Source organism: Hevea brasiliensis, unplaced genomic scaffold (genome assembly GCF_030052815.1).
Source record: "Hevea brasiliensis isolate MT/VB/25A 57/8 unplaced genomic scaffold, ASM3005281v1 Scaf1, whole genome shotgun sequence".
Lineage (NCBI taxonomy): Eukaryota > Viridiplantae > Streptophyta > Magnoliopsida > Malpighiales > Euphorbiaceae > Hevea > Hevea brasiliensis.
In genome coordinates, this window is record NW_026614585.1 from 9,840,526 (window position 1) to 9,912,614 (window position 72,089).

The following is a 72,089-nucleotide window of genomic DNA, read 5'->3' on the forward strand; positions in this document are numbered from 1 at the left end:
AATATCACTATGAATCAATTCTAACAAGCATGTTTCCCTTTCCACAGATTTAAAAGGTTTTCTGGGTTGTTTTGCTTGAACACAAATTTGACATTTATTCTTTTTATTAATTTCATGTTTTGGAATTAAATCCAAACTCATCATTCTTTTCATAGTATCAAAATTTACATGTCCAAGTCTACCATGCCAAAAAGTATCACATTCAACATTAGTAACAGAAGTAAAAGAAACTGCATTAATAGAAGAAGGCATTACATTCAACTTATAAAGTCCATCAACCAAATAACCTTTACTAATAAAATTACCATGTTTACTAATAACAACTTTATTGGAACCAAGAACAAGTTTAAAACCATGTTGATCTAACAAAGATGCACTAATTAAATTTTTCCTAATAAAAGGAACATGAAAGACTCCATCTAATACAAGAAAATTTCCAGAAGACAATTCCAGCTTTATTTGGCCTTCTCCTAAGACTTGAGCCTCACTCCCATTCCCCATTCTCACAGATCTTGTGCCTAATACCTGATATGAAGCAAAATAATTTCTATCAGTGCACACATGAACATTAGCCCCAGAGTTTATCCACCACTCATTTGAAAAAATTATACTGGACTCTAGGTTAGAGACAAAGTACCTGTGAGATGGGGATTGGGAGCTATCTCCAATGGTCACTACATTAGCTTGTGGTTTTTGACTAGAAGGTGCCTTATTGTGTTGACCATGACGCTTGAAGCAATTTTTGGTAACATGATTGGTCTTTCCACAAACCCAACATTCTACACCCTTTTTCTGATTAAAATTGTTACCTTTCATTTTATTGTTGTTGTTCCCATTAAAATTCTTTTTGGATGCAACCTTCTTAAAACTCTTAGATTTTGGTTTGTAAAAATTTTCAACAACATGTGCCTTGGCTTGAAATTCAATTTTTTGGTTTTGGGGTTGTGTAAGATGATGCCTATCTTCAATTCTCAAAGAGACAAGCAATTCATCAAAAGAGAAATTTTCAGGTTTTTGTTTCAAACTTCTAGCAAAATCGGACCATGAAGGTGGTAATTTTCTAATAAGAGATGTAATCAAAATAGAATCATCAATTGAAACATCTTTTATTTTCATGTCAAAAATAATGTTTTCAAAATCATGAATTTGGTCAGAAACACTTTTTCCATCAACCATTTGAAAATCAAGCCATTTTTCAATTGAACATCTTTTCAAACCCTTTTCTTCAGTGCCATATTTATAATCTAAAGCTTCCCATAATTCAAGAGCAGTTTTGGTATGACAGAAAATACGATAAATATTATCAGACAAGGCACTTAAGATTTTTCCATGACATATAATATCTTTATCAGTTAAATCATCCTTAGCAGTAGTAGACTGACTAGTGAATGAAATAACTGTAACAGTTTTTTCAGTGGGAAAAGAAGACTCTATATACTTAAATTCAGTCAAAATCACAGAAAACAGTCCTAATTTAGTAAGCCAAAATTTCATTTTTTGTTGCTAACAAAGGAAATTTTGTCCAGTAAATTTTTCTGGTTTGCTAAACAAAGATTTCAACACATCCATTTCAACAATCAAGCACGTAATTTCCTCTCAAAGATTGATAGAAAATTAAAAATTAATACAAAATCAACAATTAGATTAAATAAAAAACAGTAAATATGGACCACAGCCAAACAATAAAATTCAAATGATAATAATATAAAATCAAGAGAAAAAATGATTAGAGTAGCCTGTGAATTTGTGGATTGAAGCACGCTGAATTTTGGTGCTACCCTTTGAGAGGAAACGGCCCATCTGCACCGAGTAATCAATCAACCACGTCCCTCTCGCAAGATACTTCAATCCGTTGGAGTTCTTGTGTGCAGCTAAGAGTTTCCCGAATCGATTATTCTCAATGCTCAAAATTTATTGATCGATATATCAAAAAATATCAGACAGAAAAATTACTTCCTTTGGTAGAGTAAAAAAAATTGAGGCAAGATGTAATAAATAAATAAATATAGAATAAATATATAACAATCAATTCGTGATAGATAGAAGAAAACAAGATTAAAGGTTAGATGGGATTTAGTGGAGAGTACGTGACGATAATAGGTGGTTCATGAATAGAAAAAATATATATTTTTCAACGACTAAAAAATCTCTAGTTTTAATCTATTAATCAGAGATATTATGCCACTAATCCTTAAAAGTAACAAGCAACTAACGTTAAAAAATAAAAATAAAATTAATTCCCAAAAAATAAGAAATAAACTTTACTGGGTTAAATTTTTTTTTAATTATTATATATATATATATTTAAATTTTAAATAAAAAATTCAACAGTTTCACCCACAAACTCCAGCAGCAGAACCATTGCAAATCCAAGGACTCCTTCACAAAGCAAGCACCGATCTGCTCAAACCAACCAAAACAAAAGCTAGAAACAATTTAGTGCGAGGAGAGACCAACTAGAGAAAGCACCCTTCGCTTCTCGAAGGCAAGGAGAGGGCTACTGAAGACGAGAAACTCGGCGAAGTCCCAAGAGTAAAAACAAACTAAAGACAATACATAGAGGATTTTCTCTCTCTAGGGTACTAGTGAGAGACCAAAATATCTTGCAATAAGTTGAATTTGGCCAACACTGAGATTATTTAATTTTAAATTAATTTTTAAATATTAATATGAAATTAATCTCAAATAAAATTAAATGATTAATTTACAGTCTTATATTTTTTTAATAATTAATTAATAAATATAAAATATAAAAAAATTTTGAACTATTAAATTGTTTTAATAATTTTTAATTTACAATAAATAATAATTAATATGTTAAAATTTTAATCTCACAATAAATCATATTTGGAAAAAAAAAATACTGACATCCTAACTTATAAATTGTTTTATTAATAATAAATAATACTTTGTAATTTGAAGGGAACGTTAAAAAAATATTTGGTTTCAGTTAAGGTAGCATAAATTTTACTGTTAGTCTATCTTCTAGTAAATTGACATAATATATTTTTTATAGTTGATTTATTCCAATTTTACCACTAAATAAAAATTACAAATATTTAAAATTAAGTTAAAATTTTGAAAAATTAAAGAATGGTATATCATAGCAAAAAGTTGAAAATTTTAAATTTTTATCATCAAGAATAATTTAAATTTTTTACAAAATTATGAAAAGTAAAAAAGAATGGAAGCATAAAGTATTACATCTATAAGACGACGAATGTTTTGAACTCCACTAATACAAAATAAAAGATATTATTGACAAATAAAAATATATTTTATTTACTTAAATAAATAAAATTAAAATATAATAAAAAAAATTTTAGGCGTTTTCATAATTTAAATTTAAATTTTTATTTTAATATTTTTAATTTTATTGTATTATTTGCATTCGCTCAAAAAAAACTTTTATTAATTAATTCATATGAAAATTTTTTATAAAATTACACTAAAATAATTAAATTATGAGTAAATGTAATGAATAGAAATAATATAAAATTTATATTAAAAAATAATAATTATTATATATATATATATATATATATATATATATATATATATATATATATATATATATATATATATATAATGGAAACCCTATCCACTGTCCCTGTCACCTATGTAATCATGCCCCAGAAAGTGAACAGGGACGATGTTCACTTTCTGGGGCACGTCCATGTTCACTTTCTGGGGCATGATTACATAGAAGGCATATAATTACACAGTGTAACCCTGTCCTATATATATATAACATCAGATAATAATAACATTGGCCCTCCCCTGAAAACAAAGGAAGATAGTCCAGCCAATTTATAGTCCGTCCACTTCGAAGACAAGGACGAAAGATGCCTCAGAACCAACGGGCAGGTTTCGAAATTAAAAGGTCAGTACAGGTGCCTCAGAAATCATGTTTTGGTCTTCAACTTATAACTGTTGTCAAGTTTTGTTCACCACTAAATGATCTTGTCTTCTTCTTCATAAGCTCACCTATTCATAAAGCACAGATTCAATAACACATTTTCACAACAACATATTCATATTCCGCCACCATTTCAAGTTCATATCATATATTCAACAAATCAATAAAAGAGACCCAACTAGGGTAGCTTACGGTGCAGGATCAAGAGGAGATGAGATAAAAAGACTATAGGTGCCCAAACAAACAACAAAGACCGGAGTAAACACCCAACTAGTTTCAGGCCAAAAATGGGCCTGCAAGCTGTTCCCTAAATAAAGATCAAACTCTTATGGGACTCCCCAATAAGTTTTTGCCATCTTGGGAACTAATCATGTTACTCACGGCCTTGAAATTTATTTATATAGTTGGATTTATTTTTGACAATTTTATAGTTGGATTTAGGATCTTGATAATAATAATAATAATAATAATAATAATAATAATAATAATATTATTATTATTATTATTATTATTATTATTATTATTATTCAAACCATAATTGAAAAGTAACTTTTTAAATTTATTAGTTAGACAATATTAAAAATTAATTTAGTGTTAAATTTGATATATTTCAGTTGACTTAAAACAATTAAATAGTTTTTTCAATTTTTAAAATGACAACTTTCAAAAACATAAAAAATTTTTTGACCTCAAGCAACAATTTTATCATTCAAAACTAATTCTAAAATTAAATTCTCTTTTCAATGACAGCACAAGCGAGGTACCACTGCATCTCTACCTTGCATTGCACGGAATTCAGTTTTCTCTGATTATGGTATTATGTACTTTCGCACAAATCAAATATCAATCAGCGAAAGTCTCTCCACTTGACATGCAGAGTGGAATCATGATTGCGTTCTATGTGGCAATTCTAGCCTACGTCCTAACTTTGGTGACAGAAATTAGATTCCGAATTCAAAACTCTATTTACCATGCAATCATGGGCAACTTAAGCATCTTATTTGGAACTCTTGCAACCATTTTGCTTCTATTCATTCTCGCCCCATGGTTTGGGTGGATCGTTTTAGCCATATGGTTTTGTTGCTTTGCAAAAGCAGCATATAGCTCCTACCAAGAATGGTGCAAGTTGCAGCGCAATGCCTCTTTACATGCAATCAATCTGCTCAATACCTTAATTCATCGCGGCGAACCAGCGGAGCACAATCTGCCACCTGTTTAGCTTTCAAAGTTACATTCTTCCATTGGAAGAACGCTATCCATTGATACATTGCACCAATAAATACACGCTAGGATAGATACATGAGAATATGGATTTGAATGTAACGATCACCATTCCTTTGATATATTTTTCTCAATCTGTTGTCTTCACCCTTCTTATCATGTATTGTAATACTATCTGCACAAATACAAATGTCATTATTGCTTCTCATAAAGCGCAAATCAATGAATTCATTCTCATGGCAGTTTGACTCAATTGGAGGACTCTTGGAAGTGAGGAATCTGATGGGTATAATGTCAATCTAACTTTCTTCCATGAATACAATTTGCATCCACAATAGCAGAACCCAATCCCTCTGATTTCCCACATGACGGAACCTTACCTGTAACTGAGGATTCAACTGAAAACCAAAACATGTACATGAAGAATCAAAAGCTAAAGTCTGTAATCACTAATCACTAATAACAAATACAGAGGTCTTCATGTTCTGCGATGGCCATTTTCTTTTCATCTCTCATTTTCCATCCTACCAGCCTCAAAATCTAGGCGGTAGAGAAAGCCACAAAGTTCCCAATTACCCAAGCAAGTGGCAGCAGTGTTATAATGAACTCCATCCACAGTAGCACAGTGAAACTGCGAGATCTTTTTCTGATGAAAACAACAGCTGTAGTATGATCCTATGGTCCTGAAAATAAAAAAAGCACAGGAAATTCAGTAGGGATATCAATAGTGAATCAAATTAGAAATGGTTGGTGCATCCATATCTTTTGTGGAAAGGAAAACTGCATGATTGGTGAAAAGAATGAATATTCAAACTGAAACTCTTGTAAACAACAAGAGATGACTGATGTTATGAGGCACCTATAATTGCATCAAATCTATCATTATTCCATAATAATGAAAAATTCCAGTTAGAAAGAGCATCACTCAAGAAGATACAAGGGAGAAATAGTTGCACAGTACTATACCATTGCATGCCTAGTTAGCCTTGATGGAATGTATCCATCCTCACTTGGTGCAGCTTATGCGTCTTATCTTGACCATGAAACAAACAACAGTTTAACTGATTTTTCCCAATAAACACATCCTTTTATAAGAATTGAACGGAGATGATATTGCATTTTGTATATTGAAATTACCACAACAAGGACTCCACATATCAATTCAAGGAGACTGACATAGACAGCTCTCTTATTGTCGAGCCAAATCCTAAATAAAAAGCCTTCCATCAAAACAGAAATAAACTTGTGACATTTCCCTTCATAGAATATTTCAAGCTGAATAAAGTCACACAACATCATGTAAAGTTGAACTTTACTCAGGAATAATAGCAAATCATTTGATGAGGCTAAATTTAATACTAAAAGTCTGTTATTAATGTTACAGGCAGTTTAATACCCTCCAAACAGATGTAAAATCTGCCAACAATTAAATTCCCTGTCATGAATTAATACTTGGGATGATTTAGAAAGCAGTGTGTATGGTGGCCTTGAACCTGCATCAGCATCATCAGGAAGGAATGTCAGCTCACTCTCCAATATAGAATAGGCTTCTGACAATGCCTGCACCACATAAATTTTATTGAATATAATTTCAGATAAGCCCTTCAACTTTTAATGGAAATCCAAATAAGCCCAATTTGATCTTTTAGGCCAAATAAACCAGCATTTAAGCTCAAATTAATCACAAAGATAACAAAATATTTTTTATAATCGTAAAATATTTTTTTAATTTTCAAATATTAAAAATTATTTACTATTTTTATTCAAAATAAAAATTAAAAAAATAAAAAAATTGAAGAACATCAAGAACACAACTCATTAAACCCAGAAATTCAAAACCCCAAATACATTAGAAATTCAACAACACAACCCAAAACATCATCAATAATCTAGAAATTAACAACACTAATCAATAAATTTAAGAACAATTCCCAAAAATTCTCAATCAGAGAATAAAGCACATGGGCTTAAAAGCTGTAATTAACATACAAAAAGCAGCAGTAGATAAGAAACAGGTAGCGTCGATAGAAGCCAGATTACTCGGCGCCATCCACTAAGCACCACCATCGCCACGCCACCCACTGCTGCCACTGTTGTGGTGGTGTCGGTGGTAGACTCCTGCTGCTGCTGCTGTTGTTAATAGGAGATGTTGGTTCTGCTCCCGCTGCTGTTGGGCTGTTGGCGATGGTGGTGGGTTTTGATTAATTGCAACAATTAACACACAAGTAGCATAGGCAGAAAGAAACACATGCAGAGAATCAACGCACAAAGAGCAGTTAACCCAAAGAGCAAATTCCCAATGAACCCAAGACCATCTCACCTGCAAAACGGACCGAATTGCTTCCGCAAGGAACAAAGAGTTGTTGGGCAGCGTCGAGGTTGAGGCTGAGATTGAATAGTGGACCGATATGACTTGAACAGCGGCGAAGTGGAGGGAGCGTCGCCGTCGAAGAAGAACAAAAGCGTTGGCTGAAATCGTAGGCTTTGAAGATGATTTTTCTGGACTTGAGGGGAAGGAGGAGGAGGAGGAGGAGGCGATGGTTTTGGACGGGATTTTTCTGGGTGTGAGGGGACCTGGGTTGTTCTTCACCTGGGGTTTCATATTTGTTGAGTTGGATATACTAGGCACAGTGTGCTTTTTTTTCCTTAAAATACGGGCTGCTTCAAATTTTTAAAAAATCATATAACTCCATCAAACTTTAAAAATAAATCAAATAAAATATTTTATTATTTTTTTTATAAATAAACTATTTAACTTTTAAAAACACTTATAAATTAAAAAAAAATAAAACAAAATTTTCAAATTTTAAAAATAAATTAAATAAACTTTTTTATTATTTTTTTTAAAATAAATACTTTAATTTTAAAAAATATAAAAAAATTTAAATTATAATTTACCTATAATATAAATACAACCATGTCATATACAAAACTTTCTTATACATAAGTTTCTCATCAACGGATTTACAGCATTCTAATAAGCATTTACATTTACTGACAGATATAATAGATTGATAAATTATCCTTTGTCAAATGATTTTTAATTGAATCAATTAAAAAATTTCTTGAATTATTTAATAAAAAAGTAATTTTACTTAGTATGCAATAAATATTTATTGGTATGTTACGAATTAAATACGCATGAGGATCCCATGTACTAAATCTTCATATGCGGTCATGATTGAACTTATGTTAGAGTAAAATTATAATTCATTATTTTTATCTATTTTTAAAATTCAAAGAACTTATTTGTCCTTGAAAATTGTTTGATCTATTTTTTAAAATTTGAAAACTTATTTGATCTTTTTAAGAAGTTGAAAGTGCTTAATTAAATCTTGAAACACTTTAAAAATTTATGTAACTATTTATCATAACTTAAAAGGCTAAATAGACCTTTTTTCCCTTTTTCATTTTTGATTTTAATTAAAAGCAATAAATCATTTTTAATAGGAGAATTTATAATTTGGTCCTTAAATTTTGTCATGTATTACACATTAGTCCTTCAATTTTGAGAAATTAATTATTTAGTCCTTAAATTTTATACTATATTACATTTAGTCTCTAAATTTTAAAAAGTTAATTATTTACTCCTTTAATATAAAACAATTTAGTCCTTGCACTTTTAATATTACAACAAATTCATCCATTGACAGAATAATTAAACTATTCTATATATTAAAATTATAGCGACTAAAGTGTAATATAATGTAAAATTTATAAACTAAATAACTAATTTTTAAAAATTCATAGATTAAAGTGCAATATAGTGCAAAATCCAAGATCTAAAGAATTGATTTCCCAAAATCCTGCACTAAAGTATAAGCAAAACTCAAGGACCAAACTGTAATTTTTCCTTTTTAATATTTAAAAAATTTTAAAATTTATATTTTATTAATAAAATTTTGAAAATTTATTTTTTTACATGAAAAATTGAGTCCATTTTATTTGGGTTTATTAGGCCTAAAAGTTAAAATAAGCTTATTTGATATTCAATGATGATAAATAAAATGAAAGAAGTTATAAGGTATATTTGTATTATATATTTGTATGTTCCAATGAGTTACAGCAGAGATCTATATCTACAAGAATAAGAGAGCTAAGTATAGTAAGAAAGTTGGTAGTAAAAAATAAGGCCTAGAATAAATCCTAAATTGAGGCCTGTAATTTTGAGTCAATGACAGCTATATTCTAACATCCCCCCTCAAACGCAAGTAGGCAAAGTATTTGCTAACTTGAGTTTGCAAGATAAGTCATGAAATCGCCCAGGTGGATGAGCTTTGGTGAAGATATCAGCTATCTGATCAGCAGAAGAAACCGAAATGAGATGAAAAGTGCCTCTAACAAGATGATGACGAACGAAATGGCAATCAATCTCAATGTGCTTTGTACGTTCATGAAATACATCATTGTGGGCAATTTGGATGGCACTTTGATTGTCACAATAGATGTTTGTAGCAGCGTCAGATTGAGAGACACCCATATCTTGTAATAGCCATCTTAACCAGAGAAGTTCAGAAGTAGTGTCAGCTAGTGCCCTGTACTCTGCTTCCGTACTAGAGCGAGAAACTACTGTTTGCTTCTTATTACTCCAAGAGATAAGTGAATCTCCGAGAAAGAAATAATAACCAGTGGTGGATCGTCTATCAGTAGGGTCACTAGCACAGTTAGCATCAGAATATACTTTTAGTTTAAGAGATGACTGAGTAGAGAAATGAAGACCATGGAACAAAGTGCTTTTGATGTATCAAAGGATACGAAGAATAGCAATAAAGTGAGAAGTACGAAGAACAGCCATGAACTGGCTAACAATATGAACTGCATATGCTATGTCTAGACGAGTGGCAGTGAGATAGATAAGACTCCCAACCAACTGCCTATAAAGGGTCGGATCATCCAAAATGGCTCCATCAGTAGGTGAAAGTTTGACATTTGCCTCAAGTGAAGTATTAGCAGTTTTATTATCTGTCAAACCTGCTCGACATAGAAGATCAGTGGCATATTTTTCCTGAGACAAATAATAGCCTGTATCATCAGAAGAAACTTCTAACCCAAGAAAATAACTCAAATGACCAAGATCTTTCATTTCAAACTGAGTACCAAGAAACTTTTTCACTTCTTCAATTCCTTGCAAATCATCTCTAGTGATTATCATATCATCCACATATAACAACAAGGGAGTGTAGCCCTTATCAGTTCTGCGAACAAAGAGAGCAATGTCAAAAGAGCTGGAAGAGAAACCCAATTTGCTGATTGTGGAGCTAAATTTTGCAAACCATGCTTTAGGGGCCTGTTTAAGACCATACAGAGCCTTTTGAAGATGGCAAACCTTACTAGGAGGATGATCATAACTAGGTGGAGGTTGCATGTAAACTTATTCGGAAAGATCCCCATTAAGAAAGGCATTTTTCACATCCATCTGAAAGAGTGTCCATTTACACACAGCTGCAACAGCTATGAGGCTACGAACAGATGTGAGACGAGCTACAAGAGCAAAAGTCTCTTCATAGTCAATACCATACTCCTAAGTAAAGCCCTTTGCCACTAATCGAGCTTCATAACGTTCCACTGAGCCATCTGCTCGAGTTTTGATTTTATAAACCCATTTGCATCCTATAGTAGTTTTACTAGGCGGTAAATCAACCAAGTTCCAAGTATAAGTCTTTGATAAGACTTGCGATTCGTCTTGTATTGCTTGCTGCCAAAGAGGATTAGTACTAGCTTCCCTATAAGAGGAAGGTTCATGCAAAGAAACTAAAGTAGAGTAGTAATGATAATCATGAAGATAAGATGGTGGGCGACATACTCTAGGAGTTACAACATCAGAAGAAATAGAAACTGTGGATGGAGAGACAGAATCTACAGAAGAACTAGATCTCTCAGGCAACACCATAGGTTGATCATCTGTTTGTCCTGCATTAAAGTGTAGACCCTTATTTTGTGATGAGTATGTGCATTGAGGCCGTGGGAAACCCGATGATGAAAAATTGTATAACTGTAAGATATAATTGAAGGCATGGAACTGAATTATTAATTCCGTGACATGATCTTGAAAAAAAAAAAAAAAAAAAAAAAAAAAAAAAATAATAATAATAATAATAATAATATGCTTTTTGGGAAATTAATTTAATTTAAATAAAATTTTATTTTGTTTAAATTTAATACGGGTAGTTCTTAAATGGACCTAATTGAGTTTAATTGGGCGCCATGGGCCTAAGAAAGCCTAGTTACTCCAACATATTTCTATTAGTCTAATATTACTTGTGCATGAAAATTGTGTGTAAACAATAACCCTTTTGTGAATTACTTGCGTGTGTAGGATTAGAATTGCATTTTTTAGGATGAAGTTTAATAAAGGAATAATAAACAAGACTTTTAGAAACATTAGTAGAGGACTGACACTCGAATTAACGAGGTTAGACCAGGCGTAAGGGGTGCCTAACACCTTCCCTTTACGTACCCACTATTCTGAACCTAGACATTGGGCTATGGTACTGACGGTTATGGAAACTCTGTAAGGAGTAAGTTGCCATCCATGACCCTTGGAAGAAACACTGAATATGTCCCGGTTATTACCCGGGTGGTGACTCCTGTCTATCTATGCGTTCATGGCATAAATCTTTAGTACCGTGGTAGTGTTATGGGAAGACGGTACTTACCAGTGGTTTGATTCTATTAGGATTGTATGAAGTGCATGTCTAGGAAACGTTGTCTAAGGAGGTGATACTTAAGTGAAACCATTGTGACTCCACCATCTTTCCTGGGCATTACCTGGTGCATTTTATATAATTCTAATGGATGATATTTCACCTCACGCACCTCATGCCCTCGTCCCTACAGTTTGGCGACTCCAATGGGGACTAAATGGATAGTTACTCCAACATGTTTCTATTAGTCTAATATTATTCCTTTGTTAAACTTTTTGCATTACATTACACTATCACACGGATCACCCTTATCCTTTTAGCCCTGTTAGTACTAGCCAAGGAGACCACGGTTCTACTCGAGCTATGACGAATTGGTGAATGTTAGCACCCCATGACCGTACCTTTGAGTATATAAAAAAGCTACAGCTCCAGCCGTTGTGCTTAATGGACAAGCTCTTGCATGGGTGACCCTTTTCCTACCCAATGAAGCCTATGAGCCATAGATTTCAACCCTAGGTACCCCGTAGATTTTTGTTGTGCTGGATTCGTATCCTTACTATTCAAATCATAAGTTCTAGTGGTAGTTGAGATGAACCTAGGCCTATGCATAAACCCAATGTGTGCATAGGCCCAAGTCCATTTTAAAACCCATGTTAAGCAAGAGGATGCTTACTTATGGTTAAACTTTAAGGATACAAATCATTTGTTTATAAAGGAAAGGTCGTCCTGGCCCACCCCTTGTTGGTGTGTCCAGTGTACCATAGCCTAGGATAGAATTTTTTCTTACCCTGCGCATGAGAGTTGAAGGTATAAGGGGGCGAAGATTCAGTTCTAGAGATTTTTTTTTCGATTTTGATTCAGTCTTTGGTCCGATCTTAGTTCAGTTTATATGTTCTGGTTTTGGTTCAGTTTTGGTTTTATTGGTATGGTTCAGTTTTGGTTTTGTAAAAGTAAAGGCAAAAAAAAAGAAAAAAAATTATCCGTTCATGCATTGCATTCATGTACATAGCATGCTTAGGTTAACCCTTAAATCCTATTTTTTTTAGTAAACATAGCCTCAAAACTCACTAAAGAGACTTCCAATCAGGGCACTTGGGTTAGGGAAGAGAAGAGACTAGTAAGGATTTCACCTGCACTACTTAAGATGGAAGAAACTGTGCTTGATGAAATGTTAAACGCCAAGATGTTTGAGCTAGAAGAGAAAACTGTGGTCAACTTTAGAAAGAGGCCCCGAGGTAGGCCAATTAAGTGGCATTAAAGTTATTGAGGTTCAAATTGTGTCTCACACCCCAAGGAGATTTTTCTAATTCAGCCAACCCTTATCCGAAGTTTTGGAACGTCTCAAAGCTCAAGACGGATATAACTCTTAGCACCTAAACCACTACCAAATCCACTCCCACCTAGCTATGATATCAACTAATGTTACCGGTTCTACCAATGCCCACAGTCAGGACACCGGCTGATGCTTTCAACTTAAGCATGATATCTAAGATCTAATTGATGCCAAAAGGATAATTGATCCAAAAAAATCAACCAAAAAAAACCCACACTAGCCCTATGCCTAACCGAAATTTCTACCTACACCAGGTCTCTACATGATCTCCATCACACCAAATAACCCTAACAGAATTATTGACTTTATCCAACCTATCCAAAAGCCCAATGAACCTATCCAACCCATCCAAAAGCCCAATGAACCTCAATCTATAATGATTATTGACATTTGTGATAATTCTAGCTATGATGAGGGTCCTTTGGATGTCTGGCTGATTCTGATGAGGAAATAGTTGCATTATAACTAGATGGTTCAGTTCCACTAATGTCTGATTTTTAAGTTATTGGGATCTATGAAAACTAGATGGATCTAAAAGTGGCTACTATGAAGAAAGGGATAAAGCTTTTTCTTAGCATAGGCTTAGGAGAAAGTATAGATGGTCTGGTGACTTTTCTTGAGATGAAGGGGCAGGTCACAAGTCATGGTTTGAGTTATGAGCCAACAGAAGAGGAAAAAGAGCCAAAGCCTCCTAAGTTCTTGAAAGAGGGGGTAATTACCTTGACATATGATTAGGGGTTACAACATGTGAAAGAATTAGAGCAGAAAATCAGCATCATTGATCTAAAGTGTACATGAAAGCCAAACACCTAAAGCTACACCCCTAAGTTTGAGTCTGTCTTTTGTAATGCTCACAGTAGTGATACTGATGTTTCCATTTCTGATACACTTGATGCTGATTTTAAGGCGAAGATCAATAACATGACTAGTCCTTCTATTTACTTGTTTGATGTTTATTCTAATGCGCATATGCATGGCATTCATAATCATTTAAAATCTATTTTTGTTAATGCATCAAAATCAATCTCTATTAATTTGGGTACACCAAATAATCCTAAAGACATTAAGTTAGCTAAAGATTTAACCTAAGAAGAAAGAAATAAATTTATAGCCTTGTTAATAAAGTACCAAGAAGCACATGCCTCGAGCTTAAAATCAGATAGCCGATTCCCAAGCCACGCTGGTGTCCCTATAGGAAAAGAGTGATTAAAAGTTGACTTAGCTAGTTATCCTAATGAGGAGTAAAATTTTATGCTGTGAAGGATTAGTAGTAGCACATGTAGACCTAGAGGGAGAAGGAAAATGATATGAAGACATAAGGAGGTCTTTGAAAGTGAGAGAATACTCGCAATAAGCCTACAAAAGAGATAAAGCAACAATTCATAGATTAGCCATTCAACTTACTTTAGCTGGGGGGCAATTCTACAAACTCTTATGTGTAATAGAAAAATAGGCTGAGCAAATAATAAAAGAAATACATGCAAGAAATGTGTGGTTCCCATATGAACGGAAATGTTCTAGTTGGGAAAAAATATTCGAAACATATAAGGATTGGCCTGAAAAACTCCATTATTTTCTTTAAGATTATTATAGTACTACAAGGACATCCACGAGAGCAACCCCGTTCTCTTTAGTATATAGGACTAAAGTAGTGTTATCCATTAAGCAAGAGGTCAAATCCTTAAGAGTGATGCTAGAAGCTAAGATCCTAGAAAATGAGTGGGCCTAGAAGAGATATAAAGAACTAGCTTTGATTGATGAAAAGAAAATGTGAGCCTTGTATCATATGCAGGCTTATCAGAGGATGATAGCTAGGGCCTTTAATAAGAAGGTGAAGCTAAGAAAGATCAAAGAGGGAGACATAGTTTTGAAACAAGCTCGGCCCGTCCCTTTTGATTTAAGAGGAAAGTTTAACCCAAGCTAGGATGGTCCATACATAGTCAAAAAGATCTTGCTACTGTAAGAATATCAGACTTAGATGGGAATGAACTTCAAGAACCAGTCAATTTAGACAGGCTCAAATGGTACTTTGTGTGAGATAAGCCCGCTACGCTGAAAACCTGCAAAAGGCGGTCTAGGCAAAAGTAAGGGTCAAAGAAAAAAAAAATGTTAGATTGAAAACCTGCAAAAGGTGGTCTAGGCAAAAGGAGAAATGAGAGAAGATCTGGATGAAAAACCTGAAAAGGCCATTTACCAGGTTATAAAACTTATTTCTAACTTTGAAAGGTTGAAAATTTAGCAAAACTAAATGTAAGAGGGAGTAATGGTGTATCTGAATAAATAAAGAAGTTTTTATTTCATTAACTAGGAATAGGTTTTATTTAATTATGATTGTGAATGGTTGTGTCTTGAGGGATACATCAAAAGATTAAGTAATTGAACTGCATTGTTTTGATTTAACCTATTGTCTTGTGAGCATGATAGAATAGCTGCTTGATATGAATGCCCTGGTGATTTTCTAATTTAAAAAAAAAAAGGAGAAAAAGAACAAGAAAAAGAAAAGAAAAAAAGGAGTTTGCTAGGTGGAAGACCCAAAAGGGCCGCTTAGGCAAAAGTTAGAGCAATCTCGCTGAGATGAAAACCCAAAAGGGCATTTCAGGCAAAAGTTAGGGCATAGAGAATGGAGTTCATGGAAGAAAAATGAGTCAAGGCAGAAACCATGGGACGAGAGAAGAAAAAGAAAAATCAGAAGAAAATTGTATTGTGACCTTAAGGAAATCTTTTTTGGTGAACAGCTCTTCTAAAAAATTTTGAGGTTATAAAAAAGTTTTTGCAAAAAGAGATCCTCAGAGGACTAAGTTTTTTTAGAATCTCTAGCAAAATCAGCATGCCCATGATAGGAAGCAGCATACAAGAAGCACAAAAATCACAAAAAGAGTTTTGAGACCCAGTCATCTCAATTTTTTCAAATCATGAAATAGATATTTTTTGGTAAGTCCTTAGACGTTGTTTAGGGCGCACGACATAGTTGTGTAAGGCATAGAAGAACATACATCAACATATCACCTGTAGGTGTGTAAGGCGTAGAATAACATGCATCACTACAGTTTCAAGTGTCGAACTACGAGGGGGTCTGATTCTTTCTCAGGATAGCGAGGGGGATACGTAGGTAGTTTAGGACTACGGTCCTAAATACAAACCCACAACATTTCATGACAGATATTTTTTGGTAAGTCCTTAGACATTGTTTAGGGCACATGGCATAGTTGTGTAAGGCGTAGAAGAACACGCATTAACATGTCACCTGTAGGTGTGTAAGGCGTAGGTGTGTAAGGCGTAGAAGAACATGCATCACCACAGTTTCACGTGTCGAACTACGAGTGGGTCTGATTCTTCCTTAGGATAGCGAGGGGGATACATAGGTAGTTTAGGACTGCGGTCCTAAATACGAATCCATAACATTTCAAATCACACAGTTGCCATTATCATGAGACTGTAGCTAGTCTCATGACAGAGAGTGTATCGACAGAGCAAGATGCACTCAATTTCACATGACACAGTTATCACTGTTATGAGACCGAAGTTAGTCTCATGACGCAGAGTGTATCGACAGAGCAAGATACATTCATTTTTTATATGACACAGTTATTACTGTTATGAGACCGTAGCTAGTCTCATAACATAGAGTATGTCGACCGAGCAAGATAAAATTGATCTCCATAGCCAATGTTTCATAGTTATTAGAAATTTGAGTTTCACTTTGGCGAAACTTGAGCAATGTTTTCTCATTGATTTCAACTTTCGCCAAAGTGGGGGGCAAACTGTAGACCCTTATTTTGTGATAAGTATGTGCATTGACGCCGTAGGAAACCCGATGATGAAAAATTGTATGACTGTAAGATATAATTGAAGGCATGGAATTGAATTATTAATTCCGTGACATGATCTTGAAAAAATAATAATAATAATAATAATATGCTTTTTGGGAAATTAATTTAATTTAAATAAAATTTTGTTTTGTTTAAATTTAACACGGGTAGTTCTTAAATGGATCTAATTGAGTTTAATTGGGAGCCATGGGCCTAAGAAAGCCTAGTTAGGAATTTTAAATAAGACCTATTTAATTTATTTTTTGAAAATTAAAATAAGAAAATATCTTTTTCTCTATCCCTTTCTTCCTATTAGTTGGAACACTTCACCCATATCCCAGTCTCACCCAAATTCCTCGATCCCAGTTGTTTAAGTTATGTGAACCTTATCAAACTAGGATTTCAAACCCTACCACACCTCTTCCTCACTCCCTATTGGTGTCTTCCCCTTTCCTTCTCTTCCCATTGGTTGAAACACCTCATCCATATCTTAGTCTCACCCAAATTCTGCAATCCTAGTTGTTTAAGTTATCTGAACTTTATCACTCTAGGACTCCAAATCCTATCACACTTCTCTCTTAAAACCCTATAAATACCCCACTGATAAAAAAAAAAAAAGGAGGAGGAGGGAAAAAGAGAAAAAAAAAAAAAAGGTGGAGGAGAAGACAAAAAAAAAATTAAAGAAAGGAATAGTCAAAATTCTTTTAGTTCTTTTTTTTTTCTAGCGATATTTCTTAAAGGTTAGTTCTTTTATTTTCTTTTCAAGATCTATGCCATGTAATGTTTAATTCTATATTCCTTATTTTTAATTTATTTTATATGTTCATATAGATCATGTAATCATGTTTAATTTGAGGGGATACACAACTCTGCACATGTTCAGTTTTCTGTTTCTCGTATTTTTATTATTTTTCATTATTTTTTGAATCTGTAAAAAATCTGTAAAAATTATATTCATATTCTATACGAAAGTCTATTAATTTTAGGCTCAAGAATCATTAAAAAAGTTTTAATATTTTATAAGTTATGGCTATTTGAAGTTAGGGTTCCTATAAAATCTGATTTGCAGGATACCCAATTTGTGGAGCCCATATTTCCCTTGTTTCTTAATATTTTTGTGTAAATTTAGTGTCTAAAATTAATTTCAGAATCTTATGAATCTTTTCCAATTGGCTTTACATTCATATCTGTTGTGATTAATGAGTTATGAATTTTACAAAAAAATAGTACGATTTTATCACTTAGAAAAGTTACGATTTATGTAGACCATTCGGCTAGGGTTTTGTTTGATTTATAAATTTTATGATCTTGTATGATATGTAGGCTGTCTTCTGTAAATTTTTTTATGATTTTTAGGCATGTCTAACTATTTTTAAAAAATCGAATTTCTTGCTACTGTTAATCTACCAGAATTTAGAAATTGTATATTTATGCATGTTCTTGTATTTTCTTAGGTTTTAATTGATATTTGATCTATTTTTCTGCATTCTTTTAATTCAAGAAGTGTTATGAAGTGTTTGGATCATGTTAGAAGACTTAGACCATTAGGTAGTTATAACTAATTAGGAATCTTAACCCTCTAGGAGACTAGAGTTAGAATCCAATGTAAATTGTTATTAATATTTTCTTTATTTCTTTTGTTTTCTTTAGTTTCTTTATTTTTTATTACAAATAAAATTGGTAAGTTGCCTAAGGTAAGTACCAAAAATGGCATTTGCGTGACGCTTATGTGGAGCTAAACGGGAGTAAGCCAGGGATATCATTGACATACTAGAAGAGAAGACCCTTTTTTAATGGTAGCTTGCCCCAATGGCAACTGCATTTATCAACAGGTAAGTAGCTCTAAACTCCTCGAATAACCATTGGCATGAAATTATAGTAATAATAGAATTTTTATTTGGTAAATTAAAATTAACTTTGTTTTTAATTTAACTGACTTTTGCATGCAATTAATTTAAATAAATACTTTGTAAATTAAAATTTATCTTGTTTGTAAATTAAACTAACATTGGCATGTAAAATAAATGTAATTTAATACTTGGTAATTGTAAAATAAATTTGCATGTTAGAAATCTTTATTAGGTTGTGATTGTTTAAGCCTTATGTGATATTAGAATAAATTACACATGTACATAATTAACTTAGTTCAATTATCTTTAGGGTAACTTAGTGAAAATTAATTAATTAGGTTAAATAGAAACATAGGGTTATTTGAAATTTAATTTGTTTGTAAATTAAATTCTCAATAATAAATTAATTTTAGTCATCTAGTAAATATCATTTAAATAATTAGCAACCCCATAGATAGGAATTACTTGTGCATGAAAATTGTGTGTAAACAATAACCCTTTTGTGAATTACTTGCGTGTGTGGGATTAGAATTGCATTTTTTAGGATGAAGTTTAATAAAGGAATAATAAACAAGACTTTTAGAAACATTAGTAGAGGACTGGCACTCGAATTAACTAGGGTAGACCAGGCGTAAGGGGTGCCTAACACCTTCCCTTGACATACCCACTATCCTGAACCTAGACATTGGGCTATGATAATGACGGTTGTGGAAACTCTGCAAGGAGTAAGTTGCCATCCATGACCCTCGGAAGAAACACTGAATATGTCCCGGTTATTACCCGGGTGGCGACTCTTGTCTATCTATGCCTTCGTGGCATAAATCTTTAGTACCGTGGTAGTGTTATGGGAAGACGGTACTTACCAATGGTTTGATTCTATTAGAATTGTATGAAGTGCATATCTAGGAAATGCTATCTAAGGAAGTGGTACTTAAGTGAAACCATTGTGACTCCACCATCTTTTATGGGCATTACCTAGTACATTTTATATAATTCTAATGGATGATATTTCGCTTCACACACCTCATGCCCTCGCCCCTACATAAAGATGTTAGGAGGGGGAGTCTTGTCTTCATTAAGAAAAGATGTATCAGGGAATAGCTCAACAGACAAATTAGTGAAGAAAGGCGAGTGATTGTCTGAACATTGAAATTTAGAGAGGGTGGAAAACATTTTATGTTCCCAAAAAGTGACATGATGAGAGATACGAAGACGCTTAGAGATAGGATCCCAACATCGATACCCTTTATGCTCAATACCATAGCCCAAAAAATAACATAACTGAGCACGAGGTTCCAATTTTGAGCGTTCATGTGGCTAAAGAAGAACAAAACAAGCACACCCAAAAACATGAAGAAGATTGTAATCAGGAGAGAGACCATACGAACATTCATAAGGAGTTTGATTACTGATTGTCACAGAAGGAATGCGGTTGATGTTGTAGACAGCTGTAAGAGCAGCTTCTCCCCAAAAACGTTCAGGGCAAGAAGAAGAAATTAAAAGGGTGCGTACAGTGTCAAGAATGTGTCTGCGTTTGCATTCTGCACGACCATTTTGTTGAGAAGTACCTGGACAAGATCGATGAATAGTAGTGCCATGTTGAGCGAGAAGATTGAGGAATGCAGTATCTTTATGCTTCATGCCATTATTTGGTCAAAGAGTTCTAATGGTACAGGAAAATTGAGTTTTGACAAGAGTAGTAAAATTAGCATAAATCTGAGACAATTGTGAACAGTTTTTCATAAAATAAATCCAAGTAAATCTAGAGTAATCATCCACAAATATCACAAAGTGGCATTGCCCATGGTGGGAATAGGAGAGGGACCCCATATATCAGTATGCACAAGATCAAAGATAGAAAGGGAAATAGAAGCACTATTATTAAAAGGTAAAGCATGATGCTTCCCAAGTTCACATGAAGCACAATCAAAATTCTCATATTTAATATTTCCTAAAAGACCACTAGAACATAAAGATTTTAGTCTAGAAGAGGAGACATGATCAGGTCGAGAATGCCAGGTAGAGCTAGACATAGAGGTAGCACATTGTGATGGAGGGATAGGAAGAGATGCAGTATGTGAAGGAAGGTGAAGAGATGTCAATTCAAATAGACGATCAACTTTACAGCCAGTCCCAAGGATCTGTCCTATCTGCAGATTCTGCACATAACAACCATGATGAGAAAAATGTAAATCAAGACCAAGATCACATAATTGTCTGACAGAAATAAGATTAAGAGACAGTTTAGGAACAAGAAAGGTATTAGGTAAAGACAAAGCTGAAGCAAAAACATCACCAATATGACTGACAGACATGCATGAGTTATCAGCAGTATGAATAACAGGAGAATGAGATATGGTATGTTTTTTTTTTAAAAGACTGTCATATGGTTACAGTAAGCAGAGTCAAAAAACCAAGAAGAAGATGTACCTGGAGTGACTGACGAAGCAGAGGAAGTGGAGACACCAGTGATAGAGTGGGCTAAGGCTTGTTTTAAAGCATTAATATTTATCTGGTTAAGAAGTTTATCTAAGGCACATGTTTCACCAGAAGACCAACCTTCGGTGGCAGCAGCAGTAGTGTGATTAAAAGCCTTACCAGTCTTAAATTGTGATTGATTATTTTGTCCAGTTCCTTGCTTGGATTGCAACTTAAAGCAATTGGAAATAAGATGCCCTGGCTTGCAACAATACCTGCAAGTCACTTTTTGTGATTAAGAAGATGCTGGAGTTGCTAACACTGTGTCAGTAGTGATAATGGACTGCTGAGATTTCAAGGTAGCAAGACGAGCTTCTTCAGGCAGTAATTCTGTAACTACAGTCTCAAGTTTGGGAAAAGGATCCCTATGCAACAGAGAGGATTTGACCGACTCAAATTCATCATTTAAAGCTAAGGTAAATTGGTATGCCTGAAATTCATCTCTTTCTTTAGCATAGAGTTCAGCATCACGAGTATCATGCCAAAGTGGTTCAGATAATGATAATTGATCCCATAAAGCATTCATTTCAGACAAAAAATCATAAATAGACTGACCTAATTTTTGGTGCATGCGGTGAAAAGTACCATAGAGTTGAAATAAATGAATAGCATTCGTAATGGAGTAACGCTTGACCAGTAAGTCCCAAACTTCTTTGGTAGTGTCAAATCGTCCAAATTGGAGTTTGATAGATGGAACACAGGTGTTGCGTAGCCAAGTAAGAATTTGATGATTCTTACAATCCCATTCTTCAAGGCGGTCGGCATATTTGGATTCATCTTCACTTTTGATCATAGTGGGTTTCGTGGCATCACCAGTGACATAAAGCCATAGCTTTCGGCTTTGAGAAAGCTAGACATTTCTTGGGACCAAAGAACATAGTTGGATCCATTCAAAATGGTGCTAATAGGCTGTGACACATCAAATTTTTCCATGAAAATAGAATTGTGAAATAAAGCCAAAGTGAAAATAAATGAGTACAGTAAGTAATTACTGCCGGACAAAAGATGGAATAAGAAGACGAAAATCCATCAAAGAAAGCTAAAATATAAAAAAAAAAAAAACAAAGTAATCAAATACTCCAAAAGACCCAAAGCAAATATCTCACCACTATAAAATTATGGCTCTGATATCATGATAAATAAAATGAAAGAAGGTATATTTGTATTATATATTTGTATGTTTTAATGAGTTACAGCAAAGATTTATATATATATATAAATAAGAGAGCTAAGTATAGTATGAAAGTTGGTAGCAAAAAATAAAGTCTAGAATAAATTCTAAATTGAGGCCTGTAATTTTAAGCCAATGACAGCTATATTTTACCAAGTGAAATGTTCAAGGACTGAACTTATTTCCAATTTTTATTATTCGTAAAAATTCAAAGTTGCTATATTAGAATCAGGCAGGACAGACACTTCCAACTATGCATTGTAAGAAAAAAATTAAGTGTTTTTTTACTAAACCAAAGAAGTAAAGAAAATCCATATCGGAAGCCTTCCCCAGTTCTGCAAGAGTATGTGGAAAAGCATCAGGGTAAAAACAATTATTCATTGAACTCCAGAAGAGGAAGTAAACGGAACATTTGCACAGTGTACATCTGTGAAACAATGTACTTTCTTATAGAAATATTGCTTCAAAGAATAAGTAGAGTTAACCTATGAAGCACGGAAACAGCATAGGCTGAAGTTTCCCCGTTTTAGAAATATTTTCCACACGGAAACGACGGGACACGGCAAAGAAACGTTTCCGGACCGTGTTTGGAAATAGAGAAAGAAGGAAATGAGTTTCCTCTTAAGAAACGCGTTTCTTGAAAAAAAAAACGCAGGAGTCGCAGACAGAAGAAGAAAAAAGAAAGAGAGGAAGAGGATGCACACGTAAATGAAGTTTTGGGAGCTGTGACTGCTTTTTTTCTTTCTTTATATTTATATTTAAGCAGGTTAGGTGCAATAAAGTTGTGCTTTTTTTTAATTTCTTTTGTTATAAATATTTTTAATTAATTTATTAATAAAAAGATGATATCTTTTAAAAAAAATAAATATTATTCATTTTATATTTTAATTATTAAAAATTATATTATTTTATTAAATTTTAAATAATATTTATACAAATATATTTTATATTTATAAATATACTCTATAATTTTTATATTTACGAGTTTCTACATGTTTTCATTTCTTATATTTTTTAAATTATCAGATTTCTGTGTCCGTTTTTGCATTTCCCGTGTCCGTGTTTTAACAACGCAACACTCACTCGATTACAGGACGTCCAAGATGATGCTCATGCTGCAGAAAACGTATACTTAGCAGCACCTGCTACAGGAGTTTAATAGCAAGAATCAAAATATGCAGAACTCAAAAGAGAAAGAGCATCTAGTTCATGGGATCACGAAACATGCTAGTGCAAAGAAAATATGGACTTGCTTTAATCATCATGCATGCATGCCAAATTTTATGAAAAGTTGAAACCTCCAGGACAAGAACAGTCCCAGTCTATTTGGGAATCCTTATGCCATTAAAGAAGGCAAGGAATGCTCGTAGAACTCCAGTTAGTCATTAAAAAATTAAATACGAAAAAAAAAATCTACTTAAAGTTTAAAAATTAGTCAAGCATAGTGAATGACATGAAATTCCAAAAACGAAATTAATTAAACCTTGCCTTGGTGTTCCCAAAAGCGAATCGAGTTGGTGAAATTAGATGTCAGGGAGTATGGGACTTCAAAAGACTTGTCTGCCCTTCAACAAAGCAAAAGAAAATTTTCACAGAACCAGCGTTTCTTTTTGCAAACTATTGCAATTTCAGAGCCTCTTATGCAAATATCATCAAAGCACGGACTGGTCATTGTGGAAGTTAATTTTGGTTGTAATTAATAGGAGAAAGAGAGGAGTGAAGCTTCACGGCCGGAAAAGAAAGCTTGTCGACCACTTCTGGCCATTAATCGTTGCTTCTCAGTTATTTCAACTTAATTTTTAGACGAAATTGTTGATATTTTTTTTGGGGAAATTTTTTTTTATAGAACCCTCATGACAAAAATAGATCGTCGTTAACAGAGTCATTGGAAGGGAAATTGCTGGTACTTATTTTGTTTCTTGTACTAACTGAAATATTATATATTATATATATTGATGATATAAGTATATATGCAGCCGCATTATTTCACTCGACCATAAATTATTACAATCCTCCCTAGCCAACATCTATGCACTAGCCAATTAACGAGACAAGCACACATTAATCCCCCAGTTTTGACACACGATATATAGCTAGCTTCATATATATAGTTTTAGTGGCTATGGTGGCCATGGCCAGGCAACTTTTCCTTGATTTTCTCCATCACACTCTTCTTCTCATGCTCATGGTGTTCTCTGCCGCCTGGGGTGGTTTCTGTGGTTGTGCTCGATACTGTGTGTCCGTGCTCTTCCTTGTGCTTCCCACCTGTTAATTTCTCTTTTATTTTCTCCTTCAGTCCCTTCTTCTTCCTTCTCCCTCCTTGGCCGTCATCCTCGGACTACATTAATACAATAAAAACAAATGAAAGAAAGAAAAATATAAGCATTCATATATGATAAAATGTAAATATATTGAAGAACATCTAGTTAAGAGTTGAAGTTATATAGAATATTATAGATTGCTATTAAAATAGCTATCCAGTGATCTCAAGTATTAATTTGCCTCGTATTTGTGCACATCGTTTGTTAAGTATGTTCAGGTATGTACATATGTGTCTCTCACCGAGCTAGAGCTTGAACTGCTAGATCTTTCAATCTCTCCGGAACCCTGCTGCTGCTCCTCTTTCCTATGATTTCCCTCATCGCCGCCAATGGCATGCTCGCCGGTCTGACCCTTGGGTGCGTGATCTGTTCCAGTACTACTGGCCAAGAGGCCAGTAGCCGGCACCTTAGTTTGCACTACGGTTGTTCCAAGGGTTAGAGGTTTTGAGGTGGCCACGCCAGTGATATGAACTGGGTTGCCAAATTCATCAGTGAGTTGAACTGGGTTGCCATGTTCATCCGTGAGTTGAATTGGATTGCCATGCTCATCTCTTAAATCAGCCATCTTAATTTCCTATACTAAGAAACAAGTATATAAGCAAGTTTAAGCAAGAGAACTAGAGAAGGATAGCGGTGGAAGCTAGAAATGTCTGCATGGATGCAACTAGCTAGATTTCAACACGTGTTGTCAAGAATGACAATATTGACACGTTAGAGGCGGCACTTGTGACTCAGCTAAGCTGGGTGTTCGGGATAAGATTGATCAGTTTTTTATCATCCAACAAAGCTAGCTTGTGGATCAATTCGTTGTAGATGATCCAACCCCACAACTTAAAAGTGCAAATCTTCTGGGTCATCACTCATCAACTCAATTTGGGCCACAAGCATTTACACAGGACTGTCCTATAGTTTGTGAAGGAAAAAAAAAGAGCCCATGCCCAACCAAAAATCCCACAGGAGGAGAAACTGAACTTCATATTGCATTATTGAAGCATGAAGGGGTCTTTTAGCCATACAACACTGATTTGGATCAATTCATGAATTGTCTAAGCAAGAAACAAATTAATCTGTACAAAATAAGAATAAGATCACCAGTCTCGTGATGCAATTTCATTCCACTAATTTTCCATGATCAATATAGGATTTTTTTTTCTATGAAATTATTTACTCTTTACAGTGTAACTTCACAGCTATTCCTGTTGACAATTCAAAATGTGCATGCAGGTGCAGATATTTCCAAACCAAGCTTGAAGGATGATGTCTGTGTCCTTACAACCCTTTCTCCATGCAGGTCAACAATCAACACTGAGATTCTGTATGCACAAAACTTAAAAGTCAAATATTTTGACAAATTAGCTTTGATTATTCAGAAAAGGGATAATGAGAGTCATAACATCCAAACAGTTGACATGGCATATCTCGTCCACAAAAATTTCAAGAACATGTTCAAGGAGAGGGAGGGAGGGGTAGAAAGAGAAAACACGCTGAAAATTCAGATATTTCTTAACTTGTTTTATGTGTTAAATAATAGATCTTTTTTTACAATATAATTTATCATTTTTTGCAGAGTCTTACATTTAAATATACCATATAAAATGCCAACATAAAAATAATATATATGTATATACAATGTCAGAAGTTTGAGAGTTTTAGCATTAACTTTTTTAATTTTAGTTACAACTGACACCAATTTGAAAGGTTATGCAAATAAATGATCAAATTGAAAGAGTTGTCATAATTGCAAATTTGAGTATGAAGTTTGGATTTTGGTCATCAAGCCTTTCACAAAATTTTCCAATCAATAATTTAAACTGCGTTAGATAACTAGAGGATAAATGATCTTAGTTTAAAGGCCTATAGGCAAAAATCTTTTCAATTTTCATAAAGGGAAGACAAGTTCCAGTTATTTGTACCGACAAAAGCAGCCTACAGATGAGATGGACGTGCTTACCTCTTAATCGCTGGAAAAAACTTCACACCTTCAAGGATCTTGTCCAGAAAAATCCCTTCTTTTTGGTTGTGTGGTTCTCTGCTAAGGATTTACCACCCTTTGATCCAAACGAAAAATGCCTCTTCAAGAAAGGCTTTGCTAAGGAGCCCTTCATGCTGGAACTGGAGGCCATCTTGGGACCCTTTCCTTCATGCCCACCACCTTTTACACGATCAAACATGATAGAATCACCATCAAAATCACTATCCACAACACGGTTCCGTGACCTCTTGTTTTTTGCTTTTGACTCCATTTCTGCTTTAAAGGCTTTTTGAGACAGCTTCTGGGTCTGTTTCTCCCCCAAAGTACAAACAGGACAAGTAGGATCATACTTGCTAATTTCAGGTGTCATAGTCTCCAAACACTCAGCATGGTAAACATGCCCACAAGTTAGAACAGCAACAACAGAGAGCTCATTACTCAAAACAAGCTTCGGGCTGCTCCACAAAGATTTCTCGGTCAATAACTTCGAGCAAATCCCACATGTTTGAAGATCAACAGAGGAACAAGATGATATACGACCACTGGATCTAGTTTTCTCATGATTGAAGCTCAAGGAGTCATTGTCAAATGACAACCTTTCTCTATGAGAAGTGGCCATGAGCTCAGAAAATGCGTGCATAGACCAACCATCTGAAGAGCCACCATGGGACCCCCGAGTTGATTCATTGCTCCATGAGGGGACTGAGGACCTCTCTTCCGGAACTGAAAAGCTATTTGATGACTTCAATTCTGGGACTTTGGCATCAGGAACTTGCCCCATTAACTGATGCGCAGAAAAACTCTCGGGCCAACTTGGCGTGGTTGAGCTAGCAGGATGTGGATGACTTTGGGATGATGCTGGAGATGTTATGGATGAAGTTGAAGGCAATGAGACAGATAATTTTGCGGTAGATGGATGTGAAACTGTTTGGGATTCCATTGACTCCTTCACCTTGAAGTGTACAGATTTAAGGAAAAATGTCAAAATAAGGGAAAAAGGAGCGCAACATCAAACAAACTAAGAACAAATAAGGAAGTCCCTTTATAAGAAGAAGCTCTACCTGTTCCAAACTTGTGTCCATCGAGATAATCCTTGACATGGATTGATCTGCCATATGTATAAAATAAATATCATACTACTATAGCAAGCTTACTAATATAGAAAAAAAAAAGTTCAAAAAAAAAAACACAGAAAATTTAGAGGCAGTTTATTGAGGCTGTCATAACCACGAAACAAACATACCAACTATAAAGAAATTGCTACATTCAGAAAACTATTAAACAAAGAAGTAATGATTAAGAATCCAGCTGAGAATAATTAGAGGAAAAAAAAATCCATGCTGTTTAGCTGAAGATGGTGCACACAACTATGAATATGACATTTAATAGTTATAAAAAATAAGACGGCAATGAATGACATTTATAGGGTACAGAATGCTGTTAAATCCAATCTTGAATGCAAAACCATATACATAAATGAAATGAAACAAAGTTAAAATCAAACTGCTAATTAATCCACACAGAATTTATGAAGCTAGAAATAAGTTGTCTCAGGAGTTTAAATAAGTTGACTTCATAGAGCTCAAACTGAGCTGCTTATCATAAGAGCTTTATAGTACTTGGCTCACTAATCTTGACAACCAAATTTAAGTAAGCTTTTATTGAGTGAAGTTTCGAGTTGCTTGCTCATTTGCACTCCTGGCAGCAACTCTAGGAAAAAGAGTTAAGAGAATGCCCCTTCTGTTCTTTTTTCCAAATCCATGCTCAAATAATCCAGCAAGACTTCCCCGTTACATTTACAAAAACACCATTCAAATAACTACAGATCACTCTTAATTGCATTCCAATGAAGGCCACCATTCATTGTCCTTAGAAGCTATTCCACAGCAGATCATGTTAAAGATGAAAATAAATCAAACAATCTTTTAAAGCATTATACAGAATTTTGGGCCTAAAGCTAGCTTTGTGCTTTGTTCAACATCTTTTTAACATTCCCAATAATTCTTACATCTTCTGTGCTTCTTGCTACACAGAATTCTACTTCACACTTCGGTTGCAAGTTACTATTATTATATCTTAACGGGACCTTCAATTTATATATCCAATCTCCAAAAGCCAAAATAGAGAAACTTCCCTTCTAGCATTCTAGCAAATATAAGGAGTTGCTGAGTTGGATTAGCTTTGCATAACTCTTACTATTCAAACTCCTGTCCACTTTACTTTTAAATATCTCCAAATATGCGAGTAAGCCCAGCCCTAAGGTGCGCTTAACTTTGCTATAGCTCTAGGCTTTCAACTATTAGCTTGCTTAAATTTACTAATATTCAACAATCCTGTGTATTAGCGCACGATGAGAGAAATATCAAGAATTTGATATACTCTCTCTCTCTCTCTCTCTCTCTCTCTCTCTCTCAAGAAACCTTCTGCATATAATCCAGAACAGAAAATAGATCAAGTTAATCATATCTCCCCAGTCATGGCCACCACAATGACACAAGGAATCATTTTTATGATATTTTTCGACTTGAACTATCTTTTCAGCCTTTTCTTCTTATATACTATTCCTCCATGGCAATAGATCATCACATGAGGCCTATCCTTAATTGGGACCTCCAGATATTAATTTTGGTAACCCAAATGAGATTAGCACTGATAACAGTATCAAAGATCATGCACTCAAACCAACTAGGAGTAGAGCTACACTAAAATCAGTTACTTTGGTAATTCATTGAAATGCTAGCTCATAAGCAGACAGTAATAACTAATAAGACTCATGGTAAGACAATCAGAAAGAATAGCACATTCACCAAGAGACTAGTGCTATCATTGCTACAATGATCAAGGTGATATTCTTGTAATAGATTGAGTAATAAATATCTAGGAATTGCAACCAAGAGAATGCAAGTTTGACAAAAAAGAGTAGGCATTTCATTGAACATGCTAAAGCCTTTTTGTATCCAATTATTGCATCACAAATAAGTAAAAGCCTTTTTGTTATTATTCTTCCCATGATATCCAGAAAATCACATACAGAGATCCAGATTCAATAATTCTTTGTTTCTTACCCCTAGCCTTATATAGATTGGAGGTATCACCCTCTAGAATGTTTACTTCACATCTACTATGATAAGGTTTCATTTACTAACTGCTTATAAAAATTCCTGTGAAAAAATATCTATGTCCCTTGTCTTTTTGAACGATAACTAACTACACTAGTGACGTGCAAATTTCCAGCATACATCTACAGTTGTTGAAGCATATTTAATCCCATCGTATCCTTTACATGCATACGCAGAAGTAATTTTACATCTCAGTTCGAAACTATCTTGCAGACATGTAAAATATTACCTTACAGACATTATAGATATCAATTTCGAAAATAAATTGCAACATTTCGTGAAACATGTCATAAAATTACAAGCTCCATGCACCAGTTGTTTACCTGAAGCAGGAGTCCTCACATATGCAGTAGTAGCTTCAGATGTTGGAGACTTCTGCCATGCACGCCTCCTAAAACTATCTAAGGGGCTTCCATCCTCTGATGCATATGCTGATTCATATTTAATATCTGGTCCATCATTCCTACTATTTGCATCTGAAAACCAAGTTATGGAAGTCTCTTCTCCAGCTACTCGGCCTCTATTATCCCACCTAAAGCTCCATGTTGGTGAATAACGAATATTCCTATGCAAGATGTCACTACTTGGTCCATTTACAATATTTTTATCTCTAGCAGCAACACAACAGGCACCCCCCATGCTAAAACACACTGTGCTGTGAAGTTCTTAAAGAAATCCCAAAATTTTCACTCACGTGTTCTGAAGTCCAAGCACAAGTTAAAATCCTGCACCATCACTTCCAGAGGAGGAACAAAAACCCAGGTGCGGTTGTCCCTCTGCAATTAAGAAAGGGGAAAAACAAAAACCATCAATATGACGTTCACTAATTTGATAACCAGACGTTTAAGATCACATACAAATTCAACCCCGTTAAAGAATCGCAGCTTGAAAAACCGAAAGAAATGCTTACAACCCTCCAAATGATTAAGACCCAATTCTTCTTGACCCTTCACAAACAGTACGTTTTGCTATTTATAAAGCTAAACGCAAAAAGGAAAAAAAGAGGACCTAATCCTCATGGCTCAAAACACTAGCGAAAGCTGCAGTGACTCAAAAAATGGTTTCAGCTAGCCACTCAAAACACCCACCCCTCCATAAGCTTACGCTAGAGAAGCAGAATCAAAACACAAACAAAATCGTATTCTTCAAAGGGATTGAAAAATAAAAAATAAAAAAAGTTACCCAATTTGGAGAAAATTATGAGGGTTTAATCTCTCAAGTTGAACATCATAAATAAAGAAAACAGGCAAGAAAATTCAAAGTAAAATTACTTCATCTAAAGTCAATAATGAACAAACAGAGTTCACAGACCAAAGCAAAAAGATGAAAAATAGATAGAAATTTTCTCAGCTTTCAGCACTCAATTGTTCACACCAACCCCACCAAACCAAAACCACTGGAAAAAACTCAGAAAAACCACTGACAACACCAACAAAAGAAAAATACAACAAGCAATACTATTACACCAAAGAAGGGAAATTTTCGGGAGCGTATAAAAAGAGACGGAAAAAATAATCAATCTGCTGCTCTTCAGGGAAGTGAGGATTGAGTCTTAATCTAAAAAACCCTAAAAATAGAAAATCACATAACAAAAATGGAAACATTACATGTTAAAAAAAGATCCGATTATCAGCCGATAAAACTGAGCATATGGTCAAAAATTTGTAATAAATAATAATAAAATTTAAGAAAAATAAGTGATAATACATGTGAAAAATCAAACACAGAAAATCAAAGACTGACGTGATCGAGCCGTACCTCAATCGGCGCCAAAAGCCACCGTTTGGAGATAATATTTTTTCTAGAGAGAGAAAGGGGTGGAGCGCCTTAGAGAGAGAATAAAACTGAGACAGACAAGAGAGGGGCTGCTTCTTGTTCTTCTTCGGCTGCAGAAAGAGAGAGGTCGTTTTACACGGTTTTGTTGACGCCGTTAGATTTGGTTTCAGTAATGGAGTTGAATTCTACTCGTACGCTTACACTTTTACTGAGTTTGGTGACGTACGTCTGAGTCGTTTACTTTATTAATTACTTTTTGCCACGAAAAACTTAAAAATTGTTCCCTCTTATTCGCGGTAAAATTTAAAAAAAAAAAATAAAACGTATTTAGCATTTTAGCTTCACTCATGAAATTTAAATTTAAATATAATTTATAGATATTTATTTTATATTTAAATAAGTAAATTTAAAATTGAAATTTAAAATTTTATAAATATTTAATTTTTGATATTTTTTTATTTAAAATAAAAAATTTTATTTTTAAATTTAAAAAAAATTCATTTTAAAAAATAAAAATTAAATATAATTTTATAAAAATTAATTAAATTATTTTTAAAAAAATTATAATCAAATAATTCAACTTATTTTTAAAATTAATTAATTAACTTAAAACATAACACAAATACCTTCTTAACGAGTAATATCAAGACCCACATTCGTGCTGCTCGACTTGTATTGTACTATTATTAATATTTCCTTTTTCTTTTATATAATTTAAAAATAATTAAAAATAAAATAAAATAAAAGCGCGAAATGAGGCAACGCGCCGGGAATGCCTTGTGCAGTACGTGGAGTGCGTAGTACGCATGGCATGCTTTTCACGTTGAAGAAAGTATCAATTTGGGCCTCAATTGTCAAAAGATTCTTAGAACAGGAATAGTATTCTTTAAATAAATTATACTAATTGTTCCTTTATTTTAAAAATTATTTTATTTTAATTACAGAGTTTAATTTATTAAAATAATATTCTTTAATATAATATATATTAATTCTAGAGAGAGAGAGTTTTTCTCAATTTTTGTTAGTTCCTCATTTTTTTTTCTTTTTTTACCTAAATTAAAATAAGAATTAATAAAAAAAATGAAAACTATTTATTAAAATACAAAATTAAATTTTAAAAATATTAATTTTACTGAATAAAATTATGAACTATTTTAGTTTTTATTAAAATTATAACTTTTAGTTTCTTCTTTCATATTGAGGAAATTTTTAATTACTTTAAAATATTAAAACATTTTGTTGTTATTAAAAATGAAAATTATATTCTTTTAATTTTTGTCAAAACTAGATTTAGTTACTGTTATTTTAAAATTAATGATTAATTTGACTGAAAATTGTATTGTTCAATGTTTAATTATATTTATTATTTGGTTGCTCCATCCCTTAGCCCTAATGAAGCATTCAAATGAGCCTAAATACCTAATTAATTCATTATAAAATAAATATATGATTATTATGAGAATTTTATAATCAAAATTGTAATTTTATATGTTAAATTATTAAAAATTTAAATGAATATCTTATATTACTAATTTTTATTTAAGTTTTAAATTCAAATCAATATATAAAATAAACTTTATTTATTTATTTAAATATATTAAAAATTATTAGTTTATATTTATTTTATTAGAATTTAATTTATGTTATTAATAATTAATATTTATATGGGAATTTATTCCAGAAACTAAACAAAATTAAGTATTGGCATCAAATTTTTTATTTCAAACAATTTAAAAATTCACATATATAATAAGATAAATTATAAAATTATTATCTATATTTTGACATGCACATGCTAAATATAAAATCAACTTATCTTCTAATGCTAAACCTGTAGTACTCCCTCTCCTTTATTCATTTATATATATTATTAGTTATAAATATTGATAGATTAATTATATCTTTTATTTTTCTTTATTAATTTTTAATTTAATTAATTATTTTTTATAAAATTTTATATTTAATTAAAATTAAGTATAAGTAAGATTATAAATTTTAAATTTATATAAACTCTAAAATTAATTTAAACAATAAAAATATATTTATCTATCTATGCTTCTATATATATTATATATGTTATTAGTATATATTAATTTTAATTATATTATTTTAAAGATGATTAAAAAAATAAATTCGTTGTGCCTTCAAATTTTTAAATTAGTTAAGTTAAGTTCAAATTAAAGTTTTTCATCAAATTAATCAATATCTAACTTATCATGCTAAATTTATTTTTCGACAAAAATTTTAAATAATATAATTTATTTTTAATCTATTTATCTATATATATATAAAGCATGTAGATTTTCCTAATACATTAACACGTGTCATTATTTGAGATGGTATTGCCACATAATATTCTTTATAATGAATTTTTCTTACTCTATAATTATTTTTTATACTAAATTTGTTTTTTTATTTTTCTTTTATTATTATTATTATTATTATTATTATTATTATTAATCTTTAATTTTTATTATTATATTTCTATTTTTCTTTTAAGCATCATTATTATATCATTACTTTATCTTTTTTTATGATTTAAATGATTATTTTTTATAATAATTAATTGTTAAAACTCAAGATTTTTTAATTAAATTTGTTATTAAAAAATTATTGTATTGTTTTCTTTTATAAAAAAACCAAAATAATATTTTTTTAATTTAATATTCACACATCCTATAATATGCATATATTTACCAAAAAAATTATTAAAATTTTATTTACGTAATTTTATTTATTATAAAGTTATGTGAAGCAGTAACTTATTTCTAAAATATAACTTATTAATTTTAATAAATTTTCTTTATTTTTATTAATTAGTTATTCAATTATTTTAAATTATAAATTCCCCAATATATATGTAAATTAAAAATTATTTAACAATTGTCTTCTTAATACTATAATAAGTAACTATTATTATTCAATAATTTATAATATATTAATATATATTTATTTTATATATTTATAATTTTATATAAGATATATATATATATAATTTTGTTTTTTATTTTCCTTAGCACTATTTTCATATCATTAACATTATTTTTCAGAATATCGTTAATATAACTAAATATAAATAATTTTTGAATATATTGTATTTATTTAATATATTATCAGAAAAAATTATATGATTTAGCTAACCTAAAATTATTTTATATCTTTAATCAATTTTTTTATTATATTGCTATATTTTTATTATGAAATATTAATTAAAAAATTAAATATAAAAAAGTTTAATCTATATAAAAAGTAATTAAAATAAAATTTGAAATAATAAAAAATTTAAAACATTATTCTAATTTTATATATTAAGAATAAAATTTTAATTTTATATATTAAAATTATTATTTGCTACGTGCACAAGTACAATAATTTTCGAGTATATATATATATAAAGCATACAAGTATTCTTATAATACTATCACGTGATTGATTTTATTTTTATGAAGAGTGAGTGTGACTTTTTTATTGTACCGATTTTTTTTTTTATGAAGAGTGAGTGTGACTTTTTTATTGTACCGCTAACATGTCACTTTTTATAAAAAAAATTAATGTTTTCTTTTATATTAATTATTTAATTTTCTTTTAAAAATTTTATTATTATTGATATTACTACCTTAATTTTTATAATATAAATGATTATTTTCTTTAAAATTGATTATCAAAATCTAAGGCCTTTTGAAATTAAATGTGTTATTTAAAAATTTATTATATTACTTTTATAAATTTAATTTATGTTAAAAATATGATATATTATTTTATACTTCACTTTTATATTTTATTTCTAGTTAGTGAAATATTTTTTATATAAATAAATTAATTATTATAATTTATTTCATATTATTAAATAATAAATATGAATTTTGTGTCATTGTTATAGTTTTAAACGTACAAGAGAATTTTGTATTATTATTAAAATATTATCTTCTTAAATATTTTCTATATTAAATCTATTTAGATAGTATAATATTTTCTATATTAAATCTATTTACATAGTATAATATTATTAATATATGTTAATAAATTTAAGAAGAAGTAATAAAAATAATGCATTATTGAAATAAAATTATAATTAATTAAAAATTTTATCAGTAACAATATTTTATAATATGATTATACATAAAATATAAGAATATATATTAAATTATATTATTAAAATAAAATAATAAATAATTTAAAGTAAATAAAAGTTACTTTTACTTTTCAAGATTAAATTCTTGCTTCCCCACTGCAGCGCTATAGTCCACTTAATAGTAATAAGTATTTTAAAAAGTTGAATATATTAAAAATAATACGCGTGATGCAAGTAGTATTTTGTGTATCTTAAATAATACGCACTTGTCTTTTTTCAGGTTCTTGACTTCAAGACAAGAGAACGACTCTATGGGGAAAAAGATAATATTCGGATAATGATAGAAAAGACATGAAACAAATTCTTTGTGATAATTATTATAAGTTAATACATGTCTAAGATATGCTTCAATTTTAATTAAAATCGAGATTCTAATAACATTACATCTCTAATTTTTTATTATTTAAAATTTTCAATTCCAACACCGTACAAAGTTTCATGTTAATTTGTATTATTTATCTAGCCTTTTAATTAATAATTTTTTAAAAAAATTATTATTTAATTTTTATATCTTAATAAAATTAATTATTTAACTTTCATATTTTAAAAAATATATTATTTAATATTTATATTTTACTTTCATTAAATAATTTTATCCCTCTATCAAATCTTTCATTATCCATATTATTCAAACTACTATTTAGTTTATCTATTTTCAAGAAATTAATTAGTTGATCTATATATTTTGAAAAATACTACTATTTAGTCCTCTATTTTAGTGAAATTAATTAGTTAGTTTATGTATTTTGAAAACTATAATATTTTGAAAAATATATTCTTAGATAAAAATATAGATTTTGCTATATGAAGACTAAATATGATTTTTTTTTTAATTTTCAATTATTTAGACATTATTTTTTATGTTTTTTTAATTGGAAAATTCCTTGATTATTTAGAAATTTAAGAAACTGATTAACTTTTTTAATATAGATAATTTGTACAATTTTTATCAACAAATGAAAAAAAGAGAAAATGAGGAAAAAAGTGTGGATATAGAGGAGAAGAAATATCGAGAGAGAGAAATAAGGGAGTATAAGAGAATAGTAAGGGCAAAAGATTAAAGTAGTTTAGAAATAAAAAATAATTATAGAACTAAATAGTTAACATAGTCAAATAACATGGACACCTAATGTATTTTTCTTAAATATATAGATTAACTAATTAGTTTTATCAAAATAAATAAACTAAATAGTAATTTAATCAGTATTGATTAACGAAAAATTGATGGATATACTAAATAATTTAATAAAAATAAAATATAGAAACTATGTAATTAGTTTCATTAAAATATAGGGACTAAATAATAATTTATCATAATTGTTATCTTAAATTTTAGTTATTTATATATAATAAATTCTATTTCCACGTATGAATATTTTTATTTTAAATTAAAAATATGTCAATTTTATGTTGAGTTCTTGTAATTTCTGCAACACAAATAATTTACACAAGTTGATAAAATACGCAGATTCCTTCGAACACAACCTTTTTATTTTTATTTTTAAATTATGGAATATCCACAATTAAAGTGACACAATATAAGTTTCAAAAACCTCACAATGTGAAAAAAATAGTTGAACCTAAATGAGTGTTGGACTCAGTGAATATGATATTAAAATTACCTTAAAGCAACATGTCACGGCTCAAATTATAGGCCGGACCGGTACTAGGACTTGGGTCTTCATGAGGCACTTAAAGTTCGTGGTAAGTCTAACTATTCTCTAGTCCAACCTTAAAGCCCATATCCAAAGCCCATTTTTAAGAAATTAACCGGACAGAGTCCGATCATAAACTAGGCTATCCAACGGGGAGTTTTTAGCTCACCCGACCCGTGATCACAATATATATATATATATGGGGAGCTCAGCTCACCCTTACAATCATCAGTCAATCAATTTAATCAAATGGGAGCTCAGATCCCTCATCTAAAATATATATATTCATCCCATTCAACCATACATGTGAAGGAGTGGAAGCGTGAATAAAGGGCATTAGAATCTTGAATTTCAAAAATTATTTCTAAGGTTACATGTACCATACCAGGTGTCTTATGAACCTAATCAATTTTCAATGCCCAATTGCATACCAAAATATATTTTAGCATGCATTAAAATTTCATTTGCTATTAAAGATTATGAATTAACATTTAATTCAATTAAACCCTAACTAAAATAGGGATTTTTAGGTACTAATCTTTTGATGCATAATTGAAGCCTCTTAGGATGTTCTTAGGACCCCAAATGTTATCTCTCTAGTTTGTCCACCATAAACACACACCAAAGTTGCAATGGCAGCCCCTAGATTAGCTTTTGAAGCCTTGTCAACCAATTATGAAATGGGATTTATGCTTTGTAAATATTGTGTGAATGTATTGGGTGTTAGAAACACTTTCTAATAATTTTAATTCAAGAGAAAATCAAAGTTTTTCCCTTTGAATCAATTGAGAAATTGAAGAGGAGAGGGAGGCAGCAAAGCGACGGCAATTTTTTCGAGAAAGAGAGAAGTGACTGATTTTTCTTTATAACATTTCTTTATATACTTAAGTCAAACCCTAACTCCCTTGCCACATGTCATCACAAGATCCCATCTTGTTATTATTTGATTTAATCCCATGAAACTAAGTGTCAAGCTCAATTTAAATCATGACATGTGGTCTTCCATCGTAGGAAGACTATGGTGTTATGTGTCACCATCTCATGGTGCCACATGTCACCATGTGAAAAGACCAATTTGTCCTTACTCTTTAATTTGAGTTCTCAATCCAAAATCAAAATTTATCCTCTTTAAATCAATTTATATCAAATATAAATTAATTAATTAATTAATTAATCTATATTAATTAATTTCTCATAATTAAATTCATATTTAATCAAATTAAATATAAATTTAATTTATACTATACATCCAATAACCTAGATTTAGTTTCAAGTCATGCTAGGGACTTTGCAATCTTATTGCAAATCAAACATCTTTAATTAATTAATTAAACTCTTTAATTAATCAACTAAATCACATTTTAAATGGTGATTAACTTGTGTAGATGTGTGACTTATTAGGCTCATTACTTATTGGCAATGAGAAATGATATTAACTCTTAATATCATTAGAACTCTTTCTTACCGTAAATAATTTTTCTAAATCATTTCAGACATCTCATAGACCATGGTTGACACCTAGCATAGTATGCCATGACCACCCAATCAGTAATAAGGAATACCTTAAATGAACATTTAATCATATGTTACCATGCACTAGAATCTCTCCGTTACAAAATCCCAATTCGAACTAGAGTCATGGTTAATGTCAAACCCCATTTACTATGAACATTATGTTCTCTTTTAATTTTAGTTCTTGATTAATTAGATTTTCTTGTCAGAAACTCTTTTCTGATTAAATCTGTCTATCCTGGCCAGGAACTTGAAACATCAAGAACAATTAAATGAACATAGGATTTTATCCCTGTTTACTTAGGGTAACGGATTCCATCTTGATCAACACCTATCTCCATATATAACTAGTAGGAGCCAACACATGCCCATATACCCATACACAGTACAAGTATGAAAGTAGTATCAAACTCAAACCACCTATATACAAGATAAATGTGTTATCTCAGGTCTAAAGATTATATGCACCAATATAATATATGACAATGCATTGACAAGAGTAAACTCCATGTGCTTGTCATAAGCGTTACTGGTTCGGCCTACTTATCATGTATAAGTGCCTATCATGTTTGTCATGTGGCATGAGACTCACCACTCCATCTTATTTATATCTCATATAAATATCTTGAGAACAAACATAATTACAATCTTTCTAGATAAGTCATGTCCTTTGTAAAGTATCATCGATTGTGAACCAATTTATGATACTTTGTTCTAAAAATACTGTCAGTCATATTCTTAACAACTTAAGAATATAATTTCTAACAAAATATCAATGGACCTTTTCTATTACACATAAATATATTATGTAAATGGAAAAGTGAAATTATCTTTTATTAATAAAATATGTACAAAATACATACAAAATGATATGCTCTAGGGCATACTACTAATAATCTCCCACTAGCACTAGAGCCATTCATTATAATATCTTACACCCATCTTCTCAAGATGTTGGTCTAACTGAGTTTGTGACATAGGCTTTGTGAATGGATCAGCTGGATTTTCGGCTGATGCTATTTTCTGCATGGCTACATCGCCTCGCATAACTATCTCTCTGATAATGTGGTAGCACCTTTCTATGTGTTTTGATTTCTGGTGAGATTGGGATTCTTTAGCCTGTATGACCCTCCATTATTGTCACAGTAGAGAGGAACTATTGACTCAATGGAAGGAACTACTATAAGTTTTATTATAAACTTCTTTATCCAAATAGCCTCTTTTACAGCATCTGATTCAGTAATGTACTCGGCCTCTGTAGTGGAATCAGTAGTCGTACTCTGTTTGGAACTATTCAAACTGACTGCACCTCCATTACAAATGAACACAAACTTAGAGGTAGACTTTCTATCATCGATACCTATTTGAAAATCAGAATCAGTATAACCATCCAATTGCAAGTCACCACCTCCATAAATCAAGAATAAATCCTTAGTTCTTCTCAAGTACTTAAGGATATTCTTGACAGCTATCCAGTGTTCCAAACCTGGATTGGATTGAAACCTGCTAGTCAAACTAACAACATATGTGATATCCGACCTAGTATACAATATTGCATATATTAAACTTCCAATAGCCGAAGCATATGGAATCATGGCCATTTTATCTATTTCTTTTGGTGTCTTTGGAGACATCTCTTTAGAAAGGTGGATACCATGTCTTACTGGTAATAATCCTCTCTTGGAATCAAGTATGTTAAACATCTTTAACACCTTTTTCAAGTATAGACTTTGGGATAAACCAATTATTCTTTTCGCTCTATCACTATAGATGCGAATTCCAAGAATATAGGTTGCCTCCCCTAAGTCTTTCATGGAGAATGTATTTGATAATCATACCTTGATAGCTGTCAACATACCTATGTCATTACCTATCAATAAAATGTTATCTACATATAAAATAAAGAAAGTGTCAGCACTCTCACTAACCTTCTTATATACACATGGCTCATCCATATTTTTTATAAAACCAAAAGATTTAATGACTTCATCAAAACGGATGTTTTAACTCCTCGAAGCTTGTTTTAACCCATAAATGGATCTCTTTAACTTGCACACCTTGGAACTATCTTGGGATTCAAAACTCCTAGGTTGTTCCATGAAAATATTTTCATCAATGTTTCCTTTGAGAAAAGCTGTTTTGACATCCATCTGCCAAATCTCATAATCATAGTATGCGGCTATTGCTAACAGAATCCTAATTGATTTAAGCATGGCAACAGGCGAGAAAGTCTCCTCATAGTCAATTCCTGGCCTTTGGCGAAATCCTTTCGCTACTAGTCTTGCTTTATACGTCTCTAACTTTCCATCAGAACCAATTTTTTTTTTGAAAACCCATTTGTTCCTTATAGGTACAATACCTTCAGGTGGGTCAACAAGATACCAAACTTGATTCTTATGCATAGAATCAATTTCGGATTTCATAGCTTCAATCCATTTTGAAGAATCTATATCTGATATAGCTTCTTCATAGGTAAGAAGATCATCTCCATGATCTATTTTTTCATGAGTAAATAACTCTTATTCATCTTCATGAAGAAAGTCATATCTCACTGGTGGGTGAGATATCCTAGTCAATCTGCGAGGAATTACTGTAGATGTTTCATCAATAGGTGTAGGTTGACTAGATGTATCTATATCCATTTGATGTTGGTTGGTCAAAATTCTCCAATTCTAACTCTATTTGCCTTCCTTTGCCACCTTATTGAATAAACTATTATTCAAGAAATATGGCATCTCTGCTTACCACAACCTTTTATGATGTGGGCAAATAAAAATAATATCCAAAAATTTCTTTTGGATATCCAACAAATCGACTTTTTTCTAATCTGGTTTCCAATTTATCAGTTTTCAACTTTTTAATATAAGCTGGACAACCCTAAATCTTAACATGCTTAAGACTCAGTTTTCTTCCATGCCATATCTCATAAGGTGTGGAAGAGACTAATTTTGATGGAATTCTATTTAGAATATGCAAAGCTGATTCTAATGCAAATCCCCAAAAGGAGATTGGCATATCAGTGGAGCTCATCATACTATGTACCATATCTAATAGGGTACAATTTATCCTTTCAGATACACCATACAGTTGTGGCATTCCTGGAGGAGTCGGTTGGGAGACAATGCCATGCTCTTTCAAGTATTCATCAAATTCAGTACTTAAGTATTCACCTCCACGATCTGATCGAAGAGTTTTAATACTTTTTCCTGGTTGATTTTCTACTTCACATTTAAATTCTCTGAGCTTTTCAAAGGATTCATGTTTGTATTTCATCAAATACAAATACCCAAACCTTAATTTGTCATCAGTAAAGGTAATAAAGTAATGAAAACCACATCTAGTCATTTCCTTAAATGGACACATACATCACTATGTATTAATTCCAAAATATTTTCAACTCTTAACCCTTGTCCAACAAAAGGTGATCTAGTCATTTTGCCTTGAAGGCAGGATTCACAAGTTGGACTAGGTTCAGAACCCAATGAGAAGAAAATCTTCATTTTCTCCAGCTTTGCAACCTATCTTCTGCAATATGACCTAATCTTAAGTGCCAAATATATTTTGAACTTGAGTTAATTTTCATCATAGCATTACATTCATTTAGATTGCTTGCATTATATTTGTATTTAACAATATTTTCTAAATAATAAAGTCCATCATGCATATAACCTGAGCCAATATATTTATTTCCAAAATAAATATTACAAATATCATTTGTGAACTGAAATTTATAGCCATTTCTAGTCAAACTAGATATAAAAATAATGTTCTTAAAAGCATCAGGTACATGCAAAATATTATTTAAATACAAAACATGTCCATTCATGTATAAAGATTTAGATCCTATGGCTAAAGCTTCAACAGTTGAGCCATTACCAACCCGGAGTTTAATACCTCGTGACTGCAAGCTGCTACTACTTACTAGTTCCTACATATCAAAAGTAATGTGAGAACTAGCACCAGTATCTAAAACCTAAGCTATAGATGAACTATGAGTATCATTATAATCTAAATAACAAGACACAGACATACCTTCTGAAGGTCTATCCTTCTTGTCCTTTAGAGAAGCAAGATACTCTGGGCAGTTCCTTTTCTAATGCCCATCCTTCTGGTAGTGGAAACACTTTCCCTTGCCTTTGTCAGCTTCGGTCTTGCCCTTCTATTTGGCTACCTTCTTGGAAGGTCTAGGAATTTGAGATTTCTTATTCTTATTGCCCTTCTTCTTTTTAGACTTTCCAGCATAAGAAGAAGATGCAATCAAAGCCACCTATTTTCCTTTATTGTCCGACATATTCTTTTAGGCAATAATTAACATGTTAAGCAACCCAGCCAAAGTACACTCGTGCTTTGTCATGTGGAAATTTATCACAAAACTCCCAAATAACTCAGGCAGGGACTGAAGGATCAGATCCGTCTGCAGTTGGAAATCCATGTGAAAATCAAGATGTTCCAGCTGCTCAATAAGCCGAATCATTGCCTCAATGGAGGGCCGTGATATAATTACTTTAATTATACCATTTCCAACTTAATCATTTATTTGAAAGATTTTGTGGTCGACTTAATTACTATTATGGTCTCACTTTGCACATTATCCAATTAGCATGCATATATCAGATACTTGCATACATTCACACACATCTCATGCATACATGGATAAATAAATAATATGGTATGATCATAGATTCTAAGGGATTCAATTCTGAGCCACCAAGAATTGAATCAGGGCATTCCTAGGTGTATTTCATTTATTCATTTTACAAGAGTTGCTGAAAGAGTACATAATCAACCCTTGATCTTGATTTCCTCCCACTAGTCCCACCAATGCTCTTGATCTTCTTGATCTTCTTGCAATATAATTACATTGTAATCCTTGGCATACCAAGGCAAGTTTACAAGAATATGGACTTTAAAGTCCTCAAAAAAATAAAATTACAACTTAAATTATTATAACATTTATAATACATGCCACTAAAATAAAATTAATTATTTTACATCCCAAAGAAAAATAAAAGAAATAAATCCAATCACATTGGTCTTTTATTGTCCAAGATCATCCATCATACATATTAAAATTTAACAATTAAATAAAATATACATACTAAAAATTAAATTGAATATCACATATTCAACTAAAATTAAATTTGAATCTCATTCAAATAATTTTAAATTTAGAAACATTTTTCCAAATTTAATACATTGAAAATAATTTTCAAAAATTAATTGTATGATTAAAATTTCTAATTAAACAATTTAATTAGGTATGAGCTTAATTATGGGCTTTAAAATACACAACAATTACATAATGGGCCCAAAAACCAAGTCCAAAATTCAAACACACCCTTGAGGCGTGTATCTTACCCAAGTCGCCCATGGTGAGCACCCAAACCAGCTCTTGATCAATCCAAATTTGATTCAATCACACAATTAAGCCTCATAAACAATCTTAATGGCAAATATAGTGGCTCTGATACCAATTGAAGGAGTGGAAGCGTGAATAAAGAGCATTAGAACCTTGAATTTCAGAAATTATTTCTAAAGTTATATGCATCATACCAAGTGTTTTATGAATCTAATCAATTTCTAATACCCAATTGCATACAAAAACATATTTTAGCATTCATTAAAATTTCAGTTGCCATTAAAGATTATAAATTAATATTTAATTCAATTAAACCTTAACTAAAATAGGGATTTTTAAGTACTAACCTCTTGATAGACAATTGAAGCCTCTTAGGATGTTCTTAGGATCCCAAATATTGTCCCTCTAGTTTGTCCACCATAAGCACACACTAAAGTAGCAATGGCAGCTCCTAGATTGGCCTTTCAAGCCTTATCAACCAATTATGATATGGGGTTTATGCTTTGTAAATGTTGTATGAATGTATTGGGTGTTAGAAATACTTTCTAATAATTTAATTCAAGAGGAAATCAAAGTTTTTCCCTTTGAATCAATTGAGAAATTGAAGAGGAGAGGGAGGCACCAAAGTGACGGCAACTTTTTGGAGAAAGAGAGAAGTGGCTGATTTTTCTTTATAACCTTTCTTTATATACTTAGGTCAAACCCTAACTCCCTTGCCACATGTCATCACAAGATCCCATCTTATTATTATTAGATTTAATCCTATGAAGCTAAGTGTCAAGCTCCATTTAAATCATGACATGTGGTCTTCCATCATAGGAAGACATGTGGCAAGATCATATGGTGCTATGTGTCACCATCTCATGGTGTCACGTCACCATGTGAAAAGACCAATTTGCCCTTACTCTTTAATTTGAGTTCTCAACCCAAAATCATAATTTCTCCTCTTTAAATCAATTTATATCAAATATAAATTAATTAATTTCTCATAATTAAATTCATATTTAATCAAATTAAATATAAATTTAATTTATACTATACATCCAATAACCTAGATTTGGTTTCAAGTCATGCTAGGTACTTTGCAATCTTATTGCAAATCAAACCTTTTTAATTAATTAATTAAACTCTTTAATTAATTAATTAAATCACATTTGAAATGGTGATTAGCTTATGTAGATGTGTGACTTACTAGGCTCATTACTTATTGGCAATGAGAAATGATATTAACTCTTAATATCATTAGAACTCTTTTTTACCGTAAATGATTTCTCTAAATTATTTCAGGCATCTCACAGACCATGGTTAACACCTAGTATAGTATGCCATGGCCACCTAATCAGTAATAAGGAATACCTTAAATGAACCTTTAATCATATGTTACCATGTACTAGAATCTCTCCGTTACAAAATCCCAATTCGAGCTGGAGTCATGGTTAATGTTAAACCCCATTTGCTATGAACATTATGTTCTCTTTTAATTCTAGTTCTTAATTAATTAGATTTTCTTATCAGAAACTCTTTTCTGACTAAATCTGTCTGTCCTGGCTAGGAACTTAAAACATCAAGAACAATTAAATGAACATAGGATTTTATCCCTATTTACTTAGGGTAACGGATTCTATCTTGATCAACACCTATCTCCGTATATAACTAATATGAGCCAACACATGCCTATATATCCATACACAGTACAAGTATGAAAGTAGTATCAAACTCAAACTATCTATATACAAGATAATTGTGTTATCTCAGGTCTAAAGATTATATACACTAATATGATATATGACAATGCATTGACAAGAGTAAACTCCATGTGCTTGTCATAAGCGTTACTGGTTTGCCCTACTTATCATGTATAAGTGCTTATCATGTTTGCTATGTGGTATGAGACTCACCACTCCATCTTATTTATATCTCATATAAATACCTTGAGAACAAACATGATTACAATCTTTCTGGATAAGTCATGTCCTTTGTGAAGTATTTTCGATTGTGAACTAATTTATGATACTTTATTCTAGAAATACTGTCACTCGTATTCTTAACAACTTAAGAATAGAATTTTTAACAAAATATCAATGGACCTTTTATATTGCACATAAATATATTATGTAAACGAAAAAGTGAAATTGCCTTTTATTAATACAATATGTACAAGATACATACAAAATGATATACTCTAAGCCATACTACTAACAACATGCATAATATTAAGTTTACAATTTCAAAATAATAATCTTTTACGGTTCCCAAACTAAATAAAATACTCTTAGTACATGTGGAGATCTAGATTTCTAAATAATAACATAAATTATAAATACTATAACTTTAGACCTGCGAGGAAGAAAGCAGGTTAATCACAAGGAAAAAGTCCTCTTCTAACTTGAAAAAATAGGTGAACAGGGGTAAGCGTTCAACTCATAGAGTATGATATTGATTTTAGTTATAATTTCTATAACTATCTAGTACTAATACATACATAAGGAATGAAATGCAACACAGATCAGCATATTCAATCAAATTCAGATAATATTTACTCAAAGAATAATTTGAAGCACTCACACACTCGTGTGTCACATCAATATATATAATATAGGAGCTGATCCTCTATACAGCTCTCTTAGTCCCATGCTTGCCAGCGAGATCAACTCGAACCGGACTTTCTCTTAATAATCCAAATGTGGGGGTCAACGAGATTAACTCAAAGCCATACACACCCCGACTTATCACAAAAAGAATCAGGCCTCAAGCGAGACTAGCTCAAGCCAATTTGTCTATCCTACCCATATCCATTACCAGTACTCCACACGCATGCCGACACACGCACACAGTTCGAAATTACCCTAAGGCAACACCCACATCCATATAATCAAGTAATAATGCAACACAAAGTATACCTATGATAGCTAGATACATATATTTATAGGTGATGCATGGGCATGCTTTGAATATAAAATAATAATATTAATATTATAATTAAAATTGGTATCTACTCACTGTACTCCAAAAGTCATTATGGCGGCTGAGTGGAGGAGGAAGGCTGATCCGACTCAACTAAAAATTATATCACAAATTTATCAATATTTACTTAAAACAAAACTTTAAAGAGTCAAATCATAGCATAAGTTTTGTCGAAAATTCAGCAGAGTTTCTCCTATATTCAGGACCTCTTCAACCTATAAAATGATTCAAATAACACTTTTAAAGGTCATAATCTCACATCCACAACTCAACAACAACACATGACCCCTCCTGGACCCTCCAAACCAGGCAAGTCTCACACAGACCAACAACTCAATTATAAGACTTAACATGGACATATTGCAAAAGTCATTCAAACTAGCTCTAAAAATTTTAAATTTTATTTTGCGGTTCTTAACAATGCTATAAGGTTGTTGCAAAAGGAATTATAATTTTCTAAACACCCAAAAATATTTTATGAATTTTTATTCTAATTTCGATACTAAGTAAATAAAGAAACTTAGGGTTTGGGTTTACCTATGCTAATTTTGACGCTTAGAACGTGTTTGGGGCATCTGAAAATGGTGGGAAGGATTGCGATTTCGAGCCAATTTTGAAACTGCTCTAACAGTCTATCCGCCGAGCCTGAAAATGCAGATCTGGGTATCGGTTAAATTTCTGCGAAACGAACGTACTTACGCAAAGCCCACAAACCAGGGGTTAGAATAAAATATTTATAAAATTAAATAAACTCATTTAAGGCTCAGAAAAATACTGTGAAGTCTGTGGGATTCACCGAAATTTCGATGTCGAAAAATTTTGAAACTTATATTGCTGTGAAGCTCTCACCGAGTGAAGTACACCGGTACTCTCGGAATCTCCTTGGGGCTCCTGGTTTGAGAGAAATTTAGCACAAAAATAAAATGAGCTAAAACTTCTTGAGCTAAAATTAGACAAACCGCTCAATAAAAATCTGTGATCTTAGTGTCTATGGAAACCTCTCGAGGTGTAGATGAGGTTTGGGACAAGATCCGATCAAATTGGTGGCCAAATCGACTAGATTTTGGGCAAAAAAATGAAAAGTTGGGCAGCCCATTTGGAGTACTTTGGCATTATTTTTCGATCAGCTAGGACGTCGGTGGGAGGGAGGCTTGGTAGTGCACCGGTGAGCTGGGGAGGGAGGGGTGGCAGTAGGCCGACAAGGGGAGGAGAGACGAGAGAGAAAATGAGTGAGGAAGAAGGGGTGTCGGGCGTGCGGGAGAGTGGAAGAAAAAGAAGGTGAACTGGTTCAATTCGATCGGTCCAATTCTATCTGGTTTAATTCAATCGGTTTGATTTAGGATATCCAAAATTAAATTTTTACTCTACCCTGAGACCCAAAACGAGACCCAAAAATTTTAAAAAAATTACAAAAAAATTTTTAGAGTTCAAATATATTTTTAGTTTTATCACGTGGTCTTTAAATTCATTTTAAAAATCAATGAAATTTATTCTCTCTAGAAAATTAAACCTAATTTTAAAAATTCAGAAAATTTTAAATAAATTTTCAAAATATTTAATAAAATAAAATATTAATATTTACAAAAATAATTATTTAAAAATTTGAGGTGTTACACAACAACTCAGATTTTAAGCATTAGTATGTTGTGCTAGGCTTAATTATTCACCCATATAATCACAATGGAATCCTTTTATTTGATATATGAATTAAAAAATAAATAAATCTATGCAATTGAGAATTGATGGTTTAGGGATTGCTTTTGAAAGGTTATTAGAAAGAATAGAGGATAACAATGTATTTAAAAAATATAATTGTAAAACAATAGAGATCCACTAGTAATTTGATTAAAATATAGGGATTTTATTGTAATTCATCCAAAAAATAGAAAGGTAAATAGGTTTTTATTTGATGGCAGAGGAGCTAAGGTATTTAAGATTTTTTTTTCTATTTTTTTAAAAATTATGTAAGTTTAATTTTGCAATTGAAAATAATTATAATAGGTTAAAAGAGTTTATATATTTATTAAATTAATGTTAAAATATTTTTATATTATAAATTAAAGTTTTTATAAATTAAAGTTTAGTGATGATAATATTATAAAATAGTAAATTTAATAACGGTGTGTAAAATTTATATTAAAAAATAGATATTATATTTTATTCTTAAAAATGTGAAACAATTATTTATTTATTTTTTATAAACAACATAATAATATAAAATACTTTATAATAAATATGCAATTTAAAACTTTGTACTTAATAATTAATTTTAATTAAAATAAATATATTTAAACTTTTGCATAATTATATAATTTAAAATTAAAGTAATAAAAACTGATGCGCCAACAATTAAAAAAAAAATTGTTACATCAACACTCAATTAATAAATTTAAAGATAACAAAACAACATAATAATTTAAAATATTATTTTTATGAAAAATAATCTTATTATTTTTCAATATTAAAACGTTAAATTACAAAATATATCCACTTTTGTTAAAAAAAAAAATATATATATATATATCCACTTTTATTTGTACAAATTATTTTGTTTAAAATTATTGGTTATTTTAAAAAGATTAAGAAATATTAACTAATTTTTTAATTAATTTCATTTTTAAACATATTAAAAAAATAATTATTACTATAATTTTTAAAAATCTATTTTATTATTTTTCCTACTTTTCTTTTAGACAGTGTCAACTTATAAAAATTAACTTATAATACTAAGTTAATTTGAGTTTATAAATATTTAAAATTTTAAATAGTTTTATGTTTAGTTAAAGAATTTATAAATAACTGATAAATAAAAAATACCTATAAATATATTTATTAGTAAAATAACAAAAAAAAATATTAAATAAAATGTATCATAAAATTGTAAAAATTAAATAAAAATAATATAATAAAATATTTATTTAAATTAATTTATAAATATCAAAATAAAAAGTTATTTTCTAACTTTTTTTTAATTTTTAGCCTACAAACTTAAATCATAATATTAAAAATTATTATATATAAATAAATCAATTTATTTTTAAAATTTATAAACTAATTCGTTTAATTATCCTAACTATGCCACATTGAGTTTAAATAATATAAAAAATTTTTAATTATAAATTAATAAAAAAATTGAGATAAGAGTAATTAAGTGATATAAAAAATAATTTAAGTAGATTAAAGAGTATTTTATTATAATTTAAATAATTTAAATATTTTTTAATTATTATATAAAAATTAAAAAAAAAAAGTGAATAGAAAGATAATTCCATATTTTGTATCTCTTTCCATACTGTCGTTGACTGTGCGTCCGTTAACATGTCTGAAAAAAAAGCGAAATTTCGGAATTTGGGGAAATTACTAACTGTTAATTTGTTTTTTTCTTTTCAAGTCAAACAATTACTTGTGCAGTGTTGTACACGCGTCAACTAGAACACATGTCGTATGTCATTATTTCATTGGGTGGCAAGACTGGAGAGACGTATCCAAATTAATAATAATAATAATAATAATAATAATAATTAAATGATACGAGAGAAGTACACGAAATTGCCAAACTCGAACAACTTGATTGGCGTAATTAATGTTCAACTGACTTGGAATAGTAGGTCAACCCAAGTTTGTGCTTTTCTCACACTAACCTTCTTTATTGGCTACCAAATCTCCCCTCACATCCTTTTCTATACTTCCTCTAATCTAACCCATTTTTGGGAATAACAATTCAAATTTTTTTTGCATTTTAATTCAAACATTTAAATTATAATGCAATTATTCAAAATTTTAAAATTTATATAAATTTTAAATTAATTTAAAAGAAATTTTAATTAGTTAATCTATATATATATAGAGAGAGATTTTGGTTTAATCATAATAAATGTCTTCAAAACACTATAATTAAGGAAGGATTAAATTCTTTTAACTAATTACTGCATGATTTTCCAAATCAAGACAAATATGAAATAATTTATCTTTTTTTCAGACAAAATTAAAAATTTTATGGGTAAGATTTAAATTTGATTCACTAATACAAAAAAAAATTAATTGTAACAAATACCAATGAACCAAATCATTTTTTCAGAGCACCAATGAATCAAATCATTAAAAACAATTAATAGATATATTAATGATTTGCTTAAAAAAATGGTCTTACGGTTGGATTAATCAAATCATGCATATGCCCATCAACGATGTTTATGGGTTAAGTTGTTAAAGGATCGGTTGTTGCCCAATTGGGCCATGAAATGGAGTAAAAACTCATCTGAACCTATTTTCTCAGCACAGCAAATCATCTTGCTATACATACCCACAGCTCAACGATCCTCTGCTGCTACAGAAATCAATACAACCACAATAACTAAGGCTTTAATTTTGTTAAAAGTTAATTAATTTTATAAGTTTGCTAAAAAATTATTATAAATATTGATGTCTTTTTATTGTAATTTTTTTAACTGTCATAGAAGCATTGTATTTTTGCTTTGTCGATCTAAGTTCTTCCTAGGAGAAGAGCTAGCTTGCGTTATCTTTTTTTTTTTTTTCCTATTTTTGTTGTTTTATTTCCTTCTATGAAAATATAAAATTGAAACATTCCAATAAATATTTAAGTAAAATTGAGCACTTAGCTTTTAATAAGATAATTCTTTTTGTTCCTGTATTTTGATTCTCATATTGAAAAGAAGAATGGTGATTTTCTTATTAGTTGTGAGAATTAAATTTCCTAATTTGTGAAAATAAAACTTGAAAAAACGAGTTTTCAAACATTTATAAACAAAAATATTCTCATTTATTCTCATTCTTGTGTTAGTTTTTGGTGACCTAAATGGGGTCTAAAAGTTGATTAAGTGAGACCATATTATTTGAAGAGAAAAATTTATTGCCTAGGATTATGCCATGCCAGGTTTGAAATGTTAGTAGTATGCGTTAGAGCATATCATTTAGTATGTATCTTGTACATATTTTATTAATAAAAGGTAATTTCACTTTTCCGTTTACATAATGTATTTACGTGTAATAGAAAAGGTCTATTGATATTTTGTTAGAAATTCTATTCTTAAGTTGTTAAGAATATGAGTGACAGTATTTCTAGCACAAAGTATCATAAATTGATTCACAATCGAGGATACTTCACAATAAGGACATTACTTATCCAGAAAGATTGTAATCATGTTTATTCCCAAGGTATTTATATGAGATATAAATAAGATGGAATTGTGAGTCTTATGCCATATAACAAACATGATAGGCACTTATACATGATAAGTGGGCCGAACCAGTGACGCATATGACAAGCACATGGAGTTTACTCTTGTCAATACATTGTCATATATCATATCAATGCATATAATCTTTAGACCTGAGATAACACAGTTATCTTGTATATAGGTGGTTTGAGTTTGATACTGCTTTCATACTTGTACTGTGTATGGGTATATGGGCATATGTTGGCTTCTACTAATTATATATGGAGATAAGAGTTGATCAAGACGGAATCTGTTACCCTAAGTAAATAGGGATAAAGTCCTATGTTCATTTAATTGTTCTTGATGTTTCAAGTTCCTAGTCAGGACAGATAGATTTTGTAACACCCTCACTTTATCTAGTCCGTATATTCGACTGTTCCGGTGATCAATGCCTGTCCGGAAGTTAGAATGACTGGAACTATATTTAGACTAAAGTGAGGAGTCATAAATAACTCAAATATTAATAAGAAAAATTTATGAAAAACTTTAGAAATAAAGTACAATCAAGTTAAATGAACCGGTGCCCTAGCGATGGGTAACCCAGTGGGAAGTTGCGGTCCTTGCAGCTAGGAGCCCTAAACTCGGGAGAAAATTCATAAAATAATTTTTGGAACTCTAGAGAAGAGTCATTGAGGTTTCGATAGCATTAGAATGCCAAGAAAATGCTTAGAAAAATTTTTAGATTGGTACAGACGATTTTGGCTCAATGAGCCAAACGGAGTGCATTTTGGTCATTTCGCCTTCAGACAATTTTTGACCAACTTGTCCATTTAAGTAAATAAATTATATAGCTTAAAATATGAATTAATATTAAGGAAACTTAAATTAAAAATGATAAAAGAAAGAAGAACAAGAAAGTAAAAACAAAAATGAAATTTAAGTTAATTATTACACAAGGATGACATCATAAAAATGGGTAACCAATTAAATGTTAACAAATAATTACTAAGGGATAAGAAACAAATAAAAAGAAAACAAAATTGACTAAGTTTATCATTTTCCTCATTTCTATCTCCCATGGCCGGCACACCCCAAATAAATGTCTTCCTCTATTTTAGTTTTAATTGAGCTTCATTTCTCCCAAAATTTCCCCATAAAACCCTAAACACCCTTCACAAAAATTAATCCTCACACTAAGAGAAAGCTTTTGCTTGTCATAAAGTGTAGAAATTCTAAGGTTTATACAAGTCCAAGAAGTGCCACTTAAAGGTTAGTGCAGTAACTTCTTCCTTTCTAACTTTAAATATGGTGAACATGCTTAAATAAGTGTTAATGGCAAGAAAATTTAAAGAAATGACTAAGGGCTTAAACTTCTTAAATTTGGCAGCCATGAAATCCTTTATGGTTTAATGTTTTTATTTAATAAAAATTTGTCCCATGATGATGCTTGTTAAGTTGATATGCTTAGGAAGTAGAATGAATTGAGTTTGCACCAATTTGGAAATTTGAAATTAGGGTTAGTGATCATGAATTAGGGTTTTAATTATGTGTTGGTGAATGGAAGTCTTAATGGTCAATTAGTGATCATTTGGCTATATTTGATGAGGAATTGAAGTGATTTATGCCAATAGAATTGAGGTTAGGTATGCTGCCTTAGGTGACCTGCAGGACTGGATGTGAGTCCAGCAAGTTTGGGCAGCTGTAACTTGAGTTATGTAGGTTCAATTGGTGCAAGGCCAATTGAACATGAAACTAGACACATAATGGCACAACTTTGATGAAGAAATCTTACTCAGAAAACAAACTTAGGATGACATAAAAATTGGCCAAATCCGGGTAACCAGTTCTGGACCTGGTAAAAGTGACTAAATGAACATTGTTTGTTCATTTGGCCATAACTCAGAGTATAAATATCCAATTGACCTGAATTTTATATCAATAGAAATCTTAGACAATTTAGAACAACTTTCATGAAGAACACAAACTCAAATTCTGAACCTAACCAATTCAAATTGCTAGTCCAAGATAGGACATCAAATCTGACAGAACCAAATTGCCCAGAAATTCTGGGTACAGGTCAATCTGGCAAGTTATGGTAAAATGGCCATAATTTGAGCTACAAAACTGCAAATGGAGTGATTCAAAAAGGGAATTAAAGAAGACACATAATGAAACAACTTTAATGAAGATAGTTTTGTCAAAATTCTACTGTAACAATGACCAATGGAACAGTAAACTGAAGGCATGAAATATAAAAATTTTAAATAACATAAAATAAGCTTTGAAATGGTATTGGCAATCAATACCAACAAATCTAGAACCCAAAATGTGGTATAATTATGTATCTATAAATTGTATACATATTATGTATGAAAAAGTTAACAAATTGAGTGAATAGTAATGTGTGAATAGTAGCCAAAAAACATAAGGAATAATAAAAGAAATTAAAAAAGCCATTATGATTGATAATATATAATATGATTAGTGAATTGTGATTTTTGAATTTGAGTGACCCTAAAACATAGAAGAATGTTTTAAGTACAATGGTGCATGAGAACCATTAATGAGAATTGTGATCATATAAATTATCAAATGAATGTATAAATTATGAAATTTGTCATGAAATAATGAAGTCATAAAACATAATATATTAACATTTAATGGTACTATGTGCCCATGTATTGCCTAGACACCTGTGTCAAATTGGATAGATTGGTATGCCAATAGAGTATTGTTTTAGCAGTACTGCGAAAGGCTTTATGCCTGTATTCATGGCTTTATGCCCGTACTCATGTCTTTTATGCCTGATAATGTGTTATCATGGCTTTTTAGCCATACTGACTGCATATGTGATTGAAGTTCCGCGTCCCATGGTATGACGGCCTGAGGCACCGCGGTGTCAAGTGCCAACGACCCGTTATCCAGTTTAGTCAGCCTGTCATAGGTTACCTGGGCAGTGTAAATTATTGAAATTATTTAAGCATATTAGCAATTAAAAATATTAGAAAATATTAAATAAAATGTGAAAAAGAGATTAGTAATAGAAACATAACAAAAATAAAATTTGCAGAATCATAGAGAGACCTCAAATACAATACTTCTAGAATAATATGTATATTGAATATTATTACTGTAAGGCTATAAACTCAGTACTTCCAAAGAGGAACGAATTAGCATATAAGATAGTTAATACTAGAAATGTCATTTTAAATCAAATTGATACTTGAATATTTAGAATGCTTGATTCTTTCTTTATTTGTATACATTATTTCTTATTATATTATTGCACCACTAAGCAGAAATGCTTAGCGCGATGGGTTTGTTTCCTTTGCGCAGGTACTGAAGGCAAAACCCAGTGGATATTAGACTAGGACTTTGAAGTCCAGATCTGCAGAAGTGTTAGAAGGGTTCAAGGTTGTCACCTCCTCAGCAATGCATGTAGATAGGGCCTATATAAGTCATTTTATGTATTTTGTATATTATAAATATTTTGTATGTTGTAATGTAAACTAAGAATTGTAAACTAAGAATTTGTAAGTAATATTTATGTGATATAAATTAAGAAATTGATTAGTTCATATGTAATTAATTTATATATCAAGTAAATTATGAAATTATGTAAATTAATGAAATTTGAAAATTTTGCTTATGTGATTTGAGCATGAATGAGACTGTATGGGTTTGAAGATAGAATTGAAATGTATAGATGATGCATGAATTGATGAGATTATTATTGTAAATATATTATTAAAAATTTTAAGTAGGTGAATAGTAAAATACACCAAATGGTAATAGAAACAGGGGAAACTCCGCTGATTTCTCCTTAGAAAAATAATTGATATTAAAATATAACAAGAATAAAATTTTTAAGAAATGATAAATAAAGTAAGATAAAATAGGATGCTCCGGCACCGAGTGTGACATGCCTTGCTCGGCTACGCTGTAGTTGAGTGAGGGGTGTTACATTTATTGGTATCAGAGCAGGGTTTAGGCGTTCCTAGGCATCGATAGATAGAATAAGATAGTGTGCATAACATGCATTGCATTCATATGAGTCGAGGTGACACTAATGCAGATCTGTTTTCTCTGGTAAGGTGAAGAAATAAGGAGGTAGCAGCTCCTCGACTATTTATACCGAGTAAATTACGAGAACGAAATTTTTGTTAGAGGGGAAGAATTGTAACACCCTCACTTTAACTAGTCCATACATTTGACTATTCCGGTGATCAATGTTTGTCCGGACAGCTAGAATGACTGGAACTATATATAAACTAGAGTAAGGAGTCATAAATAACTCAAATATTAATAAGAAAAATTTAGGAAAAATTTTAGAAATAAAATACAACAAAGTTAAATGAGTCTGTGCCCTAGCGATGGGTAACCCAGTGGGAAGTTGCGGTCCTCGCAGCTATGAGCTCTACACCCGGGAGAAAATTCATAAAATAATTTTTGAGACTCCAGAGAAGAGTCATTGAGGTTTCGATGGCATTAGAATACCAAGAAAATGCTTAGGAAAATTTTTAGATCGGTACAGACGATTTTGGCTTAATAAGCCAAACGGAGGGCATTTTGATCATTTCGCCTTCAGAGACGATTTTTGATCAACTTGTCCATTTAAGTAAATAAATTATATGGCTTAAAATATGAATTAATATTGAGGAAACTTAAATTAAAAATGATAAAAGAAAGAAGAACAAGAAAGTAAAAACAAAAATGAAATTTAAGTTAATTATTACACAAGGATGACATCATAAAAATGGGTAACCAATTAAATGTTAATAAATAATTACTAAGGGATAAGAAACAAATAAAAAGAAAACAAAATTGACTAAGTTAATCATCTTCCTCATTTCTATCTCCCATGGCCGGCACACCCCAAATAAATGTCTTCCTCCATTTTAGTTTTAATTGAGCTTCATTTCTCTCAAAATTTCCCCATAAAACCCTAAACACCCTTCACAAAAATTAATCCTTACACCAAGAGAAAGCTTTTGATTGTCATAAAGTGTAGAAATTCTAAGGTTTATACAAGTCCAAGAAGTGTCACTTAAAGGTTAGTGCACTAACTTCTTCCTTTCTAACTTTAGATATGGTGAGCATGCCTAAATAAGTCTTAATGGCAAGAAAATTTAAAGAAATGACTAAGGACTTAAACTTCTTAAATTTGGCAGCCATGAAATCCTTTAGGGTTTAATGTTTTTATTTGATGAAAATTTGTTCCACGATGATGCTTGTTAAGTTGATATGCTTAGGAAGTAGAATGAATTGAGTTTGCATCAATTTGGAAATTTGAAATTAGGGTTAGTGATCATGAATTAGGATTTTAATTATGTATTGATGAATGGAAGTCTTAATGGTCAATTAGTGACCATTTGGATATATTTGAAGAGGAATTGAAGTGATTTATGCCAATGGAATTGAGGTTAGGTATGCTGCCTTAGGTGACCTGCAGGGCTGGATGTGAGTCCAGCAAGTTTGGGCAGCTGTAACTTGAGTTGTGTATGTTCAATTGGTGCAAGGCTAATTCGACATGAAACTAGACACATAATGGCACAACTTTGATGGAGAAACCTTGCCCAGAAAATAAACTTAGGATGACCTAAAAATTAGCTAAATCCGGGTAACCAATTCTGGACTGGGTAAAAGTGACCAAATGAACAGTGTCTGTTCATTTGGCCATAACTCAGAGTATAAATATCCAATTGACCTGAATTTTATATCAATAGAAATCTTAGACAATTTAGAACAACTTTCATGAAGAACACAAACTCAAATTCTGAACTTAACCAATTCAAATTGCTAGTCCAAAATAGGACACCAAATCTGGCAGAACCAAATTGCCCAGAAATTTTAGGTACAGGTCAATCCGGCCAGTTATGGTAAAATAGCTATAACTTAAGCTACAAGACTCCAAATAGAGTGATTCAAAAAGGGAATTAAAGAAGACACATAAAGGAACAACTTTCATGAAGAAAGTTTTGTCAAAATTCTACTGTAACAATGACCAATGGAACAGTAAACTTAAGGCATGAAATCTGAAAATTTTAAACAACATAAAATAAGCTTTGAAATGGTATTAGCAATCAATACCAACAAATCTAGAACCCCAAATGTGGTATAATTATGTATCTATAATTTGTATACATATTATGTATGAAAAAGTTAACAAATTGAGTGAATAGTAACCCAAAAAACATAAGGAATAATAAAAGAAATTAAAGAAGCCATTATGATTGATAATATATAATATGATTGGTGAATTGTGATTTTTGAATTTGAGTGATCCTAAAACATAGAAGAATGTTTTAAGTACAATGGTGCATAAGAACCATTGACGAGAATTGTGATCATATAAATTATCAAATGAATGTATAAATTATGAAATTTTTCATGAAATAATGAAGTCATAAAACACAATATATTAACATTTAATGGTACTATATGTCCATGTATTGCCTAGACACGTGTGTCAGATTTGATAAATTGGTATGCCAATAGGGTATTATTTTAGCAGTACTGCGAAAGGCTTTATGCCTGTACTCATGACTTTACGCCCGCACTCATGGCTTTTATGCCCGATTATGTGTTATCATGACTTTTTAGCCATACTGACTGCATACGTGGTTGACATTCCGCGTCTCATGGTATGACGGCCCGAGGCACAACGGTGTCCAGTGCCAACAACCCGTTATCTAGTTTAGTCAGCCTGTCATAGGTTACCTGGGCAGTGTAAATTATTGAAATTATTTAAGCATATTAGCAATTAAAAACATTAGAAAGTATTAAATAAAATGTGAAAAAGAGATTAGCAATAGAAACATAATAAAAATAAAATTTGCAGAATCGTAGAGAGACCTCAAATACAATACTTATAAAATAAAATGTATATTGAATATTATTACTGTAAAGCTATAAACTCAGTGCTTTCAAAGAGGAACGAATTAGCATATAAGATAGTTAATACTAGAAATGTCATTTTAAATCAAATTGATACTTGAATATTTAGAATGCTTGATTCTTTCTTTATTTGTATATATTATTTCTTGTTATATTATTGCAGCACTAAGCAGAAATGCTTAGTGCGATGGATTTGTTTCCTTTGCGCAGATATTGAAGGCAAAACCCAGTGGATATTATACTGGGATTTTGAAGTCTAGATCTGCAGAAGTATTAGAACAATGCATGTAGATAGGGCCCATATAAGTCATTTTATGTATTTTGTATATTATAAATATTTTGTATATTGTAATGTAAACTAAGAATTGTAAACTAAGAATTTGTAAGTAATATTTATGTGATGTAAATTAATAAATTGATTAGTTCATATGTAATTAATTTATTTATCATGTAAATTATGAAATTATATAAATTAATGAAATTTGAAAATTTTGCTTATGTGATTTGAGCATGAATGAGATTGTATGGGTTTGAAGATAGAATTGAAATGTATAGATGATGCATGAAATGATGAGATTATTATTGTAAATATATTATCGAAAATTTTAAGTAGGTGAATAGTGAAATACACCAAATGGTAATAGAAACAGGGGAAACTCCGCTGGTTTCTCCTTAGAAAAATAATTGATATTAAAATATAATGAGAACAAAATTTTTAAGAAATGATAAATAAAGTAAGATAAAATAGGATGCTCCGGCACCGAGTGTGACATGCCTTACTTGACTACACTATAGTTGGGAGAGGGGTATTACAGATTTAGTTAGAAAAGAGTTTCTGACAAGAAAATCTAATTAATCAAGAACTGGAATTAAAAGAGAACATAACATTCATAGCAAATGGGGTTTGACATAAACCATGACTCTAGCTCGAATTAGGATTTTGTAACAGAGAGATTCTAGTATATGGTAACATATGATTAAAGGTTTATTTAAGGTATTCCTTATTACTGCTTGAGTGGCTATGGCACGCTATACTAGGTGTCAACCATGGTCAATGAGATGCCTAAATGATTTAGAGAAATCATTTATGGTAAGAAAGAGTTCTGATGATATTAAGAGTTAATATCATATCTCATTGCCAATTAGTGATGAGTCTAGTAAGTCACACACATATACAAGATAATCACCAAGTAAAATGTGATTTAATTGATTAATTAAAGAGTTTAATTAATTAATTAAATAGGTTTGATTTGCAATAAGATTGCAAAGTTCCTAGCATGACTTGAAACTAAATCTAGGTTATTGGATGTATAGTATAAGTTAAATTTATATTTAAAGTGTTTAAATATGAATTTAACTATAAGAAATTAATTAATAGAGATTAATTAATTAATTTATATTTGATATAAATTGATTAGAAGAGAAGAAATAATGATTTTGGGTTGAGAACTCAAAATTACAACATAAGGGTAATTTGGTCATTTCACAGGGTAACATGTGGCACCATGAGATGGTGACACATGACATCATATAAGTTTGCCATTTGTCTTCCTATCATGCAAGGTGATCAAAGTCAAGATTAAATCTAGCTTTGACACTTGGCTTAATGTGATTAAATCAATTAAAAATAAGAATGGCAAACATAGATCCTAATACATATTAAAAGTGTTTTAATATGCAATTGAGCATTGAATTGATTAGGCACATAAAAGATGTGGTATGATGCATGTAACCCTAGAAGAAAAATTTTTGTAATTCAATGCTCTAATGAACAATTTTCATGCTTTCGCTCCTTCAATTGGTATCAGAGCCACTATATTTGCTATTTAGATTGATTGTAGACACCATATTTTGACCGACCTTCAAAGGCAAGGATCTTTTAAAATTGAAACTTTATTATCCATTCTCGACCGATGTCCCGATCACAGGTAACTTTTTCAAACTTACCGATCGCTCGTCCCTGAAACAAATCAATCTCACGCTTAAGTTAGATTGTTTTTCGATCTCTTGGTCTTTATCAGATGAGTTCTAGTTAATATTGGGCCTCCGGACCATCCAATCTTGCTTACTGTAATTCTCCAATCTCTCTGTGTACAAACATCGCAGAACTTCATTTGACTAATGTTGTGATCGGGCTTCTCGCTTGAATGCCCCAGATATTCCTCAAAATGAAGTTAAGGTTTTTATCCGTTCTAATAATGGTTCCGACCTTAAAAGTTCAAGCCAGTGTGAAATCTTTGCAATTCTAATATTCTAAAGTTCCGTTCGGTATTTGGTCATGGCTCCGTTCGATCTCATGTTTGCGTATAATGTTTTTCTGATCTCTTATCTTTTGATTAATAGTCGCTCTCAGGTTTAATGTTTAACTACATTCAATCAATTAAGTACTCAGACAATTTAGTTTGGATGCTTTCCGATCTCATCAAGAAATTGAACATAAAAGACTTCAATTCATTTCAAAAATAAAATATATACAAGTGAATTAGCGAGGGGGGTCTTCTCCTCCCTGCGACCCAAATACATCCCTCTCTCTCTCCTCACCCTTGGGCTCCTCATCACTATCCTCTTCGACCTCTGGGATGAGCTTATCCATCCAGGAGAAGTCCTCCTCAGGATAACGCTTCTTTAGTTTGGCCAGGAGGTTATTATGGGAGTTCACATATGCCCCAGCCTCTTTTGTAGTGCTCTCCTCCTCCTTCGCCCGAAGTTTCTCAGCAAAACGAGCGAGATTGGCAGATCGACCAGCTCGGGAGACTTCATGTTCCCGCTCCACTTCGGCTATCCTCTCTTCGCACTGCTTCAGTCGATCTTCCAGTTTGGCAATGTAATCATTAGTAGAGGAGAGCTGAGCCTTTGCAGCTGAGGCATCTTTGACCACCTTAAGAATCTCCTTCCATAAGATGTGAGCTTTCTCTCTGATTATTTATTGGTTTGCAATAGCCTCTAAGCCTAAACTCATTGTCTGAGTTAAAATATCGTCAATACTCTCCTCAACCAATTGGTTCCGATCTTCTTGGAAGCAGATGGAAGTGCCCATGACCTTGGCTAGACCAGAATTCCCTCGGGTGGAACGGTTCCTTTCCAGTGATTGGATAAGGAGTTGAGCCCCTCGGGAGAGCGTTCTAACAGTAGGGCCAGAAGACTCCCCTTCTACATTGGAAGAGATCGGAGGAGGTGGACATTCGATCTGCTTAGGAGGAGAGACGACAACCTCTACTTCTGAGACCGGCTACTCCTGAGGTCGAGGGGGAGAGCTCGGTACTTCTACCAAGTCTTGGCGAGGTGTCTGAGCAGCGGTGGCAGTGGTCTCCTTTATCTCTCATACCTTTCGGGAGACCTCCATCTTTCGCTTGCGGCTCTCTTTGAAAGCGTCACCACTCGCCATACCTGCATAAATAAGAAGTCAGTGAGTTCGCTAAGGTTGAGAAACTAGAGATCTGGATTGTACTAGTGGAAGGACTGAGGTCAGAAAGCTGAAGCTCATAATTTTTGACGAAGATCAGCCGCATCATCCACCATTTTAGTTCGGCCATCACCGCAACATCCACCATTTCGGTTCACCATAGCGTCTTCGTCTTTATTTAAAGCAAGCTTCTTAGGGAGTTGGGGGATCAAATAACTCCAATTATGTGGGATCCCCTCAAAACCGTTTCGATCCTTGGTCCTAAGGATGAAAAACTGATCCTTCCAGTTCTTCAGCGAAGAAGGGAGATCGTTGAAAAGCCCGCAGTTCAGCTTTGCCTGAAAGAACCAAAATTCATCATCCTTTCTTCGGGAAAGACTATGCAGCTCGGCAAAGACCTTAACCATGGGCTCCAGTCTCTTGGTGATGTGGCCCAACTGCAAGTGCACGGGTCTTATAAGTAATATAGAAAAGATATCGTTCCCACGAGGAGTTGTATTAATGATCGAATTTTTGATATGAAAATTGACTAATTTGAACTATTTTTGAAATTAAAGCAATAAATTGATAGATATTGAAGTGTGAAATCTATATGTGCAAAATTAATAATTTATTCAATAATGTAATCATTTAACTAAATTTGCATCAAATTAAAATAAGCAAATTGAAATATGGCAAGATTTAAAATGGCTAGTAATTAAATTCAATTAGAAATTAACAATGATAAAAAGGGCGATTCTGGAGTTCGGGAGTTCATATTCAAGCTATTTTGGAATTTTTAAATTGGTTATCCAATCTTATGGATCTTACGAGTTTTAAGGAGATTAATTCTAAATCCTTTGAATACCCTTTCGAGTGGGACAAAGAGTACCTTAATCAATCTAATCCTACTTTCGTGGAGTTAAAATTAATCAAGACCCATTAAGTTCTTTAATTAATCTGTAAATCCTCTTAATCCTTAGTCTATTTCTAGATCTAAGTTAATTAAGTCCAATTTCTTGATTATCTATCACAAGGTTTTCTCCTTTCGGTGCTTCAACCATGGATTAAGAATAACACTTAATGGGATCCTACACTAAGCAAGTCATTGAGCACATAAGAAATGAATAAAACTCATTAAAACCACAAAATATGGATTACCCAATCAAAATCCACAAAATATCTCAAATATTACATCCCAACTCCAGAATCTAATGAAAACTACTCACTATCCATAATATTTACAAGAAATTATGAGTTAATATGGAAATAAATCTTTAATCTAAGCTAAGAACTAAGAAACCCAATACAAGAAAGGTAGGAAATATGCAAGAAAAGAAGAAAACTCCAAATCTGGTCTAGAAATGGAAAAGGTGACATTTTGCTCTCTATTTTGACTCTTCCCCTGCTGCTGCTTCCTTTTATGTCTCCTCCCCCCTTCTAAAATGAGATAAGGGCCTATTTATATCTTTTTCTGATAAGTAGCCCTAAAATGGTGTGTTTGAGGTGTGTTTTCATAAGGGAATTTTCTGTCAGCTCATTATGAAGACTCTATGAAACTGCATAAGTGGACTGCATAAGTTATGCAGTCCCTTATACAGTTTTCTGCAGGTTTCTGGGCCCTTTGTGTGAAGCTACATAAGCAAGGAGTAAGTCTGCATAAGTCATGCAATGACTTATGCAGATTTCAGTAGGAATGGAAAAATTGCTTCTTCTCCCTGTGCAGAACTGCACAACTTATGCTGTAAGTTATGCGCAATTTGGCCACTGCATAATTCAATTTTCAAACTTGTTTTTGATATATTTGGATATAGAAATCACTCCTTACTGGCATAATTTCTTTTTTAGTCCCTCAAAAACACCATTTTCCCTACAAAACAAAGTAAAATTACAAATTAATCTAAAAATTGATAATCATGAAAAACTATCTAAATAACTAATAAAATTAGCTAAAAGTGATTAACAATCAAATAAAATGGCCATGAAATTAAACCTAAATGACTATGCAAAATGCATGTATCACTTGGCTCGGCAAAGGCATCGGAAGGCTACTAAAGCCCGCCAGGAGTTCGGATGCACTTGAGCTACTGAGACATGGTGGAACTTTAGGACGGCCTTGTAAAATCCATCCAAGGGAAAACGGAGCCCGGCCTTCAGTTGCTCTTCGTACACTATGATAAGATCGCCTTCTTCAAAGAAGTGATCTGCCCGAAGATCGCCATGGCATCTGATCGGTTCAAAAGAGTCGATCCGCAGATTGTACTCCTGACTTATGGATTGGAGATCAGTTTCTCTCAAGACTGACGATAGCTCATCAACTGGCAGGTTTTCCTTTCTCGAAGACGTTGCTTGCTTCGATCTGGTAGTTGGACCGGTAACCGGAATGATGGCTGTGCTGGATTGTTCGCCTGGTCTAGTTGCGTCGCCTTCTTCAGAAGTCCATGAAATATTGACGAAAAGTGGGCTCGCAGCTCTCTGACCCTCAGTACCACTCATTTTCACAAAATAAAAAGGAAAATTAATCGAGAAAAGATCAAAACCCTTATCGGAGTGTGAATTGGCGCCTGAAAACTTTAGAAAGCGAGAGGAAGTGTTGAAATCGCTAGGGAAAGGTTTGAAAATGACATAAGGAAACAAATGACTCACCTTTCACCTATTTATACCCGTCTGAGCATTAAATGCTCACGAAGTCCCAAGTGACGCATCGGTTAGCTGGATCGGGCCACTTCTTTGACACGTCGCAAGAAGGTTCCAGAAACATAGTAAAAAAAATTGGATAAATGAGATCGGTCAACTAAGGTCATCAGATTGAACAAATTTCCAAAACCACGGATCAGCGAATGGCGATTCGTCTAGGGATCAGATCGAGTACACTTATCAGAGATCGAAAAAATGTCCAATGCAAGTTAGATAGAGAGGAAAGATCAGGAATGAGAGAGATCGAGAAATAAGAGGGGACCTGATGCAAAAGATAGAGATCAGAATAATGACCCTAAAAGGGGATGGGTCAGTCACGACAAGATCGGAAGAAATAGGAGACAAATTATAGAGATCGGAGAGCGCAGAGGAGTTAAATAACTTTCGGTTATAACTTTCAATTAACTCTCTTCATCATTAGATCCGAGTTAATTAAAGCATTGCAGGCATGATCAGATCCTCACCGCACATCTCATTTGCAAGGATGCCCTCCTAGCTGCCAGACGCCAAAATAGTTAAAGTAGCCCTGTACATCCCGATCTCCACCATTGATCATAATCGTAAGGATGGATCCGGAGCCCTCGGATCAAAAAGCAGACGACAGATTCGGCACTTTTTATTCCCAGCCTTTGGATCCATTTCGTAAGGAGAGACCCTCGACCGTTGGATTAAGGGGAGAAAGGACAGATATTCTGAATGGAATCCCGACCCTCCATTTTGATTCTCTTTAATTCTCAGACATCAGATTATGTCCTTTTGAATCTAAGCCCTCCATCTTCCCCTAATAAGATCCTGACCCTTCATTTTGGACACCCGTTCCCTATAAATACCTTCATGCAATACTGTAAAAGAAAAAAGAAGGTGGTATTATTGTGGAAAGGCTCTGGACTTTGATTTAGTCTTCCTACTTGTCATTCAGAGCTTTCAAAGTGTTGAGAAACTTTAGAAACTAGTTTTCTGAAGTATTTCCTCCAAAGGAGCTCTAAATCCTGATATTTTCATTTTCAGTTCCTGTGCATCACCCTGTGAAACCATCTTCACTCCGCCTCATTCCCACTGCCCTAGTAGCTGTGCATTACTTTCTGAGCTCAACTTCGTCCTGATCTGTTCTCATTACCTCGGGTAAGCTCAAGTTCTTTGGCCGTCAGCTTTCACCTCTGTAAGATTTATGGATACAGAAGTCAGCTCACCTGTCTCCACAACTTTCCACAGGTAAGTGTCTAAACTGTCATTTTGTTGAATACCCTTGGTTTGTTTTCTCCAATTTTCTTTTAAAATTTTCTTTTATATCTAGTCACATTAAGTCTCAGAATAGGTTATCTAGGCCCAAAGTTACTTCCTGTGCTTTCTTTTTCTATTCATTCGCAAATTCTATTTATCGTCAATTAGTTTTCATTCCCTTCAAGGGTAGACATTCAAGTCAAAGGCGACTTGTAAATACTCTAAAGAATATAGGCAGGGGCACTTTAACACGAGAGTTTTCAGTATGAATAAATGAAAAAATGATAAAGGAAGATAGGTGTAGCAAAGGTCGGATAGGTTGGAAACAAGATTAGGTCAAACAAATAAGTCATGAGATCGGGCTTTACAATGAACCTAGTCGATAAGACAATAGATCGGGAATTAAGATAAGTTCGGATCCCGTGCGAGCGATTAAAAAGAGATCGGATGTCGCAAATCAAAGAATTCTGATAAAGCGATCATGCAAAAAATTGGCAAGGAGTTCGGTCTTTCGTCCACCATCAAGTTATAAGGTCCTGTAGGCTAGGAAAAGCTTTATACGGGTTTCTTGCACCTTCGATACTTCATCCCCATGTAAAAAGGGGTCAAGAAGGACCCTTTCTCAAAATCCTTAGTCCAAAGTTCTTATAAAACGCCATTCTAATAAACACATTAAGAGTTCGTGGGAGAGTTCTTACCCGAACTCAGTCTAATTTTTAACGCAACACATTAAGAGTTCGGGAGAGAGTTCTTACCCGAACTGAATCTAATCTTTAACGGAATACATTAAAAGATTGGGAGAGAGTTCTTACCCGAGTTCTCAACTTAAATTCTTAATACATTAAGAGATCGAAAAAGAGTTCTTACCCGAGTTCTCAACTTAAATTCTTAACACTAAGAGATCGGGGGAGAGTTCTTACCCGAGTTCTTAACTTAAAATTCTTAACATTAAGAGATTGAGAGAGAGTTCTTACCCGAGTTCTTAACTTAAATTCTTAACACTAAGACATCGGGGGAGAGTTTTTACCCGAGTTTCAAACTTAAATTCTTAAATACACTAAGAGATCGGGGGAGAGTTCTTACCCGAATTCTCTGTCAAAATCTTAATAAAATATAAGGAGATCGGGGGAGAGTTCTTACCCAAAATCTTCCGCTTAAATTTTAACAGAATACATTAAGAGATCGGGAGAGAGTTCTTACCCGAATTCTCTTAGCTTAAATCCATACTAAAATATCACAACTTCAATATTCGAATTAACCCCCAATAAAAATCCATTACATAACACCTATTCACTGAAAGGTCATCTCATGTACTCGTGCTCTTAGGCAACCCTAACTAGTGAAATATAATATTTCTTTTATCCGCACAAAGGATTAACACCATCATTCTACCCTCCTAAATTATCAATTTATAAAGAGCACAACATTAAATCTGCTTGCCCTCATTGAAGGACGAGGTGGGGTGCATAACACTTTCCCCACCTGTATACGAACCCCAAATCTAGAATCTCTGCTTTCAAAGTGGATTTTAATTTTTTTTTAAAAAATGGTTTTCTTTAATTTCCCTCAAAATTAAAGTGGCGACTACTCACTTTTCCCACTTCGGTGAGAATTCGTCCGGCGACCTCAAAAACCCTTGCGACATTGATTATTGAAATTTAATTGTGTGATTGATTGATCTATTACTGATTGGAATCATCAATGGTGAGGGCATGTTTTTGAGCTTGATGGTGCGCATGGTTATGAGCTCCAATGGTGCGCATGCTCTTGGGCCTTCCAATGGTGCGTTTGGTTATGGGCTCAGTCATGCAATTATTGTATGATCTAAAGCCCATAATTAGGCCTATGCTTAATTAAATTATTTAATTAAGAATTTTAATCACACAATTAAATTTTGATTCAATTGTTTGAATGAGATTCAAATATGAATTTTTAAATTTATTTGAATCAGATTCAAATATGAATTTTTTAGTTGAATATGAGATATTCAATTTAATTTTAGTATGTACATTTTATTTAATTGTTAAATGGTAATATGCATGATGGATAATCATGGACAATAAAATACCAATGTGATTGGATTTATTTCTTTTATTTTTCTTTGGGTTGTAAAATAATTAATTTTATTATTGGTGGCATGTATTATAAATGTTGTAATAATTTTGGTTTGTAACTTCATTTATTTGAGGACTTTAAAGTCGATATTCTTGTAAATTTGCCTTGGTATGCCAAGGATTATAATGCAATTGGATTGCAAGAAGATCAAGGAGGTCAAGAGCATTGGTGGGACCAGTCGGAGGAATTCAAGATCAAGTGTTGATTATGTACTCCTTCAGCAACTCTTGTAAAATGAATGAATGGAATGCACCTAGGAATGCCCTAATTCAATTCTTGGTGGCTCAGAATTGAATCCCTTAGAAAGTCCATAATCATACCATATTATATGTTTATCCATGTATACATGAGATATATGGGAATGTATGCAAGTATATGATATATGCATGCTAATTGGATAATGTGTAAAGTGAGACCATAATAGTAATTAAGCCGACCACTAAATCTTCCAAACAAATGATTAAGTTGGAAATGGTATAATTAAGGTAATTATATCATGGACCCTCCATTGAGGCAATTATTTTAAGAAATTTTAAATACTTGCATATGATGCAATTAATTTAAGAGATTTTCTTAAGAATAATTGTTAAGCATGAGATGTTGTAAATATGTAAATGGTTTGGTGGCTAATAATGGATGTGCCTTAGGACATTAAAATTATTTACATGTTTACTGGCTCAATGGGATCAACTTAACTAATGTAAGATAAGTCAATAATGGATGTGCCTGAGATTTTGAGCATTAGGGGCTAGGTAAATGATTGAACCTCACATGAGATGTGATGGGCAAGGAGTTGCTCACTTACAATTTATTGTAATTCCAATAATGGATGTGCCTGAGAATGATCAATAAGACTATAAAAATTCAATCACCCACTAGAAATCCATCCAACTAGGATTTCCGTTTCCTGCTTTGGAAGTGTAGGATTCGCTAAGTTAGTGGGAGGACCAATTTGATTAAAAGACAATAATCATTTTGGTTAATTACATGATACATTTACTAATTAATCTAGTTATTTTCTGCAGTTATTCTTCTGATAATAATGAGCACACAACAACCACCACCATCTAATATCCTTGCGAGCATACTTGATCATAATAGGTTGACAGGACCTAATCTTTCTGATTGGTTAAGAAATTTAAAACTTTTCCTGAACTTAGAACGTATTGGATATGTTCTAGACTCAAAGGTTCCTGGTCTCTTACCTCTAGAGGCTACTCAAGAGGAACATGATACTTTGGACAAGTGGAAGGAGCATGATATGAGAGCCAAGTGTTACATGCTTGCTTCTATGAGTTACGAGTTACAGAAGCAACATGAAAATATGCAATATGCAAGTGAGATCCTCCTTCACCTGCAAGAGTTGTATGGTGAGCACAACAAGAATACTAGGTATGAGATATCTAGACAGCTATTCTGCATGAGGATGTCTGAGGGACAGAATGTTGGGGATCATGTCCACAAGATGATTCGGCTTATTGATTAGCTGGAACATCTTGACTTTCACATGGATTTCCAACTGCAGACGAATTTAATCCTTCAGTCCCTACCTGAGTCATTTGGGAATTTTGTGATAAATTTTCATATGACTAAGTAGGAATGCACCTTAGCTTATTTACTTAACATGCTTGTTATTGCCCAAAAGAATATGCCGGGCAATAAAGAAAAAGAGGTAGCTTTGATTGCATCTTCCTCTACTGGAAAGTCCAACAAGAAGAAGGGCAATAAGAAAAGAAACCTCAAGTTCCAGGACTTACCAAGAAGATAGCCAAATAGAAAGGGAAGACCAAAGTTGATGGAGGCAAAGGAAAGTGTTTCCATTGCCAGAAGGATGGGCACTGGAAAAGGAACTACCCAGAGTTTCTTGCTTCTTTGAAGGACAAGAAGGATACACCTTCAAAAGGTATGTTTGTATCTTGTTATTTAGATGCTGATGATGCTCATAGTTCATTTATAGCTTGGGTTTTAGATACTAGTGCCAGTTCTCACATTTCTTATGATATGTAGAAACTAGCAAACAGTAGCAGCTTGCGTTCTCGAGATGTTAGACTCCGGATTAGCGATGGCTCAACTGTTGAAGCTTTAGCCATAGGATCTAAATCTTTTTACATGTCTGGACATGTTTTGTGTTTGAATAATATTTTATATGTACCTGATGCTTTTAAGAACATCATTTCTATATCTAGTTTGACTAGAAATGGCTATGAATTTCAGTTCACAGATGATGTTTGCAATATTTATTTTGAAAATAAATATGTTGGCTCTGGTTATATGCATGATGGTCTTTATTATTTGGATAATAATGATAAACACAAATTGAATGCAAGCAATCTAAATGAATGCAATGCCATGATGAAAATTAACTCAAGTTCAAAATATATTTGGCACTTAAGGTTAGGTCATGTTGCAGAAGATAGGATTGCAAAACTGAAGAAAATGAGGATTTTATCCTCATTGGATTCTGAACCTACTTCAACTTGTGAATCCTACCTTCAGGGCAAAATGACTAGATCACCTTTTGTTGGACAAGGACTAAGAGCTGAAAATATTTTCGAGCTAATACATAGTGATGTATGTGGTCTATTTAAAGAAATGGCTAGAGGCGGTTTTCATTACTTTATTACCTTTACTGATGATAAATCAAGGTTTGGTATTTGCATTTGATGAAATACAAACATGAATCCTTTGAAAAGTTCAAAGAATTTAAATCTGAAGTAGAAAATCAAACAGGAAAAAGTATTAAAGCTCTTCTATCACATCGTGGAGGTGAATACTTGAGTATTGAATTTGATGAATACTTGAAAGAGCATGGCATTGTTTCCAGCTAACTCCTCTAGGAACGCCACAGCTGAATGGTGTATCTGAAAGGAGAAATTGTACCCTATTAGATATAGTATGTAGTATGACGAGCTATACTGATATGCTAATCTCCTTTTGGGGATTTGCATTAGAATCAACTTTGCATATTCTGAATAGGATTCCATCAAAATCAGTATTTTCCACACCTTATGAGATATGGCATGGAAGAAAACTAAGTCTTAAGCATGTTAAGATTTGGGGTTGTCCAGCTTATATCAAAAAGCTGAACACTGATAAATTGGAAAACAGATCAGAAAATGGTCGATTTGTTGGATATCCAAAAGAGAGTTTTGGATATTATTTTTATTTACCTACATCACAAAAGGTTGTGGTAAGTAGAGATGCCACATTTCTTAAACAACAGTTTATTCAAGAATGAGGCAAAGGAAGGCAAATAGAGTTAGAATTAGAGAATTCTGACCAACCAACAGATCAGATGGATATAGATCCATCTAGTCAACCTACATCTATTGAAGAAACATTTACAGTTATTCCTTGCAGATCAA

General features: G+C 32.2%; 3 protein-coding genes across 16 annotated transcripts; all 3 read right to left on the minus strand.

The window, feature by feature from the left end:
* Window positions 1-5,211: 5,211 nt before the first annotated feature.
* LOC131168778 (uncharacterized) lies at window positions 5,212-7,852 on the minus strand. 11 transcript variants are annotated; one of them, XR_009146433.1, is made up of 5 exons: window positions 7,461-7,801; window positions 6,537-6,700; window positions 6,278-6,360; window positions 6,107-6,168; window positions 5,212-5,823 (listed from the first exon to the last, which is right to left on the minus strand). XR_009146433.1 is itself a non-coding variant. In XM_058141372.1 (5 exons), exons 1-4 carry the CDS (start codon window positions 7,740-7,742, stop codon window positions 6,121-6,123), a joined length of 480 nt encoding a protein of 159 aa, XP_057997355.1. In that variant the 5' UTR covers window positions 7,743-7,798; the 3' UTR covers window positions 5,349-5,823; window positions 6,107-6,120. The 11 variants fall into 11 exon arrangements, 7 of the variants coding, with proteins under 7 accessions (XP_057997357.1, XP_057997355.1, XP_057997356.1 ...); XM_058141372.1 differs by having other exon boundaries at window positions 5,349-5,823; window positions 6,634-6,700; window positions 7,461-7,798; XM_058141373.1 differs by having other exon boundaries at window positions 5,349-5,823; window positions 6,107-6,173; window positions 6,634-6,700; window positions 7,461-7,798.
* Window positions 7,853-24,350: 16,498 nt separating this feature from the next.
* On the minus strand, window positions 24,351-25,549 carry LOC110645366 (late embryogenesis abundant protein). 2 transcript variants are annotated; one of them, XM_021798501.2, is made up of 2 exons: window positions 24,988-25,549; window positions 24,351-24,763 (listed from the first exon to the last, which is right to left on the minus strand). In XM_021798501.2, the coding sequence occupies exons 1-2, from the start codon at window positions 25,309-25,311 to the stop codon at window positions 24,539-24,541; spliced, it is 549 nt and encodes a 182-aa protein (XP_021654193.2). In that variant the 5' UTR covers window positions 25,312-25,549; the 3' UTR covers window positions 24,351-24,538. The 2 variants fall into 2 exon arrangements, with proteins under 2 accessions (XP_021654193.2, XP_021654192.2); XM_021798500.2 differs by having other exon boundaries at window positions 24,973-25,549.
* Window positions 25,550-25,702: 153 nt separating this feature from the next.
* Window positions 25,703-31,735, minus strand: LOC110645365 (cell wall protein RBR3). 3 transcript variants are annotated; one of them, XM_021798499.2, is made up of 5 exons: window positions 31,596-31,735; window positions 30,161-30,613; window positions 27,780-27,826; window positions 26,698-27,670; window positions 25,703-26,073 (listed from the first exon to the last, which is right to left on the minus strand). In XM_021798499.2, the coding sequence occupies exons 2-4, from the start codon at window positions 30,474-30,476 to the stop codon at window positions 26,720-26,722; spliced, it is 1,314 nt and encodes a 437-aa protein (XP_021654191.2). In that variant the 5' UTR covers window positions 30,477-30,613; window positions 31,596-31,735; the 3' UTR covers window positions 25,703-26,073; window positions 26,698-26,719. The 3 variants fall into 3 exon arrangements, with proteins under 3 accessions (XP_021654191.2, XP_021654187.2, XP_021654189.2); XM_021798495.2 differs by having other exon boundaries at window positions 25,703-26,059; window positions 31,596-31,734; XM_021798497.2 differs by lacking the exon at window positions 31,596-31,735 and adding an exon at window positions 30,695-30,895 and having other exon boundaries at window positions 25,703-26,059.
* Window positions 31,736-72,089: the final 40,354 nt, after the last annotated feature.

Bases quoted from the DNA above. Each gene is read 5' to 3' on its own strand.
- LOC131168778 (XM_058141369.1), bottom strand. From the start codon at position 7,742: ATGAAACCCCAGGTGAAGAACAACCCAGGTCCCCTCACACCCAGAAAA. The intron at 6,701-7,460 runs GTGAGATGGTCT...TATGTGGTGCAG, and splicing joins CAATTCGGTCCGTTTTGCAG to GCATTGTCAGAAGCCTATTC. The intron at 5,824-6,536 runs GTATTAAACTGC...TTTTATTTTCAG, and splicing joins ATTTTACATCTGTTTGGAGG to GACCATAGGATCATACTACA.
- LOC110645366 (XM_021798500.2), bottom strand. From the start codon at position 25,311: ATGGCTGATTTAAGAGATGAGCATGGCAATCCAATTCAACTCACGGAT. The intron at 24,764-24,972 runs GTACATACCTGA...GTATTAATGTAG, and splicing joins GCTCGGTGAGAGACACATAT to TCCGAGGATGACGGCCAAGG.
- LOC110645365 (XM_021798499.2), bottom strand. From the start codon at position 30,476: ATGGGGGGTGCCTGTTGTGTTGCTGCTAGAGATAAAAATATTGTAAAT. The intron at 27,827-30,160 runs GTAAACAACTGG...TACATATGGCAG, and splicing joins TGTGAGGACTCCTGCTTCAG to ATCAATCCATGTCAAGGATT. The intron at 27,671-27,779 runs GTAGAGCTTCTT...GTACACTTCAAG, and splicing joins TGGACACAAGTTTGGAACAG to GTGAAGGAGTCAATGGAATC.